This window comes from Pteropus medius, unplaced genomic scaffold, assembly GCF_902729225.1.
Source record: "Pteropus medius unplaced genomic scaffold, Ma_sr-lr_union100, whole genome shotgun sequence".
Lineage (NCBI taxonomy): Eukaryota > Metazoa > Chordata > Mammalia > Chiroptera > Pteropodidae > Pteropus > Pteropus medius.
Genome location: NW_024351732.1, coordinates 1,429,420 through 1,489,965, shown reverse-complemented (window position 1 = coordinate 1,489,965; position 60,546 = coordinate 1,429,420). Strand labels below are relative to the sequence as shown.

The window sequence follows — 60,546 nt, the reverse complement described above, 5'->3', positions numbered from 1 at the left end:
TTTCAAGGTTCATCCATGTTGTAGTATGTATCGATACTTCATTCCTTTTCAGGGCTGAATAATATTCTATTGTTTGTATGTACTACGTTTGGTTTAGGCGTTCATTAGCTGATGGACACCTGGGTTGTTCTCTTTTTGGCTACTCCCAACTGGAATCCCAGTGCCCACCACTAGACCCTGCATCCATCACCCCCGAATAGGGCAATAGTGCTGCCTGTAAGTCCGTGAGCTTCTGTGCCAAACCAAGCAGGCCTCGGCCTTGATTTCACATAAAGAGAGAACATGGTCCTGATAAACTAGTGAAGTGCATGTCCACCTTCTGGGTCTGCCTTCTCTTGGGGACGGCTTTTTCCCTTCTTCCAACTCTGCGTTCCCGGTGGGGCTGCCGTGCCACCCTTGAGTCCTAACTGACGCAGGGCTCTGCAGCTCTCGGTGTTTCCTATGAGCGGAGAAATCGAGTCTGCAGGCGAGAAAACAAACCACGTGGGGCGAGAGAAGCAGAGCTGGGAGTAGAGAGTCCCAAAGAACTGTGGGTCCCAGATGCTGCCGTGCCTGCCAGCAAGACTTTCCTGCAGTTCGTTGGTCAATACCAGTGAATTCCTCTTTCTGCCTAAGCTACTTCATATTGGATTTCTGTCACTTTCAGCCCTGACAGTGGCATCATCAGCCCTCTGCCACCACAAGGCCGGGCACTCTCTGAAGGGGAGAAAATGGGGAGCTCCACCTTTGCCCTGACTACCACTGCCTCCATGTAATGACTCTGTGGGATCCTAGGTGTTCCGTTGAACTTTGATCTTGTGGACGAGCTGCATGGAGCTCCAGTCGACATAAAACAGGCCGTCAGCGGCACGCACAGCTTTGTCAAGACCCTGGAGGTCAGGACAGCTTGGCACCTGGAATCAACCCTCAGCTGTGGGATGCTCCCACATGTTATTTAATGGGTAGTGAATGGGATCCTGCAAAGGGTCACCATCCACCCGGAGAACATCCGTGGGTGCTGCCCAACGTGGCCTTGAAGGAGCCAGCATCACCTCTGAGCCAGGTCCTAAGGCCTGTGTTTCCCAGATGCAGACCTCCTGACCCCGCTGTATCCAGCCAGGGCTTCTCCTGCACTCAACTGGGTATTGATACTTCCAAGGTGAGTCTCCTGCCAGGTCCAATTATCTTTAAATGATCAGCGACCCTCCCCACCTTCTCCCTGAAACAAGTTGTGAAATTAGAAAGTGTAAGTCTTCGCTCTAAGATGAGAAGTGCAGAATGACGATTATAGAAATCTCTTCTGTTTAGTCTTCTTTAAAGGGGAACAATGAGCCAAGCAATTTCCTTGGCCCCATAAAAGAGATATTGTGGTTTTTAAAATAGTGTGCTTACTTTGTGGTAATGAGAAAAGCTGAAGACTATTAATGAACTCATGGACTCTACAGAGCCCTGATTCTCTGACTCATCAGACAAAGATCTACATTTAAGTAGACCCTTTTCTCATCTCTATCATAAGAGATTTTCTGTGAGAATTGCCTGGCCACTTCATATAAAAGATGAGAATTTTCTTGTCATTTTTTCCTACACAATCTATCTTTCCCATATAAAATAGAACCCTCAATATCCCTGTACCTCAATTTTCTCATCCGTAAAATAAGGTAATAAGGCTTACTCCATAGGAATATTTTGAGGATTTAAGAACTATAAATCAATTAAGAACTGTGCCTAGAACGCAGAAGCAATAAATGCTTTGTCATTATGATCGCTATCATCATCCTTATGAATATCAAGGCTTTCAAACATATTTTAGATTGAGAGGAATCATAAAACATGGATAATACAGGATGCAATGACCACCCTCCTCTGCCATCCTGGGGCCTCTTCTCTTCTCCCCACATCTCCCCAGATGATGACAGCCCCGCCCGTGGGGTTTGGTGACCACTACCATGCCGATGACTCCCAAGTCATTCCTGGTGCCCAGCAGCCTGGCCACTGCAGCCAGGATGATCTATTTCACAGATTGGATCAAATTTTCATACTGCTGAAAACCCATCAGTGCGTGTCATTGCTTAGAGGATTCGGTCCTGACTCCTGGGTCCAGGACTCTTGCCCCTGCTATGACCCCAATGTCTATTGTTCTAAGCCGCTCGCTTTCTGGTGCTTTGTTATAGCGGCCCTCAAAACAAATACACGGGGCAGAGGGGGAGGCCTCAAATTTGTGGGAAATGGCTCTGATTCCCTACAGTAACTCTTGGAACTTCGGTCACGTCCGGCTCGTGTCCCCAGTCATTCTTCCTGTGAGGCTGACGGAAGCAATGACTGAGTAATGGAACTGCTGGGTTGAGGGGAGCCTCTCCTCATTTAGAAAGAGAAGAAAGCCGACAGTGGCCACACCAGGTGCATCATTTCCTCACACCTGTGTCCTGCTACCTCGGGGTTCTGGTGCTGGTGTCGTCTTCTCTAGTCACTCACATCGGTGACCTGCTGTCCCCTCAGCACTGCCACCCGACATGGGCTTTGGATTCAGACAGGCCTGAGCTCAACTGTCTCTCTTCCACTCCCTGAGCAAGGCACTGCCCTTCTCAAAGACTTGGGCTTCTCTCCCATGTTGGCTGCAGTGCCAGAGGCTCCCCAAATCTGCTCCACCAGCTAAGCCCAGACATCCCCTCTTCCCTGAATCCTCCCGAAGGCCATCCCCAGGTGTCTTTGTGGTGGTGATGCCTCTAGACAGCTAAAGAGGACTCACGGTGTCACGTAAAGAACAGGCAGAGAATCAGACATGCCTGCCTTCAAATCCAGGTGCCACCACTTCCGGCTGTGTGACTCACACAGTCCCATCCTGCGTCTCTGTCTCTTCCCTTGTAAAGGAGAGATCCCTGAAGAGTTGTGGGAGGGAGTTAGTCCAGGTTAGCAGAGGTTCTTGACCTGGGCTCCTGGGCCAGCCTCAGGAGGTCTGGGAAAGCACCGAGAGAGAGTAAAACAGCGTATGCCTCTTGCATACATCGCCCTAAGGAGAGGGTCCTTGGTTTTTGTCTGGGTCTCACACTGGAGTCTGGTGAGAGCCCACTTCCTGGTTCACAGAGGGCTCTTCTTGCTGTGTCCTCACATGGCAGCAGGGGCGAGAGAGCTCCCGGGGGACTCTTTCATAAGAGCACTAACCCTGTTAGTGGGGGCTCCACCCTCATGACCTAACCTCCCCCCAAAGGCCCCACCTCCTGAAGCCATCACACCAGGGGTTACAATCTCCACATATGAATTTTGCGGGGAACACAAACATTCAGCACCGCCCATGGCCACATCTAACTGAAGGAAGGTGGAAACTGTGGTTTAGTGGTACCGTAGCAGCAGCGGGTTAGGCTGGGTGAGCAGCCGACTAGCCTCTGCCACAGGCTGCCCATCTGGTCACTGAAGAGCCGTTTCACTCTTTCTCTCACATGGAACACTCTCACTGTCCCCCTAAAGAGACAGCAGAATCCCACGCCCTCCCTGTCTCCTGGGACTTCTGCCACAGGCTGAGATCTCCATCACAGGCCAGGACCCCCAGGAGATGCGCAGTGCTCTCTCCAGGTCTAATATGGTTCCTTATAATGTGAAAACCAGCGAACTAAAAGAACAAGTTATCTGTGTCTTTCCCTCCCCATGCCCCCAACACACACACACACACACACACACTCACACACACATACTTTTCAGTAGTAGGGTTTGGATAGGGTACCTATAGTGCATCATCCCAATCAGCAGGAGAAGAACAAAAGGCCTGGACCCATGAATGCTGAATCAGAAGTCACCAGGGCCTGGAGGGTATTTGTGGCAGTGACTAGCTGGACGATAACTCTGCCTATTTCTCTTGCCTTCTGGGGACACAGTGAGATCACAGCAATTGTGAAATCCTGCTGGGCAGGCTCTGGGAAAGCCCCTACTTTGGGTTTCTTCTCTCTAGGGAAATTGCACCATCCTCTGTAGCTCTCAGCTCTAACCTCCTGGGTTCTTCTTGCCATTTTGCTCCAAGGCCACACTTGAAGTGGGTATTGGGGATGTGCCCTCCTTGGTTGCTGCTCATCTTTTTCAGCCTACAGCTCCTGCTGGCAAAAAAATTTGAGGCCTGAAGATGGTTTAAGCCCACAGGGTCAAAGATTTCTTCTTTTTTTTTTTTTTAGTTCAGGCTCCTGGTTTATTTGACAATACATCTCCCTCAAAACGTGAAAACTCTCATCTCCCTGCTTCCAAGTCAGTTTCAGGTGCCAGTGACCACATGCAAAATTCATTTTAGACTTAGCTCTCCAGACAGATCTTTTTGCCTCCTGCTCTCAAGGTCATTGTCTCTCAGTGTACTCATGGCAATCCTGAGGCTCTCCGGCCTGGGAAGGACACGGCCTTCTCCTGACTTGGCACAAGGCTGAGGTTTAGTGGGCCTTTGCTGCTCAGAGTGTTGTTAGATATGATTTCCTTCTGTTTGGCATCTAGAAGCAGTCAACTTTCCCAACTGAGGCCCCAAGTTTCTGAGATCTTTCTATTTCATTTCAGTTTTGCTTGCAAATCAGCCCATTCTTGCTCGGGCTCATCCTATTCTTCTAATACTTTGCTAAATGCTGCCTGTACCAACCCAGGCTCACTATGACAATCCTTTACAACTTCTTCCCCGAGCATGACAGGATTGGAGGACACCTGGCCTGCTAACGATTTTCTCATCGCCTGCCCCCTGACTGCAAACCCATACCATACATTTTAGATTTTTATTATGGTAACAACCCACTCCTAGTACCAATTTTTGTCTTAGTTAAAGTAACACTGACATATAAAAGAGAGAATCCCCCGAATTTCATTTGCTCAATACACCATATGGTTGGTATTTTTTCTCTTATAAAAGGCATGCTAGGGGATTAGGGATCTCGGTTTCTTACAGTCTTTCAGTGTCATTTCCAACACATGGTGTCTAAGAGAGACCTGGATATCAGAATTCCGGCAGCCGACAGAAGAGAGCAGAGCAGGGCTCCGCCTGATTTTGTAGACAAAGCTTTCTTGGAACGTAGCAGACCCATCCATTAACATATTGCTATGGTTGTGTTCCTGCTGCAATGAAGGGGTTGACTGGTTGCGATGGAGATTATATGGCTACAAAGACCAGTTGCTATCTGGCCCTTTACAATAAAAAGTCTGCCAGCCCCTGCAGCAGGGGGTCGGAGGGCTGAGGGTGGATGGGCCAGACCTGTGAGTGGGGCCTCATCACTTTACTCATGCACGTTCCACTGGCAGAACTCTGCCACACGGTCCCTCGGCCGTAAGGGAGGCTGAAGCATGTGTTCCCAATGTGTCCCCAGAAGGCAAGAGAAACAGGCAGAGTTATCATCTGGCCACTCTCTGCCATGAACACCCTCCGGACCTTGGTGACTTCTGACCCCGCATTTATGGGTCTGACGTCTTTCCTAAACGTCAGATCCATATTTCTAACAATGTGCCAGACTTCTCACACGTCACGTCCTCCAATAGAACTTGGCCCTTTTTCCTCCAAATCTGTTTCTCCTTCCGTGGTTCATAATTCACGTAATTGTTCGTCATTCACTTCAGCACCCAAACTAGAAATCCCAGGACTGACCATGACCTTCCTTCCACAATTCCTCAGCTCTGTATGCAATGCTTTCCAAGCGCATTTGAAATTATGTCTCTCAAAGCTGTCTCCCCTCTTCCCTGCACCCTGCCAGTCTCTTCCTAACTTGTCGCAAAGACTCCCACCACTCCTGAAGCTGGCGTACAATTTATATTGTCTGAGTCAGCTTCTTGGAAATCTAGTCAGCTTAAATCACTCCTCTGTATGAACTGCTTGCTGTCCCCCAAGGACAAAGACACATCACCCGATGTCACCCACCTACACCATGGCAGAAACCGAGATGGGAACTCTGGTTTATAAGCCCTCAGAGACCCACTGCACCATTCCCCCGTTCTACGCAGGATAAAAAGCGTCAGGAAGCACAAAGAAAATTCTCTGCATGGCAGAATCTCTCAAACCAGTACAAAAGGAGAAACCCCTTTCCACACTGTCAGGAAGAATTTTGCCTTTGGCTAAGCAGTTTTGCTCTGTCCCCAGCCTCTCCATTTCTAGTATTGTCACATGTTAGATATCTAATTCCCAGAGTTTGATAACGGGGACATTTTCACAAGGCAGCCTCCCTCAAGAGTCTCCTCTGTGAAAAAGCCCTTCCCAAAGACCCCTGAGAGTCACTGTAGGTTCACTCTTTCTCCCACCCCTCCTAATGACACCGTAGCCGCTTTAGGGGACAGAAAGAAGCCAACCTGAACCAGGGTCCTTCTGAGGAGTCTAGCTTTGGTCCCTGGGGCTGCCCAACCGAGACTCCTGTAGTCACTCCCCGTCTACCCTTGTAACTCTCAGTCTTATTTTTGACATGTGTTTGCTTATTCATCTCTTCTCTCCTCCACTAGAAAGTCAGACACAAAATCAGGCTGCCACATTGTCTCTCTTCTCTGCTGTGTCCTCAGCATCTAGAAGAGTATCTGGCTTATCCTTAGCACTCAGTAACTTTTGCTGAATGAATGGACGAATGGATGAATGAATAACGTGGCAAGTGACACTCTGAGGGCCTCTTGCTTCCTTCGCATGGTGAAAGGTGGAGCTCCTCGAGCCCATACGCTTCCCTCAGACACCAGTGGCTCTGTCCAGGATGCAAAGACACTGTCCTCTTAGAGGACTTCCCATGTCTCAAACTGAGCCCCTGCCAAGCACTTCCATCTAAGCAAATAGCAACTCCTTTTACCCACTCGTTCAGACCAAAGTGCCAGGCATCCTTGACTCCTGCCTCCCTTTCCTCCAATGCATCAGCAAAGCCTGTTGAGTTCACCTTCAAGGTCTATCATGACTGACCAGCCCCCTGGCTCCCATCACTACCACCAACTCTCTCCGTGACAACTGCAACAGTCTCCTAATGGGACTCCCCATTTCCCTTAAGGGGTGGCCCTTTGAAAATATAATTTGCATGACTCACTCCTCTGCTTGTCACCCTCCAACAGCACCCTTCACACTTGGAGCAGAAGCCATAGTCGTCACCAGTTCCACAAAGCCCCACGTGGCTGGCCCTGGTGACCCCCGTAATCTCACTCACTTCCTTTCTTTGGGTCACTTCTCATTGCTGCGCAAGCTCGCCCAGCACATCCTGTCTGGAGCTGCCCATACAGCCACGCAGTCACTCGCTGGTGTCATCAGCTCAAAAAGTGCATCAGCGAGGACGTCCCTGACTGCTCCATCCAGGACAGAGCCCTTCCCGGCTCCTGATTTCTTTCTAGCACTTCTCGGACCTCCAAGAGCCCTTCACAGCATGTCGTTTTTGTTTGTCTCTCAAATGCGAGCTCACAAAGGGCAAGGGCTATGTCATTTTATGTGCTGCTGTGCCCCCAGCGTCTAGACCAGGGCCCACCACATCACAGATGCTCAATAAATATTTGTTGACTAGAAACAGAACTGTGGCTGAAGGAGCGATACTTGAAGGAGGCAGAGGTAGGGGTGGGATTTTGGAGCTCGGGTCAAGAGGTCTTGGTCAAGTGCACGAGGCCCCTAGTCCTTCTCCCCTCCTTGCCTCCTAGCATGTGCCACCTACGGTCCTAGTGCCTCCTCTCTCTCCCTCGGACTCTGGGTTCAGCTGCATGACTTGCTTTGGCCAGCAGGGTGTTAGCAGACGAGGCATGGCAGAGAACTGTGAATTCCATCCGCTCTTGCCCTCAGCTTAGCTATGAGAACACGCTCAGGCAAGCCTGCTGGATGAGGGGACACCCACGGATATGCGAGGGAGGGCGCTGTAGGCCAAGAGAACAGCCCGTGCAAAGGCCCGAAGGCAGCAGCTCATCCGGTGTGCTTCAGAGAGAGCCAAGAGCCGGCGTGGCTGCAGCCCAGTGAGCCAGGGGACAGTTGCAGGGGCATCGCAGGTGTCAGACCATGGAGGGCTTTGTAGAGCATTATAAGACTTGGGCTTTTCATTTGAGTGAAATGAGAAGCATAGGTGAGCACTGTCTGACGTTCGTATCGAAGGGATCACTTTAGAGCTGGTGGAGAATAAATTCAGGGGTCGGGCAGAAGCAGGGAGACCAGGGGCCAGAGGCTGTTGCAATAATGAGAGCTGGGTGGCCACTAGCCAACCAGCCTTGAGGTCCCCCTTCTTCAAAAACATCCAATTCTTTCCTGCCTCAGGCAGATGACACTTGTTGTGGCCTCTTTCCCCTTGCTCTTCACCTGGCTAAATCCTTGTCATGAGGGTGATCGCTTAAAAGAGACCTTCCTAGGGCCCCCACACTCTCACCCCTATAGATCGTCTTCTCTGTAATTCTTTCTCCTACATCTTTCCCTTTCAAGCGCTCATGGTAATAATGTACCCAATCCTGTGTTTACTGGTTTAACGTATGTCTCCACTGGATTACCAGAGAGTAGGGCCACTTTCAACAGGTTACCTGGATTCAAGTCTCTGTTCATTTAGACCCGTGTGAATCTGTGAAAGCTACTAAACCTGCCAGCCTCAGTTCCTCCTTGGAAAAATGGCAGAAACTTCAAGAGCAAGACCCAGCAAGATCATTGACATAAAGCACTGAGCTGGCACACTTTTCAATAACTGTTACCTATTATACTAGCCGCAAAAACAAAACAAAACAAAACAAAACAAAACAAAAAAAACCTGGCGTAAGATTACATAGGAGCACTTAGTCTGTTTACGTGACTTAACTATATTTGACAAGCTCTCTGAGTAGCATAAGTAAGAAGCGCTCCAGGTTTCAGACCGCCTAGATGAGGCAGGTTTGAAACTGCCTCTTGGCAAATGCACATTCAGGGAAATAAGAGAGATGTACAGCATCTGTTGTTTTTGGTTGCTTAGCCTCCAAACACCCATGGGAAGGGGTGAATTCCCAAATGGCAGGAGGCAGGTTCCCCTACAGAAGCCCGGCAGGGTCAGACTTCCTCTCCCAGAGCCTTGCAGGAAGAGCTCAGGCACTCAACCTGGGCCCATTCTGCCTGGGACTCTTGACACTGACTGAGGGGCACAGAGAAGCTGGGACCATTGACATGTCACTTCTCTGGTGTCGGGGTCCCAGCAGCCAGCTTCAAGGGGTAGTGATGGCTGTGATGTCAGCAAGCCCGTCCTCACTAGTCCCTGCCTCCTGGCCTTATGGGTTCTTGCCCAGTTGATGAGCCTGGATCTCCAGCCTGCCTTGTGATTCCATGGGCCACCATCATCCTCTTGGAAAATTCCTTTAGGGCTACAGTTAACTAGAGTTGTTTTCTGTTGTTTGCAGCCAAGAACTCTGACTTGTCTTACCCTCCCAAAAGGGCTGAGTCTCAACCCTCATACAACCTCCACGGGCACCCTTGGCCCCACCCTACACACCGCCAGGAGCAGGAAACTTCGCTGGAGTGTTACAGGCCATGACTCAGCCTGTACACAGAGTACCCAGACGCAGGGTAATTGGTGTGGCAAGTTGATATGTGGAAATATCACCAAACTTCTTTCCCAGTACATCATACCCCTCTGCCCTAACTCACATGGCAGCAAGGGCATCCCAAGGAACAGGCAGGTCTGTTCCAGAAGAAATGGAGAGAAGCAAAGGGAGCTAGGTCTGGAATACAGAGCTCAAAGCTGAGGTCCTTGCCTCAGTAAAAATACTGAGCATGCAAGAGCATTCTTTTCCCACCACTATATTCATTCTCTGGGCTGGAGAGGGGGCACTACAGAGCTCAGGGAGAACAGGGGCCTGCTTCCCGGGTAAGGGTGTGGAGGTACCACCCTTTCAGAATACCCTACATGTGTTTACATGTACAGTAGGCATGGTAGCATGGCTTGTCTGGGCAGAGGGCCTGAGACAGCCCCTCCCCCAGGTTTCCCACAGAGGGTTCTGGAGCCAGAATTGGCAGAGGGAAGGGACGATACAAAGACAAAAGAGGTTGAATGGACCATGGGCCCTCTTAGTGAATGCTGGCAGCTATGGGCACCAGCGGGGGTGGACACTGGCATGGACAGACACCAGCGAAAGGTGGACAGTGGGGTTGGAGACCGTTTTTACAGATGCCAGCAGAGAACATGAAAGCAATCGAGATCAGAAGTCCCCCACTACTGACAGCACTAGCTGGAACCCCAGGGAGAAAATGAGGCAAAATCAGAATTGACTGAAAAAACCCTGAGTTCCATAAGAAAATGTTCCCACATCATGCAACATGGAATACTAAGATGGAAATTAAAGTCAGTTATGGAAAATAAAAATGTTTACACATCTGACTGTGGCCTGAAAAGTTTGTGCCTGCTACAAAGTTATCCCACCCCAAGGAACCCTGCTGCCATCATTGCCCAAAAGAACGAGGTTACACGGGTCTTACTGTGGCCTGGGGGGCTTTCGCCAGCGTCGTAGAGTGAGACGCTAGCAGGACTTTGAAGCATTTGTAAAGCCTTGCTCTTGCTGGGCACTTACTGTGTGTCAGGACTTACTGTGTGTCAGGCACCATGCCAAACATCATAGATATTATTTCCGAACTAGGTGAGACATTATTCCCATTCTGCAGATGAGGAAACTGAGGCACAAAGGTATTAAATAGGAACTCCAGGATGCATTGGGCTGATTTCCCACGAGACAGCCTAAATCGCGCTCGCTGCTAAGACGAGCTCCTCGGTTAGCCTGGAATACTGCTCTGGCTGCTCTGGGCCTTTAAACCCGAAGGTGTTGTTGGGAGAGATGAGAGGTCCGGGGTGGACGAGATTAATTAAAGCGCAGGCTCTTGGAGGGAACTCAGGCTGGAGAGAAGCGGCCCCTGGTGGACATGAGAAGAATGGCATCTTGGGGGTTCTGTTCTGCCAGGGCACTGGCTCTGAATGAGAGTAGGGGAAAGGGCATGGGAGGCTCAGAGACGATGCTGAGAGGGGCCACGTGTGGTGTGAAGTCTGGACTCAAAAGCTCCGCCCTGTGACAGCAGTGGCTACTCCAAGGAGGCCGGTCTAGGGAGGGGCATTCTGTTAGGAGAGAGAGAAGGAAAAGAACCTTCACTGAGCAGGGACCACATGCTCCGAAGAGATGTTCTGAAAACAATGGTTTATGTGTACACTTTTAAAATGAGCAGAGTTACACAGGCACATGCAGACGAGTAAGAACCCTGGGTCATAACCTGGAGGTCAAAGTTGAATTCAACTCAGAATGAATTAGATGGGACAAAGCATTTGACTAGACATTTCCCCAAAGAAGGTATATGAATGGCCAGTAAGCACATGAAAAGATGCTCAGCATCACTAATCATTAGGGAAATTCAAAATCACAACAAGATACCACTTTACATCCACCAGGATGGCTAAAATTAAAGAGACAGGTACTAACAGGATGTGGATAAATCAGAAAACCCTTTTACATTGTTAGTAAGATTGTAAGATGGTGCAGCCACTTTGGTAAAGAGTTTGACAATTCCTCAAAATGTTCAACATAGAGTTGCTATATACACTCAAGAGAAATAAAAAACATATACCCGCACAAAAACTTGAACAAGAATGTTGATAGCAGCATAATTCATAATAGCCAAAAAGTAGAAACAACTCAAATGTTCACCAACTGATGGATGAATAAATAAAATGAGGCCTATCCATGCAATAAAAGGGAATAAAAGGTGATACATGCTATGACACGGATAAACTTTGAAAACATTATGCCAAATCAAAGAAGCCAGACACCAAAAAACAAACCCATATATTGCCTAATTCCATTTATAAGAAATGTCTGGCAAATTTTTCAGTGTGTGAATTACATTTTAATAAAGCTTTTATTTAAAATATACATATAAAGCAAAACTTTGGAAAACGCATGGAAAAACAGACAAGGGGAAGGCCTTTTAGCTTTTAACAGATCAGATATTTGAAAAACAAAGAAAAGAATCATATTTCTCAGAAGTATTATGTTGCAAACAACGGATACATTTTACAGGGGCCACATACACACTCCTTTATTCAACACACTTATATTATATTGAGCACCTACTATGTGCCAGGTATTGTTCAAAGCCCTGTGGACACAGATGGGGGTGTGTGGAATCTCTGCTGATTAGCTCACATTCTAGTAGTAACGTGATATTTATAAACAATTACAAAAATTGACTTAGGCTACAAAGGAAATCTCAATAATTTCCGAAAGAAACAGTACTTCCAAGCCCCATTTTTTTTAAATCACAATTGAAAAAATTAGAAATAAATAATAAAGGTAGAAGTGAAACCCTCAGACCATTTAGAAACTTTAAAGCTCCCTCATAAACAACCTTACATTCAAAGAGAACATCAAGATCCCCGTTGTGAAATGAATAAATATATATACATATATATGTAAAACATACACATATATATCTATGGGAAAACAGATTTACCCAAGGACACTGCCAAAGTCCAGCAATCCACTTCTAAGAAGTTTCTTGCAGAAATATTTACGCAAGTGTTCAGGTAGGTTCCTTGCAAAGGACTAAAAACAACTGTGCGTCATTGAGTAATTAGCTAAAAAAAAATGCCACAGCCACGCTCTGGAACAGTCTGAGGTGGACAGTGAAAGAGGTAGACTTTTTAGACTTTGTCCTTTCCTAGGACAAATACACCTGTTGTTCTCTTGGTGGAGGCGGGGGGGGGCATCTGACTACATCTGGAGACAGTCATATAGTGGAGAGTGCTACTGGCATCTGATGGGTAGAAGCCAGGGATGCTGCTCAGCATCCTGTAGTGCACAGACTGCCCCCGGAACCGGCAATGATCTGCCCCCAAATATCAATAGACGGAGTTGAGAAACTCTGGTATAAAGTAACATGGAGAAATACCCACAATGAATTATTCAATTAAAAAGGAAGTTCAGAACCACGTTTATACCATGATCCCACATTTTTTTCTAAATATATTTATGTTGTTGTACACATACAAAAAGTATTGGAAAATTCATACCAAACTACTCATCTGCACATTATTCTTTCATTCATTCAATAAACGCTGGGTACCAGTGGCACCAGGCAGGCATTACTCTATCTTAGTGCTGGGCACACATCAGGGATGGGGCAGAAGAGGCCCCTGCCTCCGTGGGAACTCTGAGAATTCCTGGGAGAGGCCCAGGAGTCTGCATTTTCTACCTTCCAGGCTTTTGAGGTTTTGACTTTTTTTTTTTTTTTGACCAGTAGCATTATATCGCTTTGTAAGTAAAAAACAACAAGTACCATAAAAACCAACAAGCTCATAGATACAATTGGGAAGAAAGCAGTTAGGGCAGGTGAAAGCATTAGATGGGCTGGGCAGGTGATGGGACTCAGCCAGGGCTCTTCCCAGCCACCTGTCTGCCTGAGTCTTCTGGAGTGAGGAAGATACCCACAACTTGAAAGAAACAAAAACAGGAGCTCCACTGAAGGCATCAAGTATTCTTACTCCCTCAAACTTTGTGACAGACGGACAATCCAACAACATGCTATGCTCTTGGACCTACCCTCGTTCCCTTCATCCTATATTCAACTCCTCATCTCATACAACTTCAAGGGGACTCTGCTCTTCCAGCCACTCTAGTAGTTCAAGCACTGTAAGGAAGTTAATGTCTATCAAAGACAAAGTCAGCATCCTTCTCAAGGGAACCATCTTGTGGAGTCCAAATCCAAAGCAAAAAATTATATGGCTGCAAAAGCAGCCCCTCCCCAAGAAGAATACATAGCAAAATACATGAGGGAAGGCGAGGCAAGCCAGTGAAGGGTCTTTGGTAAAAGAGCTGTGCCTGAGAAATGGAGCATCCCCTCCGTCCTCTCCTGACCTCTAGTGGTCGCCCAAGGCCCTCATCTGAACTGGCTACTCTAAGACCACCAGGATTTTATCAAGCAATGACAATAGACAACGGCAACGGATACAGAGCTTTAATTCACAAAACGTATTTTTGTATATTCTATCCTCGAGTCATCCCTACAAGTAGAATAGGAGGTATCATAATTATCACCCAATGAATAGAGAAAGAAATGAGGCTCAGGGAGAAGTTAAGCAAATTGCCCACAGCCCCCCAATTCCGTAAGTAACGGAGTAGGACTCTCCCTCCTGCTCCCTCCTCGCCCTCCCTCGCCAGAGCTGCCATCTTTTTTTATAGAGCCAAATTGGATTTTTAGCTGAGTCTCCAATCCTAGAAGCCAGTATGGATTTTTGGTTATTGATTCAACACATGCTTATCAGGGTCTGCTAAGGGCCAAGTCCTATGTTGTGGGTTCGCAGTCTTACCTCCCAGGAGCAAGTATTTCCTAGGACAAATAGCCAAGTTAATTTTGACTGTTCCCTGTATTGTTAATCACAGAAATAGGAAAAGTGTGTTGGTTTTGGTCTCACTCTTCATTGGGGCCTCAGGTCTGTTTAGGCCCAGTGGTGGTACAACACCCTGGGCCTTCTGCGGGTACCAGGAGGCTATGTTCTCCCAACTATGTTCTCCACCCCATGTAGGTGTGTGTGTAGGAGGCTCTATGAGGCTGTCTTTTGCACCACTGACTTTCCTCAACCATTAAAAACATGTTTTTTTCTTTTTTTCAAAGTAGTATGTGCAAATAGTTGTGAAAAGTAATTTAAAAATAAATAAATAAACAGCTTACAGAGGAAGAACCTCAAGCCTAGGGAACCAGAATCTTTTCTAACAGGCAGTAGGCCTGCCTAACTTTTGCCCTAGAGAGAGACATTATCATTATTATACTGAACAGTAAAGAAAACTGCCCTTTGCTCTGGAGAGAGGTACTATCTCTAACTTCCAAGGCTGTTCACTGTATAAACATCCTTGAAAAAATAGTCAAGATGAAGACAGCCAGTGTCTCTGCTCTATCAATTGCAGGCAAGAGACCTGTACAGAATTATCTCCCAACAATTAAAAAGGCCTACAAAATGATAATGCTAAAATGATAAAATAATTCAAATGTAGCAGGATACAAAGATTTTACACCATGGGCCACGATCCACCTGCCCTAATCAATCCCAGGGCTAAATGCCAGAAAACTAGAGCAGCCCCACAGCCCAGAGCCCAATAAAATTATTCCGAGTAGCCCATCCTAAATCTGCTTAGCCCGACTACTCTTTCTCATCCATTCTTCCCATGAAACAAAGGCTCTTGTCCCCATCTCCCCTTTACTCCCTCCACCTCCTGACCAACCCTGGTGCTTCTCTGTGTGGCCCCCATGATGTGGCATCCCATGTTCCCTTCCTCTTGGGACCTGTAATAAACTTTCTTTCCATTGTCAGTTGTCTCCTGACCTGTTGGCTTCACCATATCTCAATAATAATAAAGCCTACATTTTAACATGCCACCTCTTACTATCTGGATGGCAAAAATTACAAAGCTTGACAACATACTCTGTTGGTGAGGCTGTGGGGAAGCAAGCGTTCTCACACATGGCTGGTGGGAATGCAAAATGGTTAAACATTTATGAAGGAGAATTTGGTGCTATCTAACAAAACTATATTTGCTTTTAGACCCATCAATCTACGTTCTAGGAATTGACCCAGAATATATATCTCTAAAAGACAAAAACAAAAACAAAAAAACATAGGCACAAGATTACTAATTGCAGCATTGTTTGTAATTGTAAAATGTTGGAAACACACTGAACACCTGGACACAGGCAACTTGTTGAATAAACTACAGAACATTCACACTATCGCCAGAGGGGTGTGGAGGTGAGAAAGATCTCTGGGAACTGATATGGAATGATTTTCAGGATATATTTAATGAAAAAAAGACAAAGTAGAAAAGAATATATGTGCTACCTTTTCTGTAAGAAAAGAATAATAAGAAAATATACATATATGTTTAATTTTGCAAAAAGAAACATAGAAAGGATAAGTCAGATGAGTTTTCTCCAGGGACAGATGAGACCAAAATAAGGATGGAAGGGTTGAATGACATGTCTCTAAATATAGATTTTTCTATAGGTTTTCTCTTAGAACCATATTAATGTTGTATATGCTAAAAAAAAAAAAAAAAGTATCAACAAGGATTAAGAAGAACCTGAAAATGCAAACACAAACAATGAGCCTATCTCTATTTCAAATGAGCAATTCTGAAACTACACTATGTCCCCCTTATCTGCCATTTTGCTTTCCACTGTTTCAGTTATCTTCGGTCAACTACTGTCTGAAAATATTAAGTGAAAAATTCCAGAAATAAACAATTCATAAGTTTTAAATTGCATGCCATTCTGAGTAGCATGTTGAAATCTCCCACCATCCTGTTTCGTCCTGCCCAAGACATGAAGCATCCCTTTGTCCAGCATATCCACACTGTATGTGCTATCCACCCGTTAGTCGCTTTGTCAGACTGACCGTCTCGATATCACAGTGCTTGTGTTCAAGTAACACTTATTTTACTTAATAATAGCCCCAAAGCCATTCACATAACTTTTATTACAGTGTATTGTTATAATCGTTCTATTTTATTACTAGTTATGGTCGTTTATCTCTTCCTGTGCCTAAATTTAAAAATTAAACTTTATCATGGGTATGTATGTATAGGAAAAAACATAGCATATATAGGGTTCAGTACTATATGCAGTTTCAGGCATCCACTGAGGGCGGAACAGATCCCCCGCAGATAAGGAGAGACTTCTGTACTTTCTGTGTATTGTAGGATTGAGCAAATGAGTAAATATACTAAAGATGTTAGGAGTCAGATTTCCCCATGTTGAAGAAGAGAGCAACAAGATGAAATTGAAGAAAGCTAGGGAGAGCCCTGTGCTTTCGCAATAAAATTGGACATATCAATGTGAACTTGTGGTCTGAAATATACATACATAGAAACAGATACATGTGTCTATGTGTGACCGTGCACGTGTGTATGTGTGTTCCTAGTTCTGTCCACTGAAAGGGCATTCTTGACATCCCCAAAGGAATAAGTATACTAATTCCCCACTGAAAGGAACCAGCTTCCTGGGAGAAATGACAGATTCCGGAGCTGGGGCAGGGAAAATACGAGCTGAGTCCAGAATATCTTGATGTGCCAGAAAGAAAGTGCTCATAAAATAATAGAGATGTGTCAGAGGATATGAGAAACAACTGCAAGCAGATACTGTATAAAGGTAGAATAATTCGGGCTTCAAAATAAGTAATGATAGCAATGGGTAATAACTCATTGAATAAAATAAAAATCCATGAGTCCGTATCAATAATAAATTGATGAATGAGAAGGAAAGCTCTTTCTTACAATAGAACACCAAATAATTAATGTAGAAAGGATAACGGAATTAGAGAATCACCCTTTTGCAATTATCACCATAACAATCGATTCAAACCTAATGGATTCTAAGAACTAAAAGGTGAAGATTTGAAGAACAGGTTATCTGCCTGGTTTCACAATAGTGCCCCATAAGTTACATATCAATTACAAAGGGAAAAAGACAGACTTTTCAATGGAAAAACCTGGCAGACACCTCTTTCCACAAGTGATTAAGGTTACCATTGTCTAAAATAGGACAAAACCAACATGTGGTTCCCTGTGTGATGCACCAAGAAAGGCATAACCGCACCTCTGTGGTCTTTCTGCCAAAGCACATAATCTGAGTCTAATCATGAGGGAACACCTGACAAGCCCAACTGAGAGACAAGGGACAAAATTACTGGCTTGGACATTTAAAAATGTCAATGTCGTGAAAAAGAAAGGCTGGAGAGTTCTTCTAGATTAATCAATAAAAGAAATTAATGAGACATGAAAATTAAATGCAATGTATGATCCTGAATTCAATCTTGGGCTGGGGGGAAAATGCTAAAAAGGATATTGTTGGGTTAACTGATAAAATTTGAGTACTGACTGTGGTTTAGCTAATGGCATTATGTCAACGTTAGATTTCCTGATTTGATCCTTGAATCCTGGATGTGTAAGAGAATGTCCTTGATATTAGGAAATACTGCCTGAGGTCTTGAAGGATAAAGGAGCATAATATCTACAACTCACTGTCAAATGGTTCAGGGGAGAAATGTGAGTGTATGTGTGGGGGTGGGCATGTTATATATATACACACATACATAAGTAAAAGAGCCCACCAAGTCCCTAGCATAATGGATAAAAAAGACCCACGATCAAAGCCTATATGTCTTCCCCCGCAACAAACCTTTTGCTTCCTTCTTGCCATAGGTCCTGATTTTTAGCACCATTAGACTTTTTAAACTGGAGTATGTAATATTTTGATTTAAAAAATGAATTAAAAGAATAAAGAAGATCCCAAAATAACAAGAAAAAGTGATATGATATTGCTGAGTGAATGCATGAATGAATGAATCAGTGAATGGGGAGTGAGTGAATACACAAAGGAGGTTAGTGAAGTAGCCTTTTTATTCCTAGTCCCTCTGCACCTGGAGACCTCATCCACTCAGGTGAGAAGTACAGATTGTCTCTATTTATGGCTGACCACACCCTGGCACCTGGGCTGGCCAAAGTGCATTTTCTTCCCCATTCTCAGGAGGTCAGGCCAGGCGGATCCCCGCTGCTTCCTCCTCTCTGGCAGGTCACCCTTCCTCCATTCTGGGCAGAAAGGCACCCTGACATGCTGGGGAGGCAGCATCAGGCTGGCAGCCAGGTGGCCCAGCTCCAGCTCCAGACCTGTCCCTGGCTGTCCATGTGACTACCTGTAAGCATTTCTCTTCCTCGGGCCTCTGTTTCTTCATTTGTACCTTCAGCAGTTCAGCCAAATCAGTGATGCTCAACTTTGGCCACCCATTAAAATTAGCTGGAGACCTTTAAAAATTCCAAGGCCCTGACTGCACCCAGACTAACAAAGGCAGACTCTTGAGAGGGTGGGACCCAGGCACCCACAGTTTTTAAAGCTTCCCAGGCGATTCCAGTAGACGGCTGAATTTAAGAACCTGTAGGCCATGGTCTCCATGGTTCCCTCCAGCTTTAAGATTCTGAGGCCCACCCTAATGTCCTGTCTTCTGTCACTAAAGGGTCACATGAAATGTGAGAGTCACCTTGAATATGTGGGTTCCCTTTGTGGCAGCAGCCCAACCCAGGACTTTGCCCAGCCCTGCCCACTCTTCACTGAACCTTCTGCTCCAACACCTGCCTCCTCCATCCTGATCATTCGAATCAAGGGATCCAAGATCCTTGCCAAGGCAGAGTCTCCCCAGGTACAAGCCAGGGTGCTCCTGTTTTCTTGTCCAGCACAGCTGCTGAGGAATGGGCTGGGAGAAAAGAGAGACACAACTGGGGAGGAGAAGCCTGTTTAATCTGAGATACCAAGCCTTTGGCTTTTCTTATCCCTGAGGTATTAGCTGCTAACCTTTTCCAAGGAGGGCTGACCCTGGCCTGGGGTGTGTTTGGGTGCCGGCTGTGGTGCCTCCCTGGCCTCCCCTCCTAGGGGCACCATTCCCTCGGTGCCCTTTTAGCCCTATGAGCTCTGTTAGCCTGCACTGTCTCCCAGTGGACACAGCCTGAGGAGAGAGGAGAGAGCCTTGAATTGTCCGTTTTTTCATTTGCAGCATCCTGTACAAGTCATACAACACACCTGGGCTTAGTTTGACTGTAAAATAGGTCAACGCCTGCCCTACCTCTCCCAGCCAGTGACCAGGATATGTTCTTATGTTCTTTCACTGTGGACAGAAGCACTGAGGTTTCAGAAAGTGCTTTCTATTTGATTGGGAGCTCACACATTCATGCGAGAGGGACTGCTGACCCTACAGACAGAGCTGACCCATGTTGGAACCCCAAGAAGACATGAGGGAGGAGTCCACAGATGAGTATGGAAATCCTGTTTCCAACAAGGAAATGAGGAGGATTAGGGAGGGACCCAAGGAAGGCAGGCACAGGGGTGATACTGCAGCAGTGGGGTTCTCCCTTACCCCCAATGGTATAGTCAAGTCAGGAGACCAAGGGTCCTTTTGGGGGAAGCAAGTGCCAATGGCTGTCGTAAATAATGACAGCAGGGGCTATTACATGTTCACAACATGTCAGGAGGGGTTGTGCTTTCTATGTACTTTCTCACTTGCTTCTTACATGTGGAGAGATTACTAATCCCATTTCCAGATCAGAAAACTGAAGCCCAGAGAGGTTAAGTAACGTGTCCAAGGTGTCCCTGCTACTAAGTGACAGAGAAAAAATTCAGACCCAAAGCTGCCTGACTTCAGAGGGCATGCCTTGTGACTTCTATGAGAACCTGTCCATTCACAGGGTAGCCTAATCTGACAGTTTAATCACAGAATAAAATGCTTTTAAACGTGGTGGGCCAGACCAGGGGTAGTTCTCGTGCCCCATGTCACGTGAGTAGTGAAGGAGGAGGGATGGCATTTCTGGTCAGGTACCAGGATCTCTGGGCGGGGCTGAGGCCCGGCTGCTACAGGGGCTGCTTGGGAGGGGCCCCAGTGCTGAGCTCCCTTCCAGCCCAGAACCTAAGGGCAAAGACTGCAGATCTTGCTGTCCTGGGAAGGGGCTGAGCCGGGTGGGAGCATCTCATTTCTGGAGAGGCATTCGGCACGGTGGGCAAACCAGTGCTTGGTCCCTAAGCAGGCCTGGCTTCATGGGCTTCTGATCGGAGCACTGGTGCATGGCCCTGCGTTCAGAAAGGCCCCACATGTGGGATTGACTCCTCTGTGGTCTCTGTCTTGAAATTTGTAATAATTTTGTTTGTTTTGTAAGTGAAGTCATATGTGTGGTTCCCCTCCCCGCCCATTGTCTCCCCTGCATCCCATAACTACAGTAATCCTCCACCAGAGTCCCTCTTTCTGTTCCTTTTGGCTCCTGGCAGGAACTCAAGCAAAAGAATGAGAAATTGAGGCAGCAAGGCGGGACGTACCTGAGGGCGTCTGGGCAGGGAAGAGGGGAGGACCTCACCCACCTCCAATCCAGGCACTGGGGCGTTCCAGTGGGGAGATTGCAATTCCTTGGGGGTTGCCCATCGGCCTGGGCTTAGGTGGCGGGGGTGGCTTGTGGAAGCCATTTTGCATTTCTCTTTTGTACTGGGCTCCACTAATTACGTAGCTGACCCTGGTCGTATATCTAAGTCCTGCCATTTACCACTGATGGAACAAACTTGAGCAAGTTACTTCACCTTTTCAGACTCAATTTTCTTGTCTGAAAATGGAAATAATAATAATGTGTACATCCTATAGTGTTTTTTGAGGACAGTGAGGTTTTTGTAAAAAATATATATATATTTATACACACACACAACCAAAAAATTTTCCAAAATTCAAGTCTGATTTTGACAGTCCCCTTATAGCTTGGGGTTGTTCTAGAATAAAGACCAAAACCTTTCACCTAGACTCAAGCTCTCCAATAAAAATATTATGTAAGCCACATATGTAGTTAAGATTTTTCTAATAGCCACATTTTAAAAAGTAAAAAAAAATGAAATTAATTTTAATATATTTGTTATATCCAATATATCAAAATCCAGTGTGTATTTTACACCTAGAGCATATCTTATTTCAGGTGACTAGTGGCTATGGATGGGATAGCACAGATCTGTCCACCCTCCTGTAATCTAGCTGCTGCCTGCCCGTCCCCCGCCCCAACCACACTGTCCCCACAGCCATGTGGGATTGCCTTTTTCATCAAAAGCACCAGCCTCTCTCCCCACACAGGGCCTTGTGCTATTCTGGGCCCTGGAAAGCTCTCCTCTCTTCCCTCTGGATCTAGTTAAATTGACAAGACGTCCTTCCGACGTCAGCTCAAATGTCCGGCCTTCAGGGATGCCCACACCTCGCCCACCACGACTAACTTCACCTTTACTTAAGGTCACCCTATGAATATGTCTCTCCTGCGAGCTCTTAAACTCCAGGACAGAGACCACTCCGGGTTTTTATTGTTTTAGTGATCATTTTCCCAAGGGTTTAGCATAGTGCCTGGAGCACAGTAGGCTTTCAAGCCACTGTAGAATGGAGATTGTAAATACTCTGTAATGTTCACTCATGTCCCTTCCCTCTGGAAACTTACAAAAGTACTCTTCTGTGTAACTGCTGGAGAACTGGAGACATAAGTGCTGAAAATATTTAAGTAGAAATTCAAGCACACAGATTATAAATATTTCTTCCCCAGATTACCCACCACTTAAAAACACTGTCTCAGTTCCTTTCCATGGTTTGGGTGGTGATTAAGGAAAATTGCTCTTCAAGTTTGAAAGTAATTACTGCCCTTTTCATGACTTTTTTTTTTCCCCCTTGAGAAGCTGCAGAGTGGGAAGTAGAGTTGGGGCATCACTGTCCTTGTTTAACTGGCAGATCCGGCAGAGCCAAATGCTGAGGTGCTGCGGTTTCTCAACTCCTCCCTTTTCTAATTTTTTCAGGTGACTATAAACAAGAAAGCTCAAATCCACAGTTGTCAACTGACACAGGTGATGCCAAACTTGATGACACCTGTCTAGATGAGGACTCAGCCCCTCAAATTTGTTGCAAAGCCAAACTCAGCATTGGTTTCCTCTCAGTAATAAATACTGATCCTTCTTACGACAGTACATTTGAAAACTCCCTTGAAGTCACTGCCCTAGATGATGGCAGAATTCTATTTCTCAGGGCTTACCTCTTACCTTGAAATCCCAGGTGTGGGATAGGAATCAAGTCGACTGATGTGCATCTTTACACAATGGCTTCTCAAGGATACAGACAGCCTCAGGGCTATACAAATCCTTGAAGCTTTCCAAACACCCAACAAAGCTCAAACTATTCCCAGGTGTTTTTTGAGGGTGATTCATTTAAATATTCATTGCATATTTTAAATCCTAGCCTGACTCTGATTTGTTTGCAGTGGGTATAATGGGGCATATACCTCAGCGCCTACCCAGCACTCCAAGAAGAGCTTCAGATAATGAAAGATTAGTTTGTATGTGCCAATAAGTCTGTCTACTTATTATTCAATTCTTGGGATGATCTACACTGTAATAATTGATAATGCTGAAAGGCTTTGAAATTGATATTTTCTTTTACAAATGATTTTGTGGGTGACCTAGAGCTGGTGCTTAAAGTCAGAATTCAGAGCACCAAGAAAATGACTTCACTGAAGTTGAACTGGACAGACAAGAGCTGAATTATCAAAATCTACTAAGAGTGAGTTGCTGTGAACTGGGGATTAACCCAGAGCAAGTGGAAAAAATCAGAAAACTACCTAACACACTGCTCAGAAAGGTAAGGTTTACAAGTTTCTAAATGCAGACTGGGCTCTAAATGGGTAAAATTATGTATTGTGAGGCCAACCACTCAACTTTTGCATTTCTAATATGAAAACAAAATTCGAGACACTGTATATTCTGGCTGCAGGATGATCAAACATGGCAGCTAGGTTATTTTCAATCTGGTGCTTTTGCAGATTTACACACTTAATTCGTAAACCCTTTAAAATTCTGAACTAGAACACCCAAAGTTCAGACTCTAGTTCGATACATATGACCCCTGCAAACCCTGAAAGACTGGTTAACAGTGGCATGGTCCAGGACAGAAAATACAAACCGGCCCTTAGTTGCTTAGCAACAGCCCTTGTAATGTCAGAAAACAACATTCTTTTTAACATTTTTAAATATTTTCAAGTCAAAAAAATCTCAATTTTTAGTGTCAGAAGAAAAATCTCACTTTTGTTCATTATTTTTTTAAAAAAAGGCTTTCAAAATGCCTTTAGCAATTCCTACTGGTGTCTCGGCTAAGAGTATATTCTTTATGAACAGTAAGTGGCAGGCTGACCATACTTTCCAGTTAGCTTTTAAAAAACGCCCTGGCCTAAAGTTTGTTCTTGAACAGTATGAAAAAAAGACTATCTTCCCCTTTGGCCTCTGCAACAAGCACAAAAAACAACAAAAAATACAACAAAAAAAATTAAACTGCTTAATTTGCCATGGACAGAGAAAACAATACAGAAAGATCTTATTTTCCGCCAAGAACCCAAGATGCTGGCTTGCCACTGTTATTAAGCCTTTTAACCTTATTAACTTCACATGGTATTTGTAAACCATTATATAATTTCTTTTCACATTAGGGACAAAGACATTCTGAGGCTACGGGAGAAGAAATAGAATTCATCTTAATGAAAAATGGAAGCTCTGAAGTGATTAAGACTATACACCATCGCTGACAGAGAGGCCCTGCTACAACAGCAATGCTGCAAAAATGACATTAAAAAACCCCAGAAATGAAAAGCGGGAATCGAGATTTTGTAAACAGTGAAGTCTGGATGCATGTACCAGTTTGCTAACTTCATGTGTATACCTTGGAAAATTTTGTTTCCAACTTCTCTGGGCTGAGAGAAGAGTAAGTTCAAAGTGCTATTAGAGCTGTAACAAAATTGTAATGTATGATACCAAAGCAACTTTAGTTTGCAGAGCTGTACCCCAATCCTGATCAGGCATAGTAGGTATGTACTGCTGAGACTATCAGGACAAATGGCCATGATCTGTTCCCGTCAACTCCCTAAGGGCAGGCTGACCTAACTGAGCTGGAAAAGCCAGGGTCCACTTGGTACACAGGCTCAACCAGTGCTGTTTTAAAAAGCGACTCATAACATCATGTCCTATTTACATACTTTTCAACTTACCTATAAAATGGCATGACATGCGACCTGAGTGACTACCTTTGAGGCCATTTTTAACATACAATTTGCAGAATGGCCAAGGCACAACTCACAGCATTGAACTCTATTACACGGATGAAAAAAATAACATCGGTGTCCTCACCAACAACCAGCTCAAGGTGTGCAGTCATCACAACATCCCATTCCAGGTTCCTCCCAACTGCACTACCCAGAATCCTCTGGGTCAACTCTCCTTGTAATTGCTGGTATTTTCGCAGCTCACGTAGCTGCTCGACACCACTTACCACGTTGACAATGTACCAGCCTGCTTCACATGCCCCTCGCTCCTAGACTACAGTCCTCTCTCATCCTTATGGAACCCTGGGCAAGCACAATGTCTGCCCTGCACATGAAATAGGACACTATTCTAAATTCTCAATAGCTCAGTTTTGATGGAAGATGGGGAAGGGGCACAGCCATTACATGAACACTTTCCTCACCCAACTGTCCAAAGGGCAGAAAACGTTTTAAATACTTTGCATACAGAAGCGTGTGCCATTTAACTGGCAATTTCACAGTATCCATAGATTTTTAAAGTCACTTAAGCTATATTATCATCCCGGTGAGATGATGAATTTGGGAACTAAATCCAAAGGCAAGCTCTCTACTTTGCCATTTGCTTGGGCCCCGAACACAGAGAGGCAGCTGAGCTACATGGTCAAAGCCCCCTGCCCCAGGTAGAGAGCCTCCACAGGCCTCTTATGGTAGGAGCACCTCTGCACCCAATGTAAACTCAGCATCTACGTCACTTGTTTCTAAAAGACGGCACAGCCCCTAATGAAAGCCAGTTCCTCCTAGTGCTCACACAGTACTCCAGCGCCAAGACTACGATAGGGGACGACAGGTGGTCAATTCCTAAGTGCCAACTCCGTGGGGTGACGAGTAACTCCTAACACTGCCCCTTCCTGCCCCTCAGAACTAGTCCTTCGGGGAGGTGCACCTGTCTGGCTCCTAGTAGCAGTCAGGTATTTTTTTCTAATTTTATTAAATTTATTGGGGTGACAGTAGTTTATAAAATTACATGTTTCAAGTGTACAATTCTATAATGCATTAAACTCAGGCAAGCTTTGAATTAAATCACAGCCAAGTCCTGAGCTCACACTAGGGGGATCCGAGTCTGACTCAGGGAGCATCTTTGGGGTCTCAAGAGGGCCACTGACGATAAACATCTAATGCTTCATGGCGCCCCAACTAAGAGCAGAACAAGGCCAAAAAAAAACAGTTTCTCTGAGGTGACAACCTAAGTTGAACAAAAGAACCCTACTGACTACGGGCTAGGAGTACAGCTCTTCTCTGCCCTGCAGGCTCCCTTCCAGGAATGGCATGCATCTGGAGAAATGCTTCCTTGGAAGCTGCTGAAGACAGAACAAAACCATCAGCTCCCCGGCTGACACCCAAACAAAAATTTTGTCAAGATAAAAATAAGATATCAGAGAAAATCACACTTAGGTCCTGTTTCTAGCTTTTGAAGAACTACAATTAAGACCCTAAATTTGGCACCCAAGAAATGGTACCTTTTCAATCTGCCACACATTGAAGGAGAGTTCATTTCATGGAATACATTGTTTATATATCTATTTTATTAGGCACTACCTACACCAAAACCTTTCCCTTTTTTTAACTTTAAATTTTATTAAGTATCATACATACAAAAGCACATAAACATACAGTTCAAAAAGAAACCGCCGACCCAAATTTAGCAACAGAGCATCACCAGTTCTTCCGAAGGCTCCTGCTCCGTCTCATCTCCCTCCAACCCTTCCACACAAAGGATCGCACTAAATTTTATGTTAATCATTTCCTTTTCTGTCATTGGCCATATTTTTAATTAACAGCCTGGTTTTGACCTTCACAGAAATGGAACCATAGTGGATGTATTCTTCTTCAACTTGCTTTTCTGACCACTGAGATTCATCCATGTTCACATCTGTAGCTGCAGCTCGGTTTGAACTTCTGTAGAATTTCATTGTAGGAATGTGTGGACTGTTCATGGACATTTGGGGTCTTTCCAGTTTGTTTTTTTTTCTTTTTCTTCCTATTACAAGTGATACTGTTATAACATTTTTACATCCATCTCCTGGTACACATGTGTAAAGAAAGAGGTTCTCTAGGGTATGTATCTAGGGATGGAAGAGTCACAAGAAGTTATGGCACAGCTAGTTATGCCAAACTGTTTACCATTGTTCCTAAACGTTCTTAAATCTGTTGACAATTGATCTACTTGGAATGGCTGAGGGGAAGAAATAGATCAACTATGAAACTCTCAAATTGCATTTTTAAAATAGGAATTTAAAAATCTGATAACAACACTGAAAAACATTTACTTCTCAGCTTTGGTGTACCTGGAATGTACTTTTAAAAACTACATGTGTTTAAAAACCTAAGAGTGCTGCTTCTTTGTTTCAAATATTTCTAAATATACTGAGTGAAAACAGCAAGATTCAGAACATAGAGTATATCATCATGTCTAAATAAAAGATCTATACATATATTTTTAGATACCCCACCACCCGCCTCCCACAAAAAACCACTTAGAAGAATACTGTTAACAGTACTAGCTCCTGGAGAGGAAGAAGAGGTACTGAAGGAAGACACAGATCACTAAACACCCTTACTGTTGTTGTTTGAACCATGTACAAAGCATTATAACTGCAATACAAAATTTTTAAAAAGTAGTCAACTGGGGTTTTCATAAACTAAAAATTAGTTCGAACTCAGACTTGAAAACCTGAATGAAGTCCCATCCTGCTGATAATATACACAATAAATTCTCAAGTGTTTTTCCATTTCATGCACATCATAAAAAAAGTTTGAAAATATTCACGCAGCTCATCTACAATGCATTTTAAAAAGCATAGAATGAATGGAAGCTCAAAGAACTACCCTAAATTGTTCAGTTTTAATATCTCTAGAAACCTAATCATAGGGTGGCTGAACTCAACCTGTATGTAGTCAAGGTGTTCTCAGACCTTGGATACACGGTCAGTTGTCCTCTGTGACACTAACTATATCAAAGAAACTGGACATCTCGCCTGCAGGTGAGTGATGCTATACAGAGAGGAGTAAATACTTACACTGGGTAATATGACTATTATAAAGCTCAAGAAGGCAAAAAAAAAAAAAAAAAAAGGTGTTTTAATCCAAATTGAAAAATAAATGTATTGGAATTTAAGAAAAAATAGCCTTAACAAAAGGTGGGAGGATACAATGTAGCTGAGCCTCTCCACATTGCTGAGTGGAGGATGCCACAGCAGCAGACTCAATTACCAGGACCCCTGAGGCACAATGGAAAGTAAGCTATGAGACCACTACTATAGCTGACGGCCAGCCAATTAAAAGTTCACCCAATTTCTTTTAATTATGAACTGCTGTTTAAGTCTTTATCTTTTAGAGATACATGTTGCAATATTTACAGATTACATGTCTGAGACTAGCTTGAAAATAATAGGGGGTAGGGGATACATACACATACACACACACGTGAAATAAGACTGGCCACTGAGCCTTATGGGTGATGACTTTTAAGAGGTTAATTACACTGTTCTACTTTTGTGTGTCTTAAATTTTCCAAAAAAAAAAGAAAAAACTGATTACAATCTTATCAAGTAATCTGATTAATGTAAATTGGCTTCCCTTAAAGGCTTTTCAAAGAGGAAATACGCATTAACCAAATGACAGCTTTTAGGACTGCAAGGCAGAAATGTGTATTTCTTATAGAAAACTGGCAGAGCCTCTATATGGATTCTTGTGAATTTGGTTAGTAAAAATAATTTCCTCTTGAGCCTGACCAATTTGGGGTGTTGGGGGGTGACCCAACTTCTAAACCTCTGCAACTAAGGCCACACCTTAGTCATGGACACCTGAATGGCCTAGGCCTTCCCCTCAAATCCTACATAACTTCGATATTGACCTAAATGTCCATAGAGATGAAGACTTTTCATGAACTCATTTACTGTACACGTCGTTAAAATAAGCTATTAATTCTACATGAACAGAACAAATCCGGCATTTTAATATCTTACAATTTAGTACCTTAATACTTCAAGAAATTTCTCGTTTTTCTTAATACTTACTAATAACTATCACTTTAAATTCTTTATTCCTATAACCACAGTGTTGTCAAACTACATAAAGCAGTGTCCTTAGAAGGTGGCTGGCTCTGTTATATTTTCCCATCTTGTCTTAATCTTCACAAATTGTCTGACAAATTCAGATAACCCATCTCCAGGGTCAACTAGGTAAACCACGTGTGCAATGACCCCACAGCATTATTTCATAAAGAGCCTCTGAAGTGGCAGCTTCATTATTTTCCATAGCTTGGTGGAGGGTATTTTAGTAAATTCTGTAACGGTTCATTATGCCTATGAGAATGAATACACTGGCATAATAGTGAGGCACTGGACCATGAGGCAGAGACCTGGAATCCTGTGCTAGCTCTCCAACATGGGGCCAGATGACCTTGAGTAAGTCATTTAACCCATTTACTCAGTTTTCCTACCTATAAACTGAGAGTGACAGTTGAAAATTATAAATCACAAAGAATTACTATATGTAGCTGGAGATAATACTTTACAGTCAACAAAGCTGGCTATAGATAAAAACGTGCTGCCAAATTTGCCATATGTGACCAAAGGGGAGGGGAGAATCACCTACTTAAGCACCAATTTTTTTTTTAATCCCTGTTATATGTACTACACATCCCATACATAGCAATAAATACATTTGTAATCTGACAAGACCTGGTAAAAAGAAATCTTGACACAAGACTTAAAACAAATACCAAAAATTAAAAGTTCTTGTATGCTCTTCTACATCATATCAACTAGAGGATGACAGTGATTGCCAGAAGGATATTTTGAATTTTCTACTACTAAAGGTATCTCTCAGGGATGTAAAAATATATTCTAGTTCACTGTACATCTTTTCTATTAAAAAGCAAAATTGAAATTTATTCATAACTGCCGAATTGAAGCACCATTATTTAAAACATTTAAACTGTGGAAATTCTATAAAAATTAGTCTTAACAGAACAATCAGATAAAACTGTACACCAACACCTCTAGTAACAGTGTACCTCTTATATTTAAAACAAGGGACTAGTTCAGAGTCAACGGCTTTATTAGAAAAAGATAATACTAAAACTTTTCAATGACAGAGACAATCAAATTTATAACAGAAAGTCAGAGATACTTTATTTTCACTTCTAAATCCAAAGGCTGGGTATAGCAGAGTTGTAAAAATGGAATCCCACTTAGTCTGATTCACACGAATACTAACGTTTAATCCTGTTTTCAAAGTCCAAGAATGAAAACTTGCAATTAAACACTGAGCAAGCCACATGTTAAGGTAATATTTCTTAAAAAGTCTTAAAGAAAAAATATAATACACGACCTAAGTTTTCAGTGGCATATATATGCTATTAACACATTCTGAAATCTGGTAGGTCACATCAGTCCTGAATTAATTTTTAATAATAAAAAAAAAAAACTAACTGAGCTTTATACTTTTTCTATGCCACTATAGTTGCTTTCACCTCATTTTAATGTCGGTCTTCACTTTTATGACGTTTTCAGATATCTTCCAAAAATCTTCGAACAGTAGTCCTATAATGCAAAATTTGGGGAAAAATGATAATTAGACAACATGTAAAAAGCAAACTTTTATGACTAAGTGTTGGCCCAGTCACTAACTGATTATTAATACATGTATATGGAATGTTTGTATTCTTTTTAGTTATAAGGCATCAGTGTGGTCTTAAAGCCATGTGCCTATGTATGCTTGCCTATGTGGGAATGGCTCACACAGACATACTATATTGCTGTCTTAGAAAAGGAATGCCAATGACAAATTAACTAATTGGTACTTCCTTTCATTAGAAATATTCTATCCCATGCCACTAGCCCAAAGAATGAACAGTTGTAGGTTTTAAGAACTCTTAGAAAACCTAACTTTTAATAGTTCTTTCAAAACCCAAATTCATTCTATATGGTTCATCAGTTCTTTGTATTTCACAAGGTCTATCCTTGCTATTCACTACTGCTTTAAATGTATCAGCCAGTGACTATTCCTATATACCTATGGCTGACTGCAAATTCTCCTACACAGTAGGAAATATTAAACACATACCTCTTAAAGACTTGAGAATTGCACTGAATGTAACAAGGCGGATAATATGAAGTGTTTATTGTATTTAAAATTCTTTAAAGATATCTAATTCTGGGCACCACTGCATCTCTACATACAGTTGAAAAAAAATTCCATTCTGTTAACGTTTGATTTATAAGTTTTCACGCAATACACAAAAACCCCTCTGTGCTTCTTGTAAAGAACAAAAAAGATACACAACAGTTAAGCGTAAAGATCACAGGCAATAGCATTCAAACATGGATGTGGGTAGAGAAAGGAGTACCTGGCATGAGTACCTGCTTAGTTTGACTGAATCCTTGATTTTTAATTTGGCTTTTCATGGGCCGCTCACAACACCAACGCTGTGTGAGGTATGGTAGTCAGCTGCAATAATTCATAAACCCTACACTTCCATCAATCCAATGCTACTGGCTCTCGAGTTACAGAACAAACTGCATTAGAATGCAAGGCAATAAAGCAAAAAACTAGAAACATCCTTGACAAAGAAATAACTAGCAGTTTAATTAAAACAAAGTGGTCCAACATGTGCCTCAGAAATTTTTAAGTTTTTAAAGCATATGTCTCTGCCAATGTACCAACACAAGAAGGACTAACACCAAAAAGAAAAAAAAAACAGTTCAACCTTTTTATTAAAAAAAAAAAAAAAGAAATGACAGCAAAATCCCTAAAAAAAAGGATAATTAACTTTTCAATGGCGACTATATTACAAATGTGGGTAATAACTTCCAAAGAGGCACACTAATGGGGGCACGAGTCTGCTACAAAATAGCTGAGACAAAACAATGTACCTCAAAATGTTTTGCAGGACTACACTGTCTTTTCCTTCAGAAGATGTATGTCTTCTTACTCGGCTTAGTTCCATCTTCATCTGTGCATACTTACGCTGCACTGTCAAACAGTAACAAAAAGCCCTAATCAAAGTGAGAAACAATACACTTACCTCTGTCTGATCTGAGGTCTTATCAGATCAGTTTTAATTGGACTGAGTGTCACCTTCAGATTTAATGTCTTCACTGGTCCCATTGACCTCATTCTTAGTATCACTTTCCTTTGATTCAGTGTTTGTGTCTTCACTCTGTTTCTCTCGACTACTGGACTTCACACTACTTTTTTTATCATCAGATCCCCTCTTTTCTGCCATAAAAGAAGACATTGATCATGGATTTTACAGTAAAATACAATACATACATGATAGTTAGAAAAGTGAAACAATCGAGAGGTGAAAAGACAATCACTTCCCACAGACTGCAAGTAACACAGTTTGGTGACTCTATCGAGAGATAAAATCTGTAATTTATGAAGGAGGTGAGAATCAGAATGCAAAAGGTAAAACAGTGGGCAAATTCTCTCAAACTAGTGAGAAGCTATTAAGTACAGGCAATTCCAAATCACTGTGAAATCTAAAATTTAAGTAAATTTCATTTAGGGTTAAGAAAAAAACATCAAAAAGCAATGGGAAAGATATGAAAGACAGTACACAGAAACTGTGTTCACATAAAGTAAATTTATTGTTATAAAGGTAAAAATAGTAACTGCAGAAGGTAAAAAAAAAAGTTGAACATTTAATAGGCATGTTTCTCCAACTATTTTTTAATGTAAAAGATCATTTATATATGCCCAAGAGGGACTAGCCCACCGACAGTGGATCTTAAATCCAAATCCCAGTACTGAACTTCTGCTTTGTTAAGTAATATACAGGCCATCTCAGGAGTTGTTTTTCCCAAAAGGAGAAATTAAAGTTCAACTCAGCTGCAAATAAACAATGAAAAACGTAAACCTTGACGTTTTTCTTCTACTATTTTCTTTGGAATGGTGAAACCACAGACTAGGGGTAAAAAGTGGTACACAGAGAACATATATTCTAGCCTTTTCAGTTCCAAGTATTGCCTAACAAAAGATTTTTATATAAATGTTAAAGCAAACTATAAACTTTCTAGAAAAATTATTTTTCCTCTTACAAGTTAAGAATAGCTGGTCTAGCAGAGTAGTTTGTAAGACAGACATTTTAAGAAAAGCAGAACCCTCTACAGATTCTGGACAAAGTTGTTAAGACACAACATTAATAACTGGGAGAGGAATGGTAATGAACACAAAATATGGTATGAGGGCGCTCATTCAAAGAATGTAAGAATTGAAGATCTTATGTGAAGGAGCATGTTCAGTCCATAACACTTGCAAAATGCACGAAGCAATGTCCAAGGAGCTGACTGCAGGACTTGCTTCATGTCTGTCTGTCCACTTATGAGAACTGTGCCAGTACAGTATGCTCTAACTGACCTTGTGGGAAAGTCCTCCCTTTGTGCCTTATGGGCTTCTCCGGTGCACAGGTAGCTTCAATGTGGAAGAGTCGTCTTGTTGCTCCGTAGAGGACTAGTAGTCAGTCCAATAATCTTATCTTCTGCCCTATGTAAATATGGTAGATCTTAATAGTCCTAAGGACATCCACAAAATGTGGTGGATTTTAGGGCTATGGATTAAAAAAGGAAACTCTCTTGACAAAGAGAGTACCCTAAACTGGTTGCTGGTAAGAAAGATAGGTTTGTGTGAGAAACCACTTTTCATTTGTGGAGACAGATAAAGTGCCTCCATCCTAGCACCTGGAGCAGTGAACTCCCTCTTACTTATTTGCTATTATCAAATGCTTGCTACTGGCTCAAATCTGGTCTCAAAGTTCAGGCCTTTAGTCACTTATGTACCTAAGAGAGCCTGAATGGCTACATGGCATTTTCAAAAGCCAATAAATCATATCATTTCTAAAAGAGACCCCAAAGTTTAAGATAAATCTGTAATGGCATACCCAATCTTTCAAGATGGACCTGATGCAGTTTCCTCTGAATCAAGTTCTCTCTCCCTCTGTATCTCAGCAGGATAATACCTGTTTATCCATAAACTAAACAAGTTTTATTATTTTCCATGATGTCACTTTTACAATTAGGACTATAACTAAGCAATTCAGAACATCTTTTTTGTGCTATCCAGAAATTACACAAACGTGTCTGTTTTTAGTCAGACCAGTGCTATTTATTGCTCAATTTTGATCCCAGATAGTTATGAAGGCTAGCTAGCTTTTGTCCCCGAGAACCGATCCAATTATTTTAAGTGACAAGAATGATAATATACCAAAGAGCTTTAGTTCTCAAAGTGAGTAATTTGATCTCCTACATCAATATCTAGTTCTTGAGAGTTGACCCTTCACACTCCAAAAATATGTTATACAGAAAGTCTTGCAAAAAGCATTGGGTGAAACTTCCTTAAAATTAATGTAAAATCAGTTAACCCTTTGTAGCAATTGTCTTCAGGATCACAGAAGTAATTTCTAAATGTAAGTGGCAAATACTAAAGCTCATGAGACTAAGTTTTAAAAATTGTCCTTGTTTCCTACTTGTCAACATTTGCTCCATGTTGTTAAAAAAAAAAAGCCGATATACGTAAAAAATTTTAAAAGAAGATACACTTATTTAAAGAAAAATAAAAGCAGAAGAAAAAAAATGTATTGTTTGTGCTGCTAGTTTCCTATCTAGCTCAATCTAGCAAAAACCTGAGTCTGGCAAAAGCAAAGCAAAACCTACAAAGAAACAAAAAACATAGTTCCATAAAAGAAAATGAGTATCACGTAAAAGTCCAGTATAATAAACTCAAACAGCAGCACATATATTACGTTGGTGATTGAACATGAACACAGACAGGCAGAACAGGATGGAACAAGCAGAGCCAAGAAAATTAGAAATAGGCCCTTTCTCTCATTCCTAAAATCCATGCAAATCAGAACAGCCCATCAACACAAAATGAAAGATTCTCAAAGAATCTGAAGAAAATGCAGAAAGACGACTCTGATTAAAAGAATTATCTTTCAATAAAGTTAAAAGATGAGAATATCTTTGTGAAAACATGCCAAAGGTAAAATGAGAGTCCATTATCGGTGCACAGTAAACCAGCTACTGGAACACCACAGAAAACCAAAAGAAAAAGTAGAGGAGAAAAGAGCATGATGTTTCAATAGAAAACATGGTTAAGACACACATAAGGTATTCAGCTTCTGCGAACTTAGAGATTACTGAGTTAAATGAAAGCTGTACACATGAGGACTAATGCAACAATGTACATTTACTCTGCAAGACATATCATGGAACACTACAGCAGATTAAAAAAAAAAAAATGCCGCCATTAACCAAGTTAATATATTCTACAGCCTAAAAACCCTGACAGGTAATGCAATACTTGGAAGAATCTAGATGGTAAACCTTTGGGTTATCAAAATCATTAGTTTTAACATATTCCAAGAAAACACCGGCATTTGCGCAAATCAAGAGCAGGAGAGGGGAAAATAATGCCCACCTCCTGCTAAATGTATTCATTTTTAAGTGTAAAGGGTACAGCTTGAAATAGAACTCCGCCTAGGTCCAAAGAAAAGTTGAGTGGAGAGACAAGAGTGTGAAAATAGTCTGTTAATGAATTAAATTCTCACATAAACTAACCTTTCTCCTTGGATTTTCTATCTTGTTCTCTGTCCCGACTTTTGCTCCTGTGCTTATATGACTTTCGATCCCGGCTTTTTGATCTTCTTCGATCCCGACTACGAGATCTATGTTTTCTTTCTGATCTATCATGACTTCTGCTTCTTCGTCGATCTCTACTTCTTAATAATTTAAAACAAATGGAAAGAAACTTCAGCTGATATTACAATGAGAAAAAACCTTGATTATATACCATTGAATAAATAACCGAGATTAAGCAAAACTTATCCTTAAAAGGCAAATGAATATAATCTACTAAAACATATTTACTTTAGAAATCTTAAGAATAGAAAATAGTTCTAACTTGTACCTTTAGCCAAAACAACTTATAATTTAAATGTCTTCTTAGAATCAATGAGAAGAGAAGCACTTAAGAGACCATCTAGTTATACTGACTTCCTAACAAGATTGCATCAAACCTCAGACTGGTAAAAAATGGCAAAGAAACTGCCTTAAAGATGAACTAGTTCACTGATTCAGCTCTTATAATCCATCCTAGTGTTTACTGATGCTTAAGAGCTTCCCAGAACCAAGGAATAATAATTACTACTATTTACTGCACACTCACTGTGTGCTGGGCACTGTCTCACGCGTTCTCCATACCTGCTTCGCCTTCTCTCTCTACTTCGTGATCTTTTGTGGTCCCGAGACCTGCTGCATCTTCGGTCGGAAGTTCGGCTTGAATGCCGACTTCGTGAACGACTTCTCTTTCTTCTCTCCCTGTCGCGAGCCCTTTCCTTTTCTCTTTCTTCTTCTTCTCTTCGTCTTTTCCTTTCTCTTTCTTCTCTTTCTCTCTCCCGTTCTTTTTCTCTTTCTTCTCGTTCTTGCTTCTCCTTTTTTAAACGCTCATCACGATCAGGTTCTTCGGTTCTTTTTCTTAACTTTTCCTACGGAAATCAAGCTCAATTTTTATAGAGCTATAACCTTTTAACGACAATGGTTACCTAATGTAAAGCATTTGTAGACCAACTTATAGAATTTGATGCCCTAAAACGGAAATTCCGACACCACGTGCGTACACAAGATATCATTACTTAACTAAATCTTCAGTAATATTCTCTCAAATTCCTGGCACTAATGAGTGAAGGGAGTACTTTGCTAACCTAATGACTACTAAAATTTTCAAGGGACCATCACTGCTTCAAATAACACAACTGTCAACAAGAGGTTTATATCTCCATGTAGTAAAATACAGTATTTGCTACAGTTAAAACACATGTTGAGAAAAAACTTACTTTTAATTCTTCTACAGTAGCTTTAATTTTGGCATAGCCCATATGCTGTTTTCCCATCAAATGGTCATCTACCCGGGACTGGGCATCTCCTACTATCAAAAAAGCTCCACATACTTCACAAACTTCCATTTGTTTTTCTTGGGCAGCAAAACTTTCAATGGTCTAAAATGATAAACTGGTTATTAGAAGAATGTCTGAAGAAGAGAGAACAAATCCCAAAAAGTACTTACTTAACGTTTAGAATAGATTTCTAATTGTGTGAACTGCTACTTTCCATTTCCCTGTAGCCATAACACTGAGCAGCAACTGGTCAACTTTTAGAGGTGGAAGCACGGCAACAACAACCAACTTTCCGTATCACCCAGCAAGTGCTGAGACCCCATCACTCTATTGTAACCAATGAATTATCTGCACCACCTTGAAAAAGTTCAACTACCTTTCAGAAAGTTACCTATTTTAGTCTGAATTTACTTCTTGCTTAGGTTCAATAGGCTAAACTAAAGGTGTCACCTCCGTATTAAAAAATGTTTTTCAAAATCATTAAGAAACTCAACTCGTTGAGCATAACCTGAACCTATTTTATGTGATATTTTGGAACCAATGATCAACTATATTCTACCATCAATATCCAAAACATATATTCTCTAAAGTTTAAATATCAGAAGATATTTTAAGATTATACCAATTTTGAACTAAGGTAAATATGTACTGAAAGAACAAAAAGAAAACCCAGAGACAAATGAATACTTGTGATCTAAGGCAGCAGTTGGCAAGCCAGCAGCTAGAAGCCTGTTTTTATAAATAAAGTTTTATTGACTATACAGCCACACTGATTTGTTTATGTACTATCTAATGCTATTTTCATAATAGTAGCTGCCAAGGACAGTATGGCCTGTAAACATAAAATATTTACTACATGGCCATTTATGATAAAGTTTGCTGACTCTCAATTCAAGACATTAGAAAACTATTTACAAAGGTTCTCAAATAGGAATAGGTCCTAGTAATTCACAGCAAACAGCCTGGGTAAATCAAAATGAGGTTGCTACTCACCGACGTTGTGGACCTAAGCAATTCTCTCTCTTCTTTTAACTGTTCAACTAATTTCATCATTCCCTGGGCTTCTTCTACTTTTCCTTCAGAACCTAATTCTTCAATCTGAGGAGGAGTAAAAAAAAAAAAAGAAAAGCATTCAAGACTCCTTTCTAACCAAACTACTCAAATATTTTTCTTTTTCTCCCAAGCTTCATTAGCATTATTTGTCTGGGGTCTTTTAGTTTGGTTTTGTTTACTGAAACCTCATGTGTAATTTCCCTTTTGATTTTTTATGGCATTAATGAAGTATACTTGACATGCAATAAGCTACGTATTTTTAAGGTGCATAATTTGTTAAGTTTTGACATCCATGAAACCAATACCATCATCACGATAATGAAAACATCCATCACCTCAAAGTTTCCTCGTTTCTCTGTAGTGCACCTCCCGCCCCTGACCCACAAAGAAAGTGGAACCATGCACTTTCTTTGGGGGAGAGGGGAGGTCTGGCTTCTTTCACTGCGCCTAATCATCTTAAGATTCACCCACAGTGTGAGATGTAGTTGATTCCTTTTTATTATTGAATAGTATTCCAGTGTATGGATACATCACAATTTATTTATACATTCACCTGTTAACAAACATTTGAGCTGTTTCCAGTTTTTTAAGGTTTTCACCTATTATGAATAAGGCTGCCATGCACTTCGGTGTACAACTCTTTGTATAAACATGTTTTCATTTCTCTTGGGTAATTTTCTAAGAGTAAAATGGAAAGACATAAACTCTTTTCCAAAGTGGTTGTACCATTTTACATCCCACCAGCAGTGTATGATAGTTCTAGTTTGCCCACATCTTTACTAACATTTGGTAGGATCAGGCTTTTTAATTTCAGCCATTCTGACAGGTGTATAGTAAGTAAGTATACCATAGTAGTTTTAATTTGTATTTTCCTAATGACTAATAACATTGAGCACCTTTACATATATTTATCATCCTTATATCTTCTTTGGTTAAGTGCTTATTCCAAATATTTTCTCACATTAATGCACACAGTTCTTACCTGTTGCAGGAGTACGTCAATTTTATCTGTTAGAACCTGAATTTTTTCTTCATTTTTGCCTGTTGGTCCAGCTGCCTATTGAAAATGATAAAATTTATTAACAAAAAGTAAAAAACAAAGATAAATATTCAAACTCTCACATCATATTTGTATTCAATAATTAAAATGTTGAATCAGTAACAATTATCTTCAATTTCTATTAGTTGATTACATATTGTCAGTTACTGATATTTGAGAAAAATTTTATAATTAGCAAAATCAATATTACGTTTACTAATAAAAACTGAAAACACAAATGCCTTTTTAAGTTGCATGTCATTCTAAAAGAACACTAATAAATGAACACAAGTTTCAATAGTAGGAAGGTCACTGGGTCTCCAGGGAACAAGAACACTTTATGAAGACTGCAAATGAATTTTATACTCACCCCAGAGGACTGCTGGTTTTGAGATAATGCCAAACGAGCATGGCCTCGTCTAATTCTACGTTCTACTTCTGCGAGTAAGCTCTGTAAATATCTCAGAAAATCTCTCTCATAGCCAACTTTCATAAAACGAGAACTTTTCTCATACCTAATAAAAATGGAAATAAACAAACATTATATTTCCTCTAAGTCATCCATTGCAATTCATACATTCTATCTTAACTAGTCTCATGGACTGCTGCATTTAGGCTGAAGAGTAAACCAGGTATTTAAGTGAATTTCTAGCTTTCCTTCATCCTAGTAAAGGGAAGACAGTATTTAGCATTACATTTGGTTGAGAGCATAGCAACCAAATGATCAAGCAAATCTAGATGCTTCAACATCAACTCTACCACTATACTGGATCTGTGACCCTGGACAGGTTCTCCCCTATAAAATACGGGCTGTTAGAAAAAAAAGCTTAGGCTTTATGCTTGCCATATAGTATGTAATCACGTGGTGGCTAATAGTCTTATTACTGAAAATACATGACTTTCTACCACTCCTAGCTAATGAACAGGATCTTTATCAAGCACTTATTTTATACAAATTCCAATTACTTCTTCAATCCTTGTCCCCTTTAAACCAAATAATGATGGGGAGGGGATGTCCCTCCACCAAAATTAACTTACTGTTTTCGTAGATTTTCATCATGAATTTTTTCACATGGACCTGAAGAAAAATGAGAAATATGAATGTATAAAGCACTGGTGACCTTAACAACTTTTTCTCTTGCAAAAACAAAAGGAAGTTTTCTTCAGAAAAAAGGGGGGAAAAGATCCATTTTATCACCAAGTAGTCTGTAGATACCTAAATTGAGCCTACTGAATCATGAAGCAACATGCCTAAGTAAGTATATGAAAATTATTCTCCTTAGTCTTCCAGATCAGTATAATGGAGAGCAACTATATGGTAAGAAAAAAGAGGGTGTGGGAGGAAAGAAATTGTTCCTTACTGCCACCCATGAAAAAAGCTGTGATGAGGGCGGACCACTGGTCTGAACCACCACTGGCATCTTACTAATTTAGTATATGCACAGAAGTCGAATAGCACAAGACTAGCTAGGACTAGAGTCCCACCCTTTCCCACCTCCAAAAGGCAACAAATTTTCAACCCTTTTAGTTATTTCTTCTGGATAGAATTTCTAAATTCTATGCTTACTTTCTCTTGGTTTATCTTAGACATCAAAATTTTAGGTTAAATATTCAGTATTTATATCTAGACTATGCAAGTACTATTTACTATTAAATGGTGAACCAAACAAAGGTGCGTTATGATGACACTTTTGATACACTTCATGCTTTGTTGGATTTTTTACCTTTGTTTAGTTTTCTATTTATTTCCAAATTCTTCTCAATTTAACTCAGCTATAGAAACTATCTTAATACTAATTTCCCTCAAGATTCAAAGTATATCAGAAAATCAGCTTCGATTTCTTCCTTTAACTTTCTCACCTGCTCTAATCTGGGCTATTTCTGAGCTTACTAACAGAGCTGTCATCCTAAGAAACTTCTTTTCTGGTCTGTATTGGATGAAGTTTACTGGATCTCTTTTCTCCTTCTTGGTTTATGCCCATGTGCTGGTAGTTTCCAGAGAAAAGGTTCATGGAAGACAAATTTGTTGAGACCTTGCATGTCTGAGAACCTCTTTTCACCCTCACACTTTCATGTTTGGCTATATAGCTAAGCTAGATTAAAATATTTTTCACTCAGTCCTCAGGGTGTTTCTCCAATGTCTTCAAGCTTCCAATGTTGTTACTGACCAATCTGAGGCCATGCTGATTCACAATCCTGTGTGCCACCCCCCAACCCTGGTGTTCTGGAATTTCACAATGTGTTATGTCCCTTGGTGTGAATCTTTTTTCACTCACTGCTGAGTACTTGAACACATTCAATCTAGAGACTAAGGGTCCATCAGTACTGTAAATTTTTAATTTTCCTTCCTTCTATTTTCTCTATCTAGACTCTTGTTCAGCTATTAAGAGTGCTAGGCTAATATTTTAATCTTTTCTAACTACCCAACACTCCAGCAAATTTCCTTGATTTTATTCTCGAATCTTTCCAGATTTTATTTCAGATTTCTTCGGTTTTGATTTCCAAGAGCTTTTTGGTTTTTCAAAAGCTCTTTTTATATACATAGCATCCTAATCTTCCTATTATCTTCTCATTTCTCGGAGGATACTAACTTTAGTTAAGACTTTTTAAGTCTTTTCTTCTGTTTTCCTCATTATCTGTAACTCCACTGAATTCTTTTTTTTCCTGTTAGTTTGATTACTCTTTCGTGAAGGTTTTCTTCAATTGTCTGACTGGTGTTCCTTGACTGGCCAAACACTTCCAAAATGTGACTGGAAGTTGTTATGCACAGGCAAGGTTTGTCAACTAATATGGGCTTTACCATTGGAAAATCAGGCAGCAAGACTTTCTTTTAGGAGACTCCCCAAAGGTCAGTACCTGTAGATCACTTCTCTGGAACTGTTCACTTTCTCTAAAGAATCCTCTTCTCTTCTGCCTGGGGAAAAACATCTGGCTGTATCCTTCTAGGAACAGGGCAGAGGAGGGAATGGGAAAACCCCACTATTAAGAATACAGACTCGTTTAATCTCTTACAGTCTCATTTTACCCTTTACTGCCCTGTGCTGTGGTCTGGAATCCCAATACCTAGATTCATCCAGCCCTAATGTGCTCCTAATGCTCTAGGGCAAGCATTGTACTTAATGAATAAAATTCTCTGTTATGATCCTAAAATAATACTAGTTATGTACTATCTTTGGGAGAAAAAATGAGTAAAAAAAAAATTTTTAACACTTCATAGTTCATTTGAACTAGAGTCTCTTTAATCCAGTTTCTCCAGAAAATAACCCCCTAGTCTTCTTGGGTTTAGGGGTGGGAGACAGAATCATCAGATGTTCAAGTTTTAAGAGTATGACCACCTAGACTAGCAGTTCTCAATAGGAGGGCAATTATGTCCCTTAGGGACATTTGGCAACACGAGGAGACATTTTTGGCTGTCACAACTGGAGGGTGCTGACATCTAATAAGCAGAGGCCGGGGATGCTGCTAAACACCCCCACAATGCACAGTAGAGCCACCCTAAAACGACAGAATTATCCAGCTCAAAATATCAAGATCGAGAAACCCTGAACTACACCAACAGTTGTTTTCAGCCCCATGACTCAACTCTACTTTCTATGGTAGCTGGTGCCTCCAAACTCTGAGCCTGTCCAGCGTTCTGCTGATCACTCACTCACTTCTATTTACTATCCCCTTCAGCAGGTTTTTAGGGTACAGGTTTCTCTGCTCTGTTGAGTTTCCTGCTACAATTCCATCCATTTTGTCATCTTCCAAAAATTTGCTGACATCTCTAATGTTATCCTCTTCCATTTACACCTTTTTTGTTTTTAAATTTTCATTTTAGTGGAGTTTTGGGAGAAAGTAGAAATAGACATGTATAATTAACTAGACTGACATTAATTAATACATTAAAAAATCTAAGACAGGAAAGAAATAACTTTATAAACAAACCTTTAAGAAAAAGTTTTTCAGAATTAAAAAGTACCAGTCGTTTTAAGTTATAAATTTGATAAGTTACACAGAAAATTCACTTACCAAGGTCAGAACGAGTGTTTGTGAACAATTCCGCAGGACAAAAACCACAGAGATAATATTTACAAACCTAGTGAAGAAAAACAAAGATATTTAACTTTTTAAAATTGTTTGGTTTTAAAACTACATTGGAAAAGGGTGCCAAATAACTATTTTCTCATTTCTTGATCTTCGTCTTTCAACTAAGTAAGTCTAAGAACATTTGTTAAACCATATTAGGTAAATTAATGACTTCTACACTTCTGGATTTCAGTAAAAGATGTGCAAGATTGACAAAGAGTTACCAGCTTTAATAATATCATTGCCTATTCCCTTAATAACTAACAAATATTCCAGATAAAAGGAATATTTATTTAAAAAAAAACAAAAACAAAAAAAACCCTACACTGTTACCATTCTAATATAGATAAATACCAGAACCAATTTACAGATTAGGATTTGGGAACCTCTAAATTACAAGTAACACCCATTTAAAGCAATCTGGTTCAGTACTTTTGCATGAGATCCTATAACCTGCCCTAAAATATATTGACTATTTTCATACAATCCAGCACTTTACCGAGTGACTCTTGATAGGCTCCTTTGGTATGGGAAATTAACATGAAACCAACTTTTAATTCTTTCCCACTGACACTTTTGTAACTCTTTCAGATATATTCCAAGACTATCCTGTATTTAATTCTATAACACTACAAACCAAAACCAAGTAAGCAAAACTCCAAAATATCTACCTTTCTTTACATAGTATTTCAGTGTTATTGAGTGGATTACCAATGTACAACTATGACATAGAAAAGGAATTTCAGAGTTCTTTCTAGACACTTAGGACTAGATGTTAAATATGAAATAGATTGTTTTCTGCCTCAAAGGTCACTTGTTTTACACTTGTTTGAAGCAAATGTGGTTCCACAGGCTATGTCCAGAAGAACTAAGGTCACAAAGAACAATGAAAGATTCCAAACTCATGTCTAAACAACAAGACAGTTTTACACCAATATTATCCCATTATATATAGCCATATGTCGTGGTATCTTTGTACCACATTCTTTTCCTTAGTTCTTCTAATACTTGGTTTTTAAGATTACTCTTTTCAACTTAAACACTGTTCTTACAAATAAATTATTAAAAAGGCTCCACATGTGTTAACGGTTTTTCAAATTATTTCCAAACTTATAATCCTCATGTTTTAAAATGCTATATACTTTTCTAATCATTAAGAAGTGATTTGTTAAGCTTTGCATCCACTTTAAGAGTATCACAATAGAATATCAATACCAATACTCAATTTTAAAAAATATTTAAGAATCTCTTTTATTTGAAGAGAGAACAAAGTACATTACTTATCTTTCAGACTATTAACCCTGTTGTCAAGTTTCCAAAAATTAATTTTCCACAACTGTTGAGTTATACGTAATACCTTACTAAATAGTTATTGCCAGCATTTACTGTTATTTATAGCTACAAATTATATGGTTATTTATTTATTTTGCCTACAGCATCTGGTCTTCCTAGGTGGTCTCCCATCCAACTACTAACCAGGCCCGACCCTGCTTAGCTTCCGAGATCAGACGAGATCAGGCATGTTCAGGGTGGCATGGTCGTAGAACAATTTAAAAACTAAATTCCGTGGGCGACTCTTAGATATGAAACTACTTTTACTGTGCATTTTATTTGATGTATAAATTTATTTTAATTTCTACTTTATAGAATTATATACTAGAATTTGAGTGGATTCTACTTAAAGACTATTTTACTGTTTTCAACAGGACTTCTGCTGCCATCCTATGTAACTAATAAATATAAGACTACTGTTCCTCCTTATGTTTACACAGCCAATCTCCATGATCCTCAAAAAGGCTCATTAAAAGGAATAAACACCTCTTTGGACTCTCCTGACTCTAAAATATAACCAAATACAAACCTCAAGTATTCCTAGGGAGGAATTATAATTTTTTTGGCAATTAAATACCAATATAGTACTTACCGAATCTGAGTTTTAATAACATTTATCGCCAAAATTAAACCAACTTGGACCTGAATTTAAGTTTTATCATTATTACGTGACTTAACTTTTCTGTAAAAATGGTGATTACTACTAGCTTTAAGGTTTGTCTAATAAAGGTCTAATAAATGTTTTTTTTAAACTAAAATACTTCTGACTTTCCAGAGCTATTTAAAGTTTTATTCTGCAACCTAAGTTCTATTTATATGAATAAGGCTTTCCAAAATACACTGGATTCTAAGTGGTCAAAATGTACTAAGTTAGTTTTTCAATGAAATACATGAATGAGCACTCTTAAGTCTAATAAATACTGCATAGGATTTTAATTTAAAATGGCATTTAAATTTTAAGTGGAAAATGGCACTTCAACAATCATTTAACACTATGTGCTACAAATAATGCTAGAAATAGAAGAACAAGACCCACTCCTCAAGAAGCTCACAGTCTAGTAGGAGATACACTCGAAAACAAAATAGAGTGTACTAGAATATATGTGTAACACTAGAAACAAGGAAATTAATTTAGTAGGGTATGTCAGGTTATTACAGGTGGTGAAGCTTGAACTGGTTCTTAAGTTCAGATGAGGAAAAGCTGCAAGACATTTTAGATATAAGGAAATCACAAGTGAAAAGACAAGAGTATGAAACAGGCATATGTAAATCAATACTCTTGGAAAGGCAACGCAGTGCAGACTTTGAATCTTGGCCACCACTTAGCCACTATGAAACCACAGACTAATTTTGCCTTGGTTTCATTATTTTAAAAAAAGTAGACAACAAATAATATTCACAGTGGGATTGTGAAGTTTAAACTATGTGTTTGTTAAATTGGGAGAAACATGCAAATTAGTCTGAATTTTAAAATACTATCTATCCACTACTTTTAAAAATGTGGTTAAAGGCACTATGTAGATCTGCTGCGGGCTAACCAGGTGTTACTTATAATTTAGTCCAATCACCCCATTTGAGACAAGAAAACTGAGACCAACCACATGACATGCCCTGAAGGAATCTACTTACTTACAGAATCTAAATTAGAAACTATTTTCTTAATCAAGTTCCATGTGCTATTTTCACTCGTTGACTCTTAAGATACTGCTATAATATAATGGTACATCAAAATATTTGTTACTCTATCCAACAAACTAGCTACTTAGACTGCTTCTTTAACCCTCCCCAGGGATTCAGGATGTTTAAAAATATTAACACTTAGTCTTTTATTCAGTAAGTCTTTAATAAAATGTCTACCATGGACCTAACGATCTAATAACCAGATTGTTATCAGATTGGAAGGGGGGACAGGATTCTCACAACTAATTGTGATTTATCTTCTTGATAAATTTAAGGCAACCTCAATGACACAAGAGTTTGATCTCAATAGCATACTTTAGTGAATTCACTACCAGTTAAAAAGAGAATGCAGAAATATAATCAATCTTGTAAATCTGTCTAGAAAATTTTAATTGCAAATTTCTTTCCTAGTAAACAAAGTCTATCTAAAATTAAAACATCTGGCTTTAGATATTGTTGAGAAAATGACATTCCAAACAATACTAGAGAGTTGTGGGACAATTTGACAGCATCCATCAAAATGTAAAATGTGTGTTTAACTTAGTTATTATCTTTCTAGGTACCTATCCTACAAGTGACTCAGCTGTATGCACTAAAATGTTCATTGCAACTTGGTTGGTAATGGCAAAAAGAATAGACATAATCTACATACCCACAAGGAAACAAATAAATTAAGGAGACTGATATGTACCAACCAAAAAATTCCACAGTATAAATGAAAGCTGTTAAATATTTATATATTAATACATCTATAACAATTTTCACTTATAGGTATATATGTGTGCTCTGTAAATTATTAGGAAAGATTTGGAAACATAGATACCAATTTTTAACTTTTTCCAGGAATTTGGCAATGGGGAAGAAAGGCAAGGACAGACTTTCATTGTTTATTTCTATGTTAAATTTTAATCTTTTATAGCAAAGATGTTTACTTTTGTAAAAAATAATTTTAATGGTTCTAAATTCGGAAAACATAAAATAGTAAGATCAATTCCAAATATATTAATGAAATCAACCTTTAATGAAGGAACATTATTTAATGTAAAGAAGACTTACACATGGGGGGGTAAGTATTTATAACTAGAAAAATGCTGGTTAAGACTTATAACTTAACAAAAAGTCCTATTTTTAGCATTCACTTCTTCAAGGTATTATCAGTTCTGGTCATCAATTAGACACTTCTAATCACAAAAGTACACTAAGAATATCTTATTGATTTTTCTCTTTCTATACCTATATGCATCCAACAGTAAACAACATAATTCTCCTTTGAGCTAATTAAATATTTTTCAATGCTGTCTGTGTTGTTCTGTTAAACTGCTTTCCCAAAATCCATTGAATTGCCTCATTGTTTCTCACTCCAATGGTCAGGTCAACTATATATTATTTACAAGTAGTAAAGTCTTCAAATCATTAAATCGCATGTGTCTTTACGAACACCAATGAATTAGGTCCCCAGCTAAAATTCTGTGGAAGCCTTAAAGAACCTCCTTTGGTATATTCTAAGTTAATAACTTTGATAATTGTTTCAGATACCAAGTTCCATTTTATAAACAGCCATAAAGGTAACTTATTATTTGATTTCTATTTCTGATAATCTATTCCCATTTTAAATTTATCGTGTTGGCAACAGTCAATCTCATACTTTTATTATAGGGACTACTTAAATTATATACTTTTTTTTTTCATTTAAAATCCAGCAATATCTGGAAATTTCACTGATTATAAAAAGAACAACCTTTCACACTGTAGTCTTTAGTCACTTCTGCCATTAATAGTTTAACTACAACAGGCTAGAAGCAAATGTTTCTTTTTAGCTAAGAGTTCTAAGAATTTCTAACAAAAACATTCAGTCCTTGGTTTCATGTTTCAGCTATAATAAGACCACTTTCTACTGTCATTCATCTCCATTCCTTTTATTACATATACCTTTGCAGTTATGGCTCATTCTTTTTATTGCCTACCAATTTTTGGTAAAATTTTAATCAATCTTGCATAGCCGCCAGATAGTAAATCTCTCTCTCCTGCTCAGAAGCCTTCAATTGTTTCCCAATATAATCTCAACTTTCAATAAAGCTTAAAAAACCACGTTCCTGCCCATCTAGTCACATGTCTCCTCCCTCAACAAAAACAAACAAGGGATCCAGCTTTAACACTATTTACAATTTCTCAGGCCTGTAATTTTTTTCCAGCCCCTAATAACATTTGTCTTCTCTCCCACTCTCTCTGGCTAATTCCTACTAATGATCCTTTAGGTCCCATATTTAAGGGTCACTTTAAAAAACCTTTTCAGAGTACACCAGTTTGAGTACCCCTCCACGCGTGCTTTTCTAGACCCTATACTTTTTTCCATCGTGGCACTTAGACATCAAGTCTAATGATATAGTGTGTGTGCGCGCGTGCACGCACACACACACACACACACACACTTTCCCTAAAGCAATCAAAAATTATGAAAATACCTTAATACTTTCAGTGTGATAACAGTATTGTAGTTTTTAAGTCTTTGTATTTTATAAATACATAATCATGTCTTCAAGGTTGAAACGACAGAACTGCTTCAAAATAATGGAAGGAGCAGGGAATATAGAGGAAATATTGGCCATGTGTTGATAGTATCATTGGGTATAGGTACATAGAGAGTTCATTATATTCACCCCACTTCCTGTATGTGTTTTGGGGAGAAAAAGCAAACAGCAGTTAAATACACATGTAACACATAGACTACAAGCAATTCCACAAAGCTCAACACTTACCATGCACTACAGAACAAGGAAAGAAATGCCTACATTTCTGACAGAAAAGAACATTTTGGTGACTGACTTAAAACTATTTAGTAAAATACAAATGTCATGCATTCTAATTTTCTGCTTCCAATTTTCCTTCCTAAATTCTGAATTCCGCTTTTAATGTTAAAAGTCCACGAGTAAAAACGTGGACAGAAGCCTTAAGTGTTTTCTTTTCTAAATAACTTCCAGTGTCAGTGACAATATTTGCTAACATTCTGAAGATTTTAGAAACATTTAGTTCAATTATCTTCAAAAATCATTAAACTTTCACTGAACAGAGGGCATACTTAAATTTGACAAAGGAGAAAAATCTCATTTTAGATATTATTAGAAGCATAGGTAAGTCAAGTTACATAAGTTCACATTTGGGTTGAGATCTACAATGTAAAAACCTCAATGTGAACTATAAAATTCCTACAAAATTCTCTATTCAGAGAATTACAAGGCTACTAAATGCGTTCTCTGGCAAACACTGAAATCTTCCCATGGGGGCACTCATTGAAAGGTGCTCACATCAGGCAGTTAAAATCACGCTTCCCTCATTATGGTTGGTCAGGATAACAAAGCAGAGCAAACAAATAATCTCGTACTAACCTGAGAAAGGCACTTTCCAAGATTCAACTTTGATAATGGTTCTATACACACCATTACAAATAAATGAAAAGTCGACAATTTGTTACAGATGCATCCTTCACTTAAAAACGGAGCTTTAGTCTACGGCCATGCCACCCTGAATGTGCCAGATCTCATCTGATCTCGGAAGCTAAGCAGGGTTGGGCCTGGTTAGTACTTGGATGGGAGACCGCTAGGAATACCAAGTGCTGTAGGCGTTTAAAAAAAAAAAAAAGAGAGAGAGAGAGCGAGCTTTCCCAAGTGCTACTTAGTTAAAACCCCAGAACTAATAGGTGGATCAAGCAGCAGATAAAATACAATATGCCATTTTTAAAAATGCAGATTTCTGGGGCCTTCCCCCAGACCTACAGAATTAGAATCAGGGGCAAGAGACACCGAAATATGCCTTTAAAACAAATCTTAGGGGTTAGGTACCGACTCGTAGGAACTCCTTTTGACACTGAGGTAAAGTTCTATCTCAATTGTTAAACAAAAGAACCCCACCCATCTGAAATCGCTTTTCCCATCTAATGCAAGTCTTGCAAAGAAAATTTTCAGATACAACTGGAATGCAAACATATTTTGAAATAATCAAATTACAGTGATGGTAAAACCCTTACTGTACATACTGGGGTTGTCCATTACTCCAAGATTTCAGCACCCAACAGGATAAACTATGCAAATGACCCAGATGTGATGCCAGGAACTCCTCCAGTTTTATTATATCCTACAGTAATTCCAACTTATTTAGAAGAAGCCATGTGCTTTGTTCCTGGTCAAAGTCAACCTTTCCTCTGCAGACGTGAATCTGAAATACCAGTAGTTGACTTTTTCAAATCCCTGAATCTAGAATGAAGTGCAATCTGTCATTAAAAGCGTAATATAGTTTGGTGACCAGCACCAAAACAGAAAGGAAAACAGATTTATTACAGCTGGGATGACATGACATAAAACCTAAATTGCAATTCCAAGAGCAATTCCACAACGTATAATGCAATGTGGCAATAAATACAAGCAGGAAAACAAAGTTTCTCCACATCACGTGTCACAGGCAGCTCCAGTTGAAGAGCAAACAATCAAAAGCAATTTTCTCTTTGATTCAAATAGATAAATTCAAATAGATAAATGTTCTATTTGCACATCAACTAAATCACAGCTTTTTTTTTGCAAAGCTTAAATGGAAACATTACTAAGTAGTAAAACAAAATTACTTCACTGTGACAAATGCCTAGAAAAATAAGAGCAGCGAGGGCAACAACAATGTTACTCTATTCCGACAATGAGGGGAAAAAAAAACAAAAATATTTTTAAAAACCCCACAAACTTTTCGAAAGTTTCACCTCTTAGGGTCAATGACAAATAGGTGAATCTGACCCAACACAATGAATTTTACTGTAACACTCCACACTACTTTGGAATCAGGTAGCGTCTCAATGCTTTAACCAAACATTTTTTTTTTAAGGTACTAAAAAGACTCATCTAGCACTAACTTGTTTTCATGCATTACAAAAGAGATTTTACTCTGACCAAAGCCTACGTTTAAATAGAGTAGGCAACTTTTTGAAAAAAGCATATTTAACTATTTCTTCATATTTTGATTAGCAACTGCCTTTAAATCATGTTATTAATTATAACCGCAAGGCAAATAAAATAAAAATTCTATAACTGTTCTTCACGTAAGATCTAAAATAAACGTTACACTGCATCCTCGAAACACCTGAAATACATTATATTTTCAGAAAACCAATGCCGAGAATCGTGGAAAATGAAAAGAAGCATAAAGATTTAGTTTCGCCACTTAACTTGCCAACAGACCTTGGGTGAGCCTCTCAAGTCTCATCTGAGAAACAGGCTGTGTAGCATTTACCCTTACTCATAAGGTTAAGAGAACCAAATGAGTTTTATGTGGAAGAAAAAGCCTTGACAACCATCTACATGAAGAGTTTATTAGAATATACTGCTATCAAACATTGGTAAAACATGACGGACAATAAATCCTAGTAAATTACGACTCTTTAAAAAATGTACTTCTTCCTATAAGCGTCCATTCAGAAATTGGACTATTACTAAAACTATATACTGCCACAATTTTTACCACCAATCCTGGCCTGAAATTTCGGTCTACATACGACGCTCAACCCAAATAACGGAACAATTTGTCCTTTTCCTTATTTCATAAGGTGAAAACTCTGAGCCTCTAAATGTAATACAATACTCCTTCCTTTCCCGCGTTTCCTCGCCTCATTAAGGTGCTTTTCGATACTGCCAAGAGCCCTCTTGACTTCCTCGATACTAAAACAACAAAAACAAATCACTCCTTATCCCTGGATCCGGGCGGACTCCTCCCTCCCGGGCCATGCTCTCAGGTCCCTCCCGCCACCGGGTCAGACATTCGACCCCGGCGTGGCCCTGATCCCAGCCCCAAATCGCGCCGCCGGCCCGGTGGGCCCAAGCCCGCGCCGTTCCCCTCCCCCACGGCGCCCGGGCAAAGGCCCAAGGCCCGCGGGACTTACGCTCTCGTGGTCCCACCGCACGTTGCTGCGCTTCTCATCCGGGGCGAGGTTTCGGTCCCGGCCCATTAACTCATCTAACAATTGCGCGGCCGAAATCATGGTGCTTCCCTCGGGCGGCTGCTCCCACCAGCCCTGGCACCCGCCGAAGAAAACGCAGGCGACACCGTCGCCAACCTCCTCGGTCCGCTTGCAGGCCAAAAAAAGCCTCCTCTGAAAAGGAGCCGATAAGACAAAATGGCCGCCGCGCGGGCGCTTTCCCAGCATGCCGTGCGCGCGCGTGCGCCCATCGGGACACGCCCAGGCCTGGGAGGCGAGGTCGCGCCGCTTCCGCCGGCCCAGGGGCGGAGCCTGCTGAGGCCCGCCTGGACTCCACCCTACCCGATGGCGCCGCCCCACTTCGGGCTTTGCGGAACCAAAGGCTACACCAACGGTAACTGAGCCCGCCCGTTTCCGCAAGCGCCAGTATGCCTGAGCTCTTTCACAGGATGACCCTATGTCTTGAAGCTTCTATTAGGCAGATAGACAGGAGCCACAGGAGAATGAAGGCCCAACCGGAGACCTCCCTTAAGACTTCCCCAAAACACCCATATTAAAGTTAAAAATTACCATTACATCCTGGAATACAAGGAAGTAAAAAATCACAAAAATAACCACTGGTTTAGTCCTGCCACAAGAGCTTGCACAGTTAGTACATATACTGACCTTAAGCTTAGCCTCATTATAACATCATTATAATGTCATACATATGCCCGGAAGTTCATGAATCTAGTTTTAACCGACTGAATTCTAGGTAACTGCATGTGCAATAGACAAAGGGTTATGTAACAGCTAAATGTCAATCAACTGACCTCACATGCCAATCATCTAGCACTACGCCACCCATCAAGAACCAATATAAGGTATACTTCCCGAATTCCATGGGGCTATGGCCATCTCTGGCATAGCCTGTTTCTCGAAACATACTTTAACAAATCTTGCTTTTCCTAAATTTCGCTGATCTGTAATTCTTTACTGCGTTGTCGGAAAGAATGGAGCTCTCTCAGTGCCCTCTAGTGGTGACAGATGGTGCTGTGACTCAGTTTGGAGGGGAACATTTGGGGACCACCTAAGTAAGGCACTGGCCTCGCCCATCTAGAGTGACTAGAGGTCATTCTAATTTCTCCACCTCTCCTATCTAGTCACTCTATTCTCCAGATATTTTTTTACGTATTTTCTGCTGAGATCAAGGACATTAATATATAAAACATCCCATTCTCACTATTACCCTTTGACCTATCACCTCACAGTCATTTTATGCTCCTTAATTAATTCTTCCACCTGTGATCTCAATCACCTCTCCTACAGAGATCCACACTGCACGTTAAGACCTTTGTTTCTTTTCCCATCCCCTGCTGCAACTACATAGAACTCACTGTGGCCCACCACCTATGTTAGTGGCGGAGATGTTTGTCACTAACTCCTGAGTTCTGGGATGCCAGGCTCCTTAGTCATGATCCCAGACATTGGGCTCTCTGACTTGTAGTTCTCCTTTTCAGAGGGGAACCAGTCATCTATACAATCCAAAAGACCCCTAGGCTGTATTTTAGCTCATTGGGCTCAATTTGACCCACAGACTGAAGAAGAAGAGAATTATTTTCTTTTGCAACACTGCATGACCACAATACAAACTCCCTGACAGGGAAACCTGGTCAAATAATGGGATCATTGATTATAACACCATATTCCAATTAGATCTTTATTGTAAAAGGCAGGGTAAATGGTCAGGAATACCTTATGTCCAAGCCCTTTTACTTACTCTGGGAAAACAATCCCCTTTTACATAAATACAGGTTAACCACCCTAGCCTTACTACGCTCTAGTAAGCCCCTCTCTTCCAAACCTCCCCCAGACAAATCGTCGGCTTCTTCTATTTCTTTAACTACAACTTCCTCCATCTATCCAACACTGCCTCCACTACCTAAAACCTCCCTTCATCCCCTGAAAAGGTCTGCCCTCTGGTAGAAGCTCCTGGAGAATTTGGACCCCAACTTGCCCACAAACGCTTTTCACTTATAGAACTCAAGCAGATCAAAGCAGACTTAGGAAGCTATTCTGACAACTCCGATGGGTTTATTGATGCCTCCCAGCATATTACACTTGTTTATGACTTAACCTGGAAGGACACACTGATTATTCTGGGACAGACCTTATTGGACACTGAACAGGAAAGAAATTTGCAAGAAGCCAGAAAATACGCCAATGGCCTCCATCTGTCTAATCCCAAATACCTGAAAGGAGAAACAGCTGTACCTCCCATAGGTCCTCGGTAGGACTAGGGACTATAACAGCTCTACTGAAAAATGGGAAAAAGATCATTTCATTCTATGCACAAAGACTGTGCTTAAGGCGGAATGACAAAAAGTCATCGGCTATGTGAAAGTAACAGTAATTACACAAGGCCCAGGAGAGAAGCCAACAGCCTTTTTAGAGAGGCTTTGGGAAACCCTCATTAAATATACTAACTTAGACCTAAGCTCTTATGTGGGCCAAATCATTATAAAAGAAAGATTCCTAACTCAATCATTTCCCAACATTAGGCGGAAGCTCCAATAGGTTATTCAGGAACCTGGAGCCACTTTAGGTGAAATGCTAACCACAGCAACTACAGTCTTTTATAACCATGACCAGGTGTTAAAAGCCCAGGCTCCGGAGAAGGAAAGAACCTAGGCATGGCCAAATGTTAGCAGCCCTTCAAAACCATAGTTTGAGTCCACAAGTCCCTCACTCCTACTGGTGAAAAACTCATCCAAGTGTGCCATATGTTGCCGACCTGGCCACTAGGCCAAAGAGTGGCCCAGTAAGGAAAAGTGTCTCAAATGTCAGCATCTGGGGTTTTGGGCTGCTCTCTGCCCCTCAGGATGGAAGACCCCTGGGTCAGAACCATCTGCAGGCTTCCAAGTGGTTCTTCGGGACTGAAGAGGTGCCTTCTAGTTGGCCCCATGACAGGAAATTTCCATCACGGGACTGAAGCCTAGGCTACATATGGACATGGCAGGTAGGATAATTACTTTCCTTTTGGATACTGGGAACACCTACACTGTCCTTACTTCATTTTCCAGACCCTTCTCAAATCTGCATCACCAGTAAGCTGATTTCTTGATGTTTTACTCCACCTTTATATTGCCTATGGGATGGGTATTCATTTACTCAAGCTTTCTCATCATGCCTGAATGCCTCTCTTAGGCTGAGATATTTTGCATAAATTTGGAACCAAAATTACTCTAGGAGGTACCTTAACCTACACTTCCTTACAAACATTCTTATTATCAGAAAAACCTAAGACCCTCCCCAATTCACAAAATTGGGAGGCCCGTATCAACCCAATAGTCTGGAATCAAGGCATTTCTAGACAGGCTAAATCAGCCATTCCAGTTGTAATCAACCTCAAGAATCCTTCTTATTTCCCTAATCGGAAACAATACCCTTTAAGGCCTGAAGCTAAACAAGGCCTCCAACTTATGTTATCAAAATTCTTACAGCGTGGACTCTTGGTCCCTACAAATTCTCCCTGCAATACCCACATTTTACCTGTTAAGAGAAAAGATGGAACTTAATGTCTCTTACAATATATGAATAATTAATGAGGCAGTAATGCCTTTGCATCCAGTAGTCCCCAACCCTTATATCCTGCTGGGAACCATACCTCTGGGGACTAAGTGGTTCACTACTCTAGACTTAAAGATGCATTCTTTTCTGTCCCTCTCAGCTCACAATCACAATTTCTTTTTGCTTTTGAATGGGACTCCCCTAATGGGGTCCACCTGCAACTGACCTGGACAGTACTTCCTCAGGGATTCCAGGACAGCACCCATCTCTCAAGCCAAGCCTTAGCTCATGATTTACAAGATTTACAGCTTGAGGGGGGATCCATTTTACAGTATGTAGATGATCTTCTCTGTTCTCCTACTCAAAACAAGGCTATAGAACATGCCATTCGGACTTTCAATTTCTTAGCTACCCGAGGCTATAGGGTTTCTCAATCCAAGGCTCAATTAGTGTGACAGGAGGTCTCCTACTTGGGGGTCATACTGACCCCCCAGGACCCACAGTCTGTCTTCAGAAAAGGTCCAAGGAGACAACTAAAGGTCCACTCGAAAACAACTAAGAGCATTTCGGGGACTCACTGGATACTGTAGGCTATGGTTTCCCAACTATGGGCTAATAGCCCAAGCTCTGTATGACAGCTTAAAGGGTAAGGATGACTCAGACCCCTCCAATGGGGGCAACCACAGCAGGAGGCTACTCAGAAACTTAAAGATTTACTCATCAGAGTTCCTGCCCTAGAACTCCCTAACCCATCCAAGCCATTCCAACTATATCTCCATGAAAGGAATGGCATTGCTCTTGGAGTCCTTACTCAACAGTTAGGGCCCACTCATCAACCTGTAGGTTACTTATCAAAGTGATTAGATCCTACTGCTCAAAGATGGCCTACCTGCCTAAGAATTCTGGGAGCTCTTTCTCTTCTTAAGTTCACTCTAGCGGCTCCCATCCAAGTTTATACAAAACACCAAGTCTCAAGTCTATTACAAGATAAGAGGTACCTTTGGTTATCTGATAGCAGGCTTCTAAAACACCAGGCTTTACTTTTAGAAAACCCTGATATAACTATATCTATTTGTGAGACCTGAACCCGGCAACCTTATTGTCATCTCTTGTTGATACTCCTTTTCATTCCTGTCAAGAAACTCTTTCCCTCTCCTCCAGACCCAGGGCTGACTTAACTGATCAACCTCTAGAAAATCCCGATAACATCTGGTTCACAGATGAGAGTAGCTTCATGGCTGCCGAGAAGAGGAGGGCAGGATATTCAGTTGCCTCACTTTATAACATTATAGAAGTACAACTGCAACCCACTAATACATCTACTCAGCTAGCAGAATTAGTTGTTCTTACTAGAGCCTTAGAACTAGCAAAAGGAAAAAGAGTAACCGTTTACATTGACTCCAAATACGCTTTCTTAGTCCTATCTGCTCATGCAGCTGTTTAAAGATAATGAGGGTATCTCACTTCTCTAGATAGCCCCATCAAATATGCCTCCCAAATCAACAACATCTTAGAGCCTCTTCAATTACCCTGACAGGTGGCAGTGGTACACTGCCAAAGATATCAGAAAGGGGACTCAGAGGTTGCCAAAGGAAACCGGGCTGCAGACAAGGCCTCCGAAAAGGTAGCCTTACAAAAAACTCCCCTTCAGGGAGCCCTAATACCTATCCCCCGTTGTCTTCCAGCTCTTGAATACTCTGGAGAGGAGGAAACTTGGGCCATGCAGAGAGGATTCCAAACCCATGCGCTCTGGTTACTGAAGGAAGAAATCCTCTTCCTTCCCCAGAGTCTCTAATGGAAAGTAATAAAATCTCTACATGATTCTACTCATTTAGGAAGAGAAGCTCTTTCCTTCTAGTATACAGAGTATTTAAAGGAAAAGGATTCCCTAAGACTATTGAACAAGTTATGGTGGACTATTCTGTTTCACTAATAACCCTCGGGGGGCTCAAAAATACCCTTTAGTCCAACCAGCCCAGCGACGAGGGGGTTTTCTGGGAGAAGACTGGCAAATAGATTTCACCCAAATGCCTCCTTTCTGGAACTTCAAATATCTCTTGGTCTTCATTGACACCTTTACAGGTCGGATTGAGGCTTTCCCTACTCAGACTGGAAAGCCTTCTGAGGTAGTCAAGAAGCTATTACATGAAATCATTCCCAGATTCGGCCTTCCCTTCTCACTCCAAAGTGAAAATGGGTCAGCTTTTACATCCTCCATAACCCAGATGATCTTGAAGGCCTTAGAAATTACCATCTTCACTGTTCATGGAGATCCCAATCCTTTGGTAAGGTTGAAAGAGCTAATCAATTCCTTAAGGCCGCCATCTGGAAGATCACCCAGAAAGTCTCTACAAGCTGGTTAAAGACTTTACCTGTCACCCTTCTTTTAGGGGCTGTACTAAGGCAGCTCCCAAAATGGTGCTAGGCCTAAGCCCTTATGAGGCCTTATATGGAAGACCATCCCTCTACTCAGACCTATTATTAGTCACTAATTCTCTGGCCTTGGGCTCCTGTGCCAGGTCACTCAGCCAATTCCAACAGGCTCTCAAAGACTATAGAATAACAATCAAAATTCAGGCGATAAAGAATTCCCCTCTATACTCACCTGACACACAGTATTAATCAAAGTACATAAGGATAATTCCCCTGCTCAGTTATGGCCAATTTGGAAGGGACCTTTCCTTGTTCTATCTTTCCCAACTGCAGTAAAGGTCTCCCGAATTTCCAGCTAAATCTACTACTCCTGAGTCAAACCTTACTTTGAGACACCAGAGGTCCCTACAACAGACTCCACTTACACCTGTGAGCTGATAGAAGACTTGAGACTCCTCTTCAAGGAGGAAAAACCAGGCTGAGTTTTATTATTCTTCTAACCTTTTCCTTATCCATTTTAACCCTTACCACAGCCTTTCCAATCCTGCCTACACCTTAGCTAATTAAACTGTTTCACTCCTTAAGCTCTCTCCATCCTGCTGGCTTTGTATTTCCACCAGGAGCTGGGGATGGGTTATCCCAGTCCCTGATTATCTATGGGCTACCCTTTCAATATCTCTATCAGCCTCCTCTTTGACTCTAGTAGGGGGAATTCAGGCCAACCTAAATTGACAAAAACATTTTAATCTCTACAATAATCACATCAAACCCATTCTTACCAATCCAGTCTTTTCCCCCTCTGGAACAATATTTTCTTTTCTCAATAATGGAGATCAAGTCTCCTTTCCCTTTTATAGTCTCAATAATTCCTCCTCAGGCCCTTGTCCTGGCAAACTTTCTCCCTCAGGATGCTCACAGACATTCTTACTCCACCCTCAAGGTCTTAGCAGTCTTTCGGCAGGGATTTCCCTCCTAAATGCCCAGGCCCAGGAAATCACCAAATATATCCGTTTCTCAAAGGCAAACACCCAGTTCCCCTCTTTAAGCTCAACTCATCCTCTAAAACTGACTTTTGCAAAGGCTGCCTGACTCTTCATACCTTTTCTAGCCAACTACTTGACATCACTATCTCCAACTGTCTTTATATTTGCCAAGATAATCAATCAGATGTCCTCTGGAACCCCGAACAGGGAACTTCATTCTTTAGAAACTTTCTAAGCTCTAACTACAGTCATCCTCTTCTTTCCTCTTCATCTGCAGCAAACCTTGCTGCTCAAGGGAGCATCATTAAGGGAGAGGCCTATCAACCAAGCTAGGGGGACTTCTACTATCCAAACTCTCACCCAGACTTCCTTTTCAGCCAAGATAGACCTCTCTAAAGTAATCAATTGGGTTTCTGGGCAAAAAGCTTATTTTATACGACCTCCTGGATGGACAGGACTTTGTTCTTTAGGCTATGTCACCTTAGATATGTAAAATTTTTTGTTCCCTTACCCTATATATCAACTATCCCGCTTACAAAAATGCACTATTCTCTTACTTATCCAAGAAACAGCCAAAGGCCATCAGGGAAAATGCCTTTGCCCTAACCCAATGCAACAACTAATCCAGGAACAACTAGATTCCTTAGTGGACATGGTACTTTAGAATTGAAGGGCCTTAGATCCTCTGACAGCAGGACAAAGGGGAACATGCATTTACCTCAAAGAAGAAGGCTGTTTTTATTTCAACCAGTCAGGCCAAGTTTCTACATCTATCCAAAACATCCTCAAATCCACAGAAAAGATAGAACACTTTGGCACTGGCGCTCTTGTTAAAAATTGGCAATTGTGGTTACAAACCCTTCTCCTACCACTCATTGTTCCCCTCACCTTGCTTTTTATCCTCTTCCTCCTGGGACTACCATTTCTAAACCACCCTGTCCAATTTGTATCTTCTAGAATCCAGGCAATTCATCTCCAGATAGTCCTCCAAGGGAGATATCAACCGATCCAGTCAATGGATCCTATACTGTACTGTAGACCCTTAGACAAATATCGACAACCTTCATCCCCCGCCCACTGCCCAACAGAGAGCAAGTATAGAGACCTAATGCTCTACCTTCGCCCTTTCTCAGCCTGAGGTAGCTAGAGTGGTCATTGCCCAGAAACCTTAATACTTGAGGGGGAAATGTTAGGCAGATAGGTAGACATGAGCGATGGGGAAATGAAGGCCCAACCCAGAGACCTAGGACCTCCTCCAAACACCTATATTACGGTTAAAAAATTGCCATTACATTCTGGAATCTAAAGAAGTAAAACCACAAAAATAACCATTGGTTTAGTCCCAACGCAAGTACTTGCATAGTTAGTACATATACTGACCTTCCTTAACCTTAGCCTCATTATACCATCATTCTAATATCATACATATGCCCAGAAATTCATGAATCTAATTATAACAGACTGAATTCTGGGTAACTGCATACGCGATAGACAAAGGGTTATATAACAACTAAATGTCAATCAACTGATCTCATATGCCAATCATCTGGCACCACCTCTGTAACCACCCATCAAGGGCCATATAGGGTATACTTGCCGAATTCTGCAGGGCTACAGCCATCTCTGGCATAGCCCATTTCTCTCTTGAAACATACTTTAATAAATCTTACTTGTCCTAAATTTCGCTGATGTGTAATTCTTTACTGTGTTGGTGGAAAGAACCGAGCTTCCTCAGCGCCCTCTAGCGGTGACACTTCAACCACTCCAAAATGGAGAAGAGGGCAGTGTATCCCTTTGTCCCAGATGGCCCACTCAGTGCCATCTTCCAGTGGAGGAAAATGAAGAGTGGCACTCATTTCGTGTTCCGATTCCATTTTCCTAGTCACCAGTCTCACAGCTCTTCTACCTGGCTTAATCCTCCCACCCCAATTCACTGGGTAGGAAATCAAGGCGGAAGAGATAAGATGGTTTCTACAAGGTCACACGGAGTATGGATTCAGTCTTGCACCTTATGCCTTCTAGTCTGGAATTTAAAAAAAAAATTATCGATTCATTTTTT

At 41.0% G+C, this 60,546-nt stretch overlaps 1 protein-coding gene and 2 pseudogenes across 15 annotated transcripts; 1 reads left to right on the top strand and 2 right to left on the bottom strand.

Annotated features, from left to right (window-relative positions):
- Window positions 1-29,604: 29,604 nt before the first annotated feature.
- LUC7L3 (LUC7 like 3 pre-mRNA splicing factor) lies at window positions 29,605-51,815 on the bottom strand. 15 transcript variants are annotated; one of them, XM_039846355.1, is made up of 13 exons: window positions 51,547-51,793; window positions 42,564-42,630; window positions 39,591-39,630; window positions 38,923-39,067; window positions 38,496-38,570; window positions 37,454-37,558; window positions 36,401-36,562; window positions 35,769-36,052; window positions 35,127-35,287; window positions 31,645-31,785; window positions 31,440-31,539; window positions 30,927-30,992; window positions 29,605-30,107 (listed from the first exon to the last, which is right to left on the bottom strand). In XM_039846355.1, exons 1-12 carry the CDS (start codon window positions 51,643-51,645, stop codon window positions 30,968-30,970), a joined length of 1,404 nt encoding a protein of 467 aa, XP_039702289.1. In that variant the 5' UTR covers window positions 51,646-51,793; the 3' UTR covers window positions 29,605-30,107; window positions 30,927-30,967. The 15 variants fall into 15 exon arrangements, 7 of the variants coding, with proteins under 7 accessions (XP_039702289.1, XP_039702287.1, XP_039702286.1 ...); XR_005649356.1 differs by lacking the exons at window positions 30,927-30,992; window positions 31,440-31,539 and adding an exon at window positions 41,409-41,494 and having other exon boundaries at window positions 31,592-31,785; window positions 51,547-51,815; XR_005649357.1 differs by adding an exon at window positions 41,409-41,494 and having other exon boundaries at window positions 29,605-31,539; window positions 51,547-51,815.
- Window positions 44,048-44,166, bottom strand: LOC120588991 (uncharacterized; annotated as a pseudogene).
- Window positions 49,134-49,251, top strand: LOC120589012 (uncharacterized; annotated as a pseudogene).
- Window positions 51,816-60,546: the final 8,731 nt, after the last annotated feature.

Excerpts from the sequence above, each read along its gene's own strand:
- LUC7L3 (XM_039846351.1), bottom strand. The coding sequence starts at position 51,810 with ATGCTGGGAAAGCGCCCGCGCGGCGGCCATTTTGTCTTATCGGCTCCT. Across the intron at positions 36,563-37,453 it reads TGCTTAGGTCCACAACGTCG|ACCATTGAAAGTTTTGCTGC; the intron begins GTGAGTAGCAAC and ends TTATCATTTTAG. Across the intron at positions 31,540-31,644 it reads TGAAGACATTAAATCTGAAG|TGCAGCGTAAGTATGCACAG; the intron begins GTGACACTCAGT and ends ACTGTTTGACAG.